General features: G+C 36.6%; 2 protein-coding genes across 3 annotated transcripts; one reads left to right on the top strand and one right to left on the bottom strand.

Annotated features, from left to right (window-relative positions):
• The first annotated feature begins 40,433 nt into the window (after nt 1-40,433).
• Nucleotides 40,434-44,189, top strand: LOC124932086 (amino acid permease 6-like). The gene is made up of 7 exons (XM_047472691.1): nt 40,434-40,595; nt 40,700-40,933; nt 41,529-41,622; nt 41,723-41,937; nt 42,028-42,173; nt 43,377-43,604; nt 43,693-44,189. Exons 1-7 carry the CDS (start codon nt 40,472-40,474, stop codon nt 44,116-44,118), a joined length of 1,467 nt encoding a protein of 488 aa, XP_047328647.1. The 5' UTR covers nt 40,434-40,471; the 3' UTR covers nt 44,119-44,189.
• A 1,711-nt stretch (nt 44,190-45,900) lies between these two features.
• LOC124930713 (KH domain-containing protein HEN4-like) lies at nt 45,901-52,032 on the bottom strand. 2 transcript variants are annotated; one of them, XM_047471058.1, is made up of 8 exons: nt 51,901-52,032; nt 50,424-51,158; nt 49,753-50,190; nt 49,399-49,653; nt 47,955-48,257; nt 47,774-47,853; nt 47,527-47,638; nt 45,901-46,260 (listed from the first exon to the last, which is right to left on the bottom strand). In XM_047471058.1, exons 2-8 carry the CDS (start codon nt 51,123-51,125, stop codon nt 46,108-46,110), a joined length of 2,043 nt encoding a protein of 680 aa, XP_047327014.1. In that variant the 5' UTR covers nt 51,126-51,158; nt 51,901-52,032; the 3' UTR covers nt 45,901-46,107. The 2 variants fall into 2 exon arrangements, with proteins under 2 accessions (XP_047327014.1, XP_047327015.1); XM_047471059.1 differs by having other exon boundaries at nt 50,424-51,155; nt 51,898-51,918.
• Between the last annotated feature and the right edge of the window lie 20,057 nt (nt 52,033-72,089).

Genomic DNA, 72,089 nt, shown 5'->3' with positions numbered 1-72,089 from the left:
AATAAGTCTCGATCGGATTGTATTTGTATTCCTTAGTGAATATCCTTCTCGCGGTTTCGAGAGGAAGGGGTGACATAGGAGTTTATCTCCGAACATCCATAAAATCGGTCTTGTTATTTACTTTCTGCCGGCTCCATTGTCTAACCGATTTACATTAACTTAACTACACCGCCCTAAACTGACTCTATATAATCCATACCGAATTTCCAGATTATCGAAACTGACCCACCATTTTCAAACCTCCACCATCCGAAACCGGCTTTGTCCATCATATAAGTGTGCTGCTTCAACCTGAAAGCAAACCTCTTCCGTGCTTGAACCTAGTTCAAGGGTTTGTGACAGGTTGTGTAGTATTGAAACCCCGGTGTTAATCTCTAACCGGATTAACCACCACCCTTCGAGTGAGAACCGCTAACCGGTCCAACCCCCGGTCCTCCAGCGGCTACCTAGATCCTAACAATTGGTATCAGAGCAGTTAGTTTCAATACTCAAGCAAGCATGTATCAGGATAGGCCTCCAATTCTAGAAGGTGATGACTTTGCCAACTGGAAGGCACGCATGCACCTGCACTTAGTTACCTTGGATGATGAAATGGAGTCCATTCTGACCGAAGGACCGATATTCATTGATAAGGACAGAAAGGAATGGACGGCTGAAGATAGGAGAAGAAACAACCTGGACAATCATGCTAGAAACCGGATCTCCAACAGTGTGGACAGAAACACATACTGCAAAATCAGAGACTGCCAAACCGCGAAGGAGACATGGAACAAGGTTATCCAGATCTTTGAGGGAAATGAAAGAACAAAGGAGAACAAGATAATGGTGGCCACACAGAAATTTGAAAGCATCAAAATGAAACCAGGAGAAACTATGAAGGAATACAGTGACCGGTTCACTGGTGTGTTAGATGAGTTAGCAACTCTAGGCAAAAAGTGTGACAACAAAGAGGTAATTATGAAAGCTTTGAGATCTCTTCCAAGTACTTGGGACATAAAAACAATGGTAATGAGGGAATCAAAGAGCCTACGTAAGATGAAACTACACGATGTATTCGAAGATCTTAAGGCATATGAGTTCGAAATGAGATCTAGGACTGAAGAAGAAATCTCGGCCTCAACATCAACCAGAGCACTAATCACATCTACAGAACCAGTTGCACCGGCACCGGCCCCTGCACCCGTACCGATCAGAACCGCCGAACAGTTCACCGAGGATGCCATGGCAATGCTTGCTCAGAAGTTTGGGAGGTTCATGAAAAGAAGCCAACCGACAAACAACTAATATGGTGATAAATCCAATATAAGATGTTATAACTGTAATTGTTTGGGACATTTTAAGTGAGAATGCAGGAAACCGAGGAGGGATACCCAGAAACCGGATTATCAAAATGACCGAAACAATTATCAACAAACCGGTGAAGGAAGTGAGGTACCGAAAGCACTGATAGCCGACGATGGAGGAAGTCTATGGGCTCACAGTGACAGTGATGATGAACTCACGTGTCTCATGGAAAATGAAGAACAGGAACCTACTAGCCATGCTACCTAATCACCTCAACATTAGAACCGATCCCATAGTACCCATTCCGACAGAACCAGAGGTACTCATTATAACCGAACCGGAGGTCGTACAACCTGATGATACTCATACTTTAGAGACCGAGTTAGATCCTAAGACCGAACAATCCAGTGAACCGACTAGAGAATTAACCGAGGAAGAAAATGCCCGACTTCAATATAAGATGGCCGTATATAAGAGATCTAGTGATATAGTAAAGAAAATGTGTAGTCATTACAGACATCCTCGTTGCAAGCTTGGCCTAGGATACACTGAGGATAGCTACAAAGACCAAAAAACCCGTAGAGAAAGTAAGGTCTACAAGAGGTAACCTTCCCTTTATAAAATTCCTTAAAAGCTCCTGGACCGCTGAAGAAGAGGAGACCGCATACTATAGGGAAGAAAAGCTAAAATACGACTATGTTGGTCCAACCGAATCTGAGAAATGGCTTGACCCTGTGAAAAGAAAAGCCTAAATTCTCAAACATATGAAAGCCTTTCCTGAACCGCATAGGTCAAACCACAGATCACCGAACCGAAGACCATCACCATCTAAGACCTTTGTAGAAAAACTGAGATACACAAGACCGAGTGCCAAAAGGACAGTTAAAACTCTAGCAAAGAAGACCGTCCGGTTTATCAAGGTTTGGATACCGAAGGGACTAATCGCATGTGGACCCAAGTAAATGTGGGTACCAAATAGTTGTAAATATGTACATTTTGTAGGATCTAAAGAAACGGCTAGGAAACTCTGAATGGTTCTTGGACAGCGGTTGCTCCAGGTACATGACCGGAAACAACAATATGCTAACCGATATCATAGCAGTAACCGGTGCTTTAATCACCTTCGGTGACAACTCAAAAGGTAAAACTGTGGGCAAGGGTAAGATTGTCCATGGTAACCTAACTATTGATAATGTACTTCTAGTGGAAAACCTACGTTTTAACCTACTTAGCATTAGTCAGATGTGTGATGCTGGATACACGGTAGAACTTCTTAAACATGCATGCTTAGTTAAGAACTCTCAAGGTATCGTATTACTGACCGGAAATAGGATAGGTAACATCTACAAGGTAGACTGGAAAACTAGAGTAGAACACCCTATATGCATGATAGCTAAGACTGATCAAACCTGGTTGTGGCATAAGAGACTAAACCATCTAAACATGAAAACTTTAAACTACATTCGTGGTAAAAGGCTAGTTGAGGGCATTCCTGATATAGTATTTAATCAAGATAAGGTTTGCTCAGCATGTCAAATGGGTAAACAAACTAGGTCAACCTTTAAGAGTAAAGGAAATATCCAATCTAGCCGATGCTTAGATCTTCTCCACATGGATTTATTTGGACCAATTCATGTTATTAGCCTAGGAGGTATGCTTTACACCATGGTAGTTATTGATGATTATTCTAGATTTACATGGGTAATATTTCTACCATCTAAACGTGAAACCGTATCAAACCTGATTACACTCCTTAAGCGCCTGCAAAATGAAAAATCAACTCGCATTAATAGCATTCGAAGTGATCGAGGTACCGAATTTACCAATAGTACATTAACCGCATATCTTGATGAATCCGGCATTAGACACGAGTTGTCTAGTGCTAGGACTCCTCAACAAAATGGCCTGGCCGAGAGAAGAAACCGGACTCTCAAGGAAGCCGCACGGTCCATGATAGCCGATTCCGGCATTGCTCAGAAATTTTGGGCTGAGGCTATCAACACTGCATGTTATACACAAAACCGGTCTTTAATAAACAAATTTCACAACAAAACACCGTATGAGGTTTATTTTAACAGGGTTCCCAAACTTAAGTACCTCAGGATTTTCGGCTGTAAGTGTTATATACATATAAATGGTAAGAACCAACTCACTGCTTTTGATGCAAAAACCGATACCGGGATCATGCTAGGATACTCAGTAGTAAGTAAAGCATATAGAGTATACAATAATAGAACTGCAACCATGGAGGAAACAATTCACGTTGTTTTCGATGAATCAGTTGAAAGCAATATTGCTTCATGCTTTGATCTACACAATAGATTGGAAAATAACAATATTCATTCTGATAGTGAAGATGAGACTCCAGTCTTCAGGCGATTTGTCCATGACCAAATGGGTAACATTGAAACCCAGCCGGATCAAGCTGTTCCACAACAGGAAGCTGACACTTCGGTCCAATCCGAGGAAGTCGGTCGGTCTGACAATCATGTTCAGCCTACCGACATGTCTAGCTTTGATCAAATAAACGGTAATTTGGTAGACATTCCTGAACTGAACCTCAGAAGAAACAGTAAACATCCTCCTGAGCAAATTATAGGTGACCCTTCAGACCTGTTCGAACTAGGGGTCAACTTCTGGAAGGATACTTTAATTCCGCTTTTATATCCCAGATTGAGCCGAAAAGAATAGATGAAGCATTGTCAGATCCGGATTGGATCTTGGGAATGCAAGAAGAGCTAAACCAGTTCGAGAGTAGTAAAGTCTGGTACCTAGTCCCTAGACCGAAAGATCAATCGGTCATAGGAACAAGATGGGTATTTAGAAACAAACTCAATGAGGACGGTTTGGTCACGAGGAACAAAGCCAGATTAGTGGCTCAAGGTTACAAACAGGAAGAAGGCATTGATTTTGAAGAATCATTTGTCCCTGTAGCTAGAATTGAAGCCATTAGAATTTTTCTAGCCTTTGATGCTTTCAAAAACTTTAAGGTTTTTCAAATGGATGTTAAAAGTGCATTTCTGAACGGTGACCTACGTGAAGAAGTGTATGTTGAACAACCACCCGGTTTCAAAAGCGCTGCATTTCCAAACCATGTATACCGGCTAAACAAGGCTTTATACGGTCTAAAGGAAGCACCTAGAGCCTGGTATGATACACTAACCGCATTTTTATTACAACATGATTTCACCATCGGTTCGGTGGATAAAATGTTGTTTAAATTTGAAAAGAAGGAACATATCCTACTTGTTCAAATCTATGTAGATGATATTATTTTCGGTTCCACCGATTCTAAGCTATGTGATAAATTTTCAAAAATGATGACTGACAAGTTTGAAATGAGTATGATGGGAGAATTAAGTTTCTTCCTAGGTCTTCAGGTCAAACAACTCAAAGAAGGAACATTCATTAGCCAACCTAAGTACACCAAGGAGCTACTAAAGAAGTTCGGGATGGACACTTGCTCCTCGGCGGCTACTCCAATGAGCTCATCGATTAAACTGGACAGAGATGATGAGGGCCAATCGGTAGACCAGATCGCATACCGGGGCATGATCGGTTCCCTCCTATATTTGACAGCGAGTAGACCGGACATTCTATTTGCAGTCGGTGTGTGTGGGAGATTCCAAGCAAATCCAAAACAATCCCACTACACAGCCACAAAAAGGATACTGAAGTATCTAAAGGGCACACCTGATGTCGGTCTGTGGTACCCAAAGGACTCGTCTTTTAACCTAACGAGTTACTCAGATGCATACTATGCAGGGTGTAAGATTGACAGGAAAAGCACAAGCGGTACGTGCCAATTCCTAGGTGACCGACTGGTGTCATGGCACAGCAAGAAACAGACATCGGTGGCCACATCAACCGCGGAGGCTGAATACTTGGCGGCCGGAAGTTGCTGTTCACAACTCCTCTGGATCCAACAACAGCTGAAGGACTTCGGTGTCATAGCCAAAGAGTCCCCGATCTTCTGTGACAATACAAGTGCCATTGCAATCACCTACAACCCGGTTCTCCACTCTAGAACCAAGCATATCGACATAAGGCACCACTTCATCCGGGAACATGTCACGCTGAAGCATATCCGGCTGGAATACGTATCAACTGATCAACAAGTAGCCGACATCTTCACGAAGCCTCTACAGGAAGCTAAGTTCTCTCAATTCAGACTTACTCTCGGTTTAACCGACATTAGTCAGATCCTTCCTAAGGATGCTTAAAGGGAAAACGGTTCGGACAGATAAAACTGGTAGTTCCTCCTAAACTGTTGGACTTCAAATTTTCAAGATACCTATGGAAGAACCGCCCAGCTCATCAGATAGAGTAAACCGACCAGCTACCTGGTGCATGGCACCAAATAACCGCATCGGGATGAACAACTGATAACTGACCGGTTCGGAAGCAGGTTACTCTAGATTATTTGAATTTCAAACAGAAGAGGAATAACTATCAGGGTTTAAAGATATCTTTTCTGAAACATTCCCATTTCAAAGTAAACTGGTCGCGCCTAAAAAGACGTGAAGATCTTTTGATATCTTTCACAGTCCAGGTCTATGACCAACATCCTAGACTGCAAACCTGCCTATTTCATGCAAAACTTCTTATCCTGCAGTTAATAGATATCATCTCATTTAATACCTGGACAATAGGATAGCCCCCCAACCAATATTTAAGTGAAGCAAACACTTACCGAAATACTCACAAGTCAAAAACTCTCTCTCTCACTAAGACAAAATGTCTCAGTTTCCCAACATACTTCAGGTTGATTTTCAGTCGTGCTCCAGCACCGAGCACTACGATATCTATAGAATGATAAAATCTTTGGAAGATACTGGCCTCCAGTACTTCCTTGACGACAAACACACCGTTTATCCTGAGTCCATCATGGAGTTTTTCTACAATGCCAGGGTATTCAGGGGTACACCCCATTTCGATACCCACATTCAATCCAAGGTGGGGGGTATCATCTTCGACTTCACCGAAAAGGACTTTGCTCGGTGCTTTAGTCTGCCAAAACAAGGGCTGGCAGACCTCAACCCACCGGCTAACATAAAGGCCGAGGTCTCACTCACTCTTGCCCGGTCTGATGAACCGGTTGACGATCACGGCACTAAATCACACCTGAGGGCTGAATATCAGCTCCTCAACGATGTGATAGGTAGGAGCATCTTCGGAAGGGATGTCATCAATACCTACTGTGCCGCAACCTTCAATATGATGGCGACTATTGTCACTGGTACACCGGTGAACTGGTCCAGGGTGCTATTTGACGTCCTCATTTGGATGGTTGGCATCCGATCAGTCGGTTTCATTCCCCAACTAAGCTGTCTTCTTGTGGAGCTTGGTGTCCCAACCTGTCCCGGAGAAGGTTTGAACCAAGCCCAGGTGCTGACTAAAGAAGTAACCGACTCCTTTTATGAGCGGTTCGAGAGAGCTTGGAGGAGAAGAAACCGCCGCATTAACCGCAACGGTGTCGTCAACTCTCATGAACACTAAGTCACTCCTTCCTGCATCCGGTCATTTTGCTTCATGCACCGAGTGTATCCTTATCCAACCTATGATTGATCGTCTCGGCTTGATCTATGTCTTTTTCGGCCTTACTTACGTCCCTTTTGATTTTATGCTTTCTTCGTTGTTATTCATACCTTTTTCGGCACTATCTATCTTGCTTTCGGTCTCCATTGGTTAATCTCGGTTATGTTAGTACAATTAATGAAAAAGGAATCCCTAATTAATGAGATAACTCCCAACCACCTGAACATTTAATATCCAACTAACTTGGTTACTTCTCAACTAATACCTACCTCGGGCTCCGCAATCTGCCTCTTCCCCATGCACCTTGGAAACATAAAGATTCTTTTGTCTAATAAAACAAAACTCACAATCAATGGTTATATTTTCCCTCCAAAACCGGTTCTATAAAAGGAGAGTTTTACTAATGAAATCTACACACCTCAAATCATAAACTCTCTCTCTCTCTCTCTAATATCAAAGCTTACAATCATGCTGAGCCGAACCTTGGGAAATTTCTTAAGCATCGATTTCGATTCATGCATGGAGGAATGGGATGGGCTGCCCGCAAAGAAACTCATGTTCGAATCACTCATTCTTACCGGCCTTCGACCATTCCTCGAAGAATCCGGTCCGATTCTGGTTGAGGACGTTAAAGCGTTCTTCAGAAGCGCCTGTATTAGGGGCAATTACATTGTCTCCACGGTGAGGGACCACACATTCTGGCTCGATGAAGCCGAGTTTGCCACTCTATTCAACCTGCCCACAGAAGGGTTCTCCGATTTTCCACCTCTGGAGGGGCTTGACGAATTCTATTACTCACTCGTCTTTTCTGGAACCATGGAACCGGTGGAAGACCATGGGCCTAAAAACCTTCTGGGCAGACATGCCCAACTTCTTCTTGAGATCGTCACTCGGTCCATTCTTTGTCAGTCCCCTAATCAGCGGTACTCAAAGAATACCTACAACATGATGACCAACATCTTTAGCAACAAGGCCATCAATTGGTCCACGGTCATCTTCCAACGTCTGAAATCCATGGTAATAACCAAGAAAGGTCTTGGTTTTGCACCTCACATCAGCAAACTAATTCTCTCATACCGGCCAGAGTTTGGACCGGGCACACCGGCCGCCTCTTCAAATATCCTTAACAAGGATTCGGTGGAAGAAAGGATTTCCAGAATGTTTCTTCCATAGACTGTACTTTTCCATTGCTTATGTATGCTTATTTCAATACCGATTCATTTGTCGGTCTTCTTTCTGCAGTGTTTCTTGAATTCAATCTCATTTCAGTTTAAATGACCGGGTCTTCTTAATACTTTGAATATTTATCTAAGTAACCGGTTAACATCTTCAAAACCGCGCCCTTATCCGGTCACATAAAATCGCTTAAAATAAAAAGATTGCATACACTCTGATCATTCAAAATAACCGATTAACTCTAGAAAACCGGCACTTCAATCGGTCTCAAAAGAAGAGTGCGTCGTCAATGGCGTAAGCAAAAGTTTTGGAGGGAAATTTCCCGCCCAAAACTCCCGCCCCCTTGGTTTACCGCCCATGGTTTGGCGCCTATTCTCTCCCGCCCATGGTTTGCCGCTCCTTTCAACTTGGAGGGAAAACTCCCGCCCAATATTGATGGGACGGTTGGGCTTCCAAACCGCATATATAAAAGAGACTCTCGGTCATTTTATTTCATTCTCACGTGAATCTGCTTTCTCTCTCTAAGCCCTTTAACTCTTTGAAGCGGTTATTTCTCAAACTCTCTCAAAAATCTCTAAGATGGGGCGCGATTCGTCTTTGTTTAGGCACCTATCTCAGGTGGATTTCGAGGAAATCCGACTGAAAGGTACGTCCGAGGCAAAGGAGGTTATTGACCGGGTAGTCAAAACTGGTCTGGAATATTTCCTTGGCGGTCCTCATGTTCTCTACAAAGATGTGGTCGAAGAATTTTTCAAAACCGCGACTATCTCCAATGACAAAATCACCGCAACTGTATGCGGTACTGAAATAGAGCTCACCGAGGCATCGGTGGCAGAGAGCCTGCGCCTTCCAACAACCGGCCAGGATGCAACGGCGGACATCGAGATTAAGACGTTTGAGGCGGCATGCCAGATACTCTCGGCAACTAAGAAGCCGATAAAAGTATCCAGCAGCAAATCAACGTTTAAACCGGAGTACATCCCAATCTGTGACATTTTCGCAAGGGCGATTCTAGCACGAGGAGGAAACTATAGCAGCTTAACAAAGGACAAAATCAGGATGCTGGTCGGCCTGATTGAGGGAACAAAGGTCAACTGGGCAAAAGCGGTGTTCAACAACTTAATGGATATGGTGAAACCGGACTCAAACCGGTCGTGGGGATACGCCGTTCCTCTTGGTAAGATCTTCCTTCACCACAATCTCAACATCGGTCCCGGCGTCATCATCGCAAATAGAAGCCTCATCAGATCGAAACAATTCCTAGAAAGGAAGCAGCCGGCCCCCGGTTCCCGAAAGAAGAAAGCCGACAAGAAAGCGGTACCGGCAAAAGAAAAGGCCGAAAGCAAAGGAAAAGAGAAAGTCACTTTCTCGGAACCGCCGCAGCAAACGGAGGATGAAGGGTCGGCCTCATCATCTGAAAGAACCGATACAGAAAGGACCGATGATGAAAGATCGGCCAATGATGAAGAGAAATCGGCACAGAGTCCCGATAATGCCGGACCTGACACCAACCCTGAGACCACCGAGGGTGGTGAAGAGGATGATGAAGAGGGTGGTGAAGATGCCGGTGATGAAGGCGGCGACAAAGATAAGGAGGAGGCCGAAGAAACAGAGGCCGATAGGATATCTCTGAAACTCCTTTAGGCGCCAAAAAGCGAGCCGAGTCGATTGAGGAGTTATACCTGGAATGGCACGAGCACCGGTTCGGCAAACCGTATAGGCAAATCCTACCGGACTACACAGAATTGGAATGCATCAGAAGACTGAAGGAAGTGGAGGACCTGATCATGAATCTCACGAACTCCAACACAATTGAAGAGGTATTACACCGAACCTACCTCTTAAAACCACAGGTACAACTACGGAAGCTAACCACACGCATCCGGAAGATCACGGAGGAGTTCGAAGAGATGGGACCGGAAGACACCTTAACACCGCGGGTGTTAGAAAGGCTTGAAAAAGCCAAAGGAGACCTCATTCAAGAAATTGACCAGCTGGAGGCAATATACGGTCAAAGGGAAATACCGGTCTACACTGCTCCCCGGATCGAAACGAGTCCGGATCACTGTCCAACACCTCCAAGGGAGAATGCGGCATCAAAAGAATCTGATGAAAGGGCGGATCCCAATCTCACCGGGCAATCCCCTCCTCCACAACCGGAAGTCTCCGAATCAGACTTCACAAAGGAATGGGTTGAGGGTCGTCTTCAAAGGTTTGAAGACTCAACAGCAGAACGGATTGATAGCCGTATTCAAGAGTTTGAAGACTCCGCGGTTCAGCCATTCATGGAGAGATTCCAAAGAATCGTTTGCTCGGCACTCAAGTTCGCCGACACCACAAGGTATCTCTTGAATAACAATCGGGACCGACTCTCAGAAATCGACGAAGATCTACAGGAAGAGGCGGCTCTGCGCAGTAAATATTTTAAGCGAACCGTAATTTTGGAGGATATGACCTCCGAGTTAAAGGAAGACTTCGGCCGGCTTGAAAGAGAGACCGATCAACGATTGGCGGAAGTTGCTGGGGACCTGGTCGGCACAACACTCGGAAGGGTCTCCGAACTCGAGAAGAAAAATGAGGGTCTCGAGGCCGAACTCAAGGCGCTTTCCGAACAAGTTGCTGAACTGCTGAGGGTTAAGATGAACGCGGATGCCGCGGCTGTAGAGGCTGATGCCCAAGCGGCTAAGAGGGTCCAGGATGCGCTGGATGCCGAAGCAAGTAAAGAGAAGGAGGCACCGCGATCATCCCAACTTACCGAAGAAGAAGAGGAATCCGAGCGGATTCGAAAGGCAGAGGCTAAGTTCCCGGGACTTACAAAGAAAGCAGCTGCTCAAGCTGCGAAGGATGCTGAGCGGTTGGAAAGGGAAAAACGGAGGCTGGAAGGCTTCGCAGCCAACAACAAGAAAAAGAAGGCGGCCTCCTCTGTTTCAGCGCCGACAAAGCGAAAGAGGGAACCTTCAAAGAAAGCCCAAATAGCCGACCTGCTCAATGAGGTCACTGAAACGGTCATTTCGAGTATACCGCAGCAGGCCGCTCAAGTCGAAGAGGAGGTTGAAGAACAACTACAGCATCGGTCTACAAGACAACGAGTCTCTGAACCGGCCAGTCAACAGCAACCGGAGAAGAAAAAACGGAGCATATATGACTTCTCGGACTCGGAATAGGGGATCCCTTTCCTTTACTTGTCTTAGTATTTTTATATGTTATGTTATTTTCGGTTATCTATCTTATATATAAATCTATTTTTGAAACCGGCCATCTTTTGCGTCTCTACTTAGTTTTGATAATTTTAAATAAAATAATCAAAAATGGAGAAATTGATAAGATAAAAGATGAGACTTTTCCAAAATTTTTCTCAAAATTTTTCGAAAAATTCTCCTAAGTTAGTTTCAAAAATCCGGAAAAACAAAAGAACCGGCCTACGATTGCAAACTTACATGATTTTGATAATTTTAAATAAAATAATCAAAAAGGGAGAAATTGTTAGATAAAATCAGACCGGTTCAAATAAACCTAACTTAAATAAATTTTCCATGCAGGAACAAGGAACCGGACCGGACAAACAAAAGAATCGGCTAAAGAAAATTAACCGGTCAAGTTAGTAAACCGACCAAGAATACTCGGAACATGACCGCACAAAGAAAGGATCGGCCAAAGCTTAAAACCGGAATCATCAAACAGCTGATCAGCCACAAGGCAAAGGAATAACCGGAAGAAGTCCGGTTATATCATCCATACCGGAATCGATCAGGTTAAGTCAAATGACCGACCAATACAAGAAGACAATTCGAGTATCTGTTGAGAATGATACCAAAGGAACAGACTGAATACTTCCATATCCATACAAGTCTGAGGAAAGTCTGCAGGCTGCAGAAGACAGTACTACCGGATCTTTCCACTTCGGGATAAGTCAGAAAGAAGATCTTCCAAGTACAGACAACTGTCCAACAGACAGTGCCTACATCGAGTAAAAGACAAACCTAGCAGGTTTGTCCTACATACCGGAAGAACAGACTGCCAAGTCTGAGGTTGACCATCAGGTCTGAGGAAACGACCGCAGGTCTGAATCTCTGAAACACTGAATCACTGCACCTCTGCTCAGCCAATCAGATTCAAGGCAGTGAAATATGACCGTTGGCATATTTCACCTATAAAAGGGGCAGTTGAAGAAGAGTAAATGTGTGACACAAGGGGACAAGTGAGAAACTCTAAGAGCATTTATTCTACAAGTGATAGGAGTGTTGTTCTAAGAAAGCCTAAGTGCTAAAGTCAAAGTGTGTTTTACAATTTCGGTGTAAATTGTAAGAGTGTTATCGAGCAGGAAATAAGTCTCGATCGTATTATATTTGTATTCCTTAGTGAATATCCTTCTCGCGGTTTCGAGAGGAAGGGGTGACGTAGGAGTTTATCTCCGAACATCCATAAAATCGGTCTTGTTATTTACTTTCTGCCGGCTCCATTGTCTAGCCGATTTACATTAACTTAACTACACCACCCTAAACTGACTCTATATTATCCATACCGAATTTCCAGATTACCGAAACCGACCCACCATTTTCAAACCTCCACCATCCGAAACTGGCCTTGTCCATCATATAAGTGTGCTGCTTCAACCTGAAAGCAAACATCTTCTGTGCTTGAACCTAGTTCAAGGGTTTGTGACAGGTTGTGTAGTATTGAAACCCCGGTGTTAATCTCTAACCGGATTAACCACCACCCTTCGAGTGAGAACCGCTAACCGGTCCAACCCCCGGTCCTCCAGCGGCTACCTAGATCCTAACAAAACCCTTTAATGCTAAAAATGGAAAAAGTTCTAAAATGTAAAGCATAAAAATGTTTTAAAGAAAGGCCAAAATTAATTAGTAGAGACCTTAGGGGCGTTGTGGAACATAGTGTTTAAAAAACCCTTTCTCACACGTAACCATACGCCAAACTCACATCTCTTAAATTCCTAATTTTTAAAATTAGGTGGCGACTCTCTAGTCGTGAGGTTAATTAATAAAAAAAGTTAAAAAAAAGGCCTATGACACACTTACCATTAAAAAACTCCCAATCTCTCCCAGATTCGACGGGAATGTAAGATATGGAGTTCTCTATAAAGCCTTATTTTTAAAACTTTAATTTTTCAAACATTAAAATTAATTCCCCTCACGTTTTCAAAAAAATAATTTTTTTAAGGAGTGTCCCAGAATTTTCAAACTAGTTGATCAAAATATTTTTTTTTTTAAAAAAATCGATCACAAAGATACCACACTTTATTTCTATCAAATTGGTTTAATTCATCTTGCATAGCATTGATCCAATCGGGATCAACTATAGCTTCACCAATCTTCTTTGGTTCAATTTGAGAAATAAATGCAGAATTGGTCATTTCATCCATCAGTTGACGTCTTGTCCTTCGAGGAGAAAAAGGATTTCCGATTATCAGTTCTGGTTGATGATTTCTATTCCATCTGAAGTTGGAACCAAGGGGATTGGTCATCTGAACCGGTGACACCGCGACATCCAAACTCTCAACTTCTTGTTGAACAGGAGTTTGCACATCTGGTTGAGCTTCAACCGGATCAGCCACAGGATCAGATAGAGCCATCCGCTTGTCCAAGGTTTCTTCTTCTTCACTTACAGACTCAAGACTAGTCGCTTGCAGTCTGTCAGCAAGATCAATGGGTTCATTGGATTTGCTCTCAACAGGCTCATCAAAAACTACATGAAGGGATTCTTCAATAGTCTGTGTTCTTTTATTGTATACTCTGTAAGCCTTGCTTACTGATGAGTATCCCAACATGAATCCCCCATCTGCTTTAGCATCAAAAGCAGTCAAATAAACCTTTCTATTGTTATGGATAAACACTTACACCCAAATATCTTAAAATAAGAAACTCTGGGAATTCTCCCATAATACAGTTCATAGGGCGTTTTATCAAATCGTTTGTTGATTATTGACCGGTTTTGTGTATAGCAAGCAGTACTAATGGCTTCAGCCCAGAACCTCTGAGGTACATCTGATTCAGCAAGCATAGACATCGCTGCTTCCTTTAGAGTTCTCACTCTTCTCTTAGTAATGTCGTTTTGCTGTGGAGTTCTAGCACTAAACAACTCGTGCTTAATTCCAGTCTCCTCAAGATAAGATGATAGGTATCTGTTAGTAAATTCAGTTCCCTGATCACTTCTGATGCATGTGATATTTAAAGATTTCTGATTCTGAATCCCTTTAAATATCCTAATCAAGTTTTCAGCAGTTTTATCTTTTGATGGTAAAAATGAAACCCATGTAAAACGTGAAAGGTCATCGATAACAATTAAGGAAAATCTCATTCCTCCTATACTCTTTACAGGAATTGGACCAAAAAGATCCATATGTAAAAGTTCTAGGATACGGCTAGATTGTGATTTCTCTTTGCTTTTGAACGATGATCTGCCCTGTTTGCCTAACTGGCAAGCAGTGCATATCTTGTCCTTTGAAAACTGAAGTTTGGGTAAACCAATAACTAAATTGTTTGAATAGATGTTGTTGATGGTTTTAAAATTCAAATGGTTCAAACGTTTATGCCATAACCATTTCTGGTCATTCTTGGCAATCATGCACATAGGGTCAGATGTCTCTTTTTGCAATTTCATTTTATGTGAGTTTCCTACTCTACTTCCAGTTAATAAAATGTTTCCATCTTGGTCTTTAACTAAACATGCATGAGTTTGAAAGTCTACTGACAAACCATTATCACATAGTTGACTAATGCTGATTAAGTTATAACACAGATTGTCAACAAGTAATACGTCATTAATAGTTAGGTTACCATGGATAATCTTACCCTTACCCATGGTCTTACCCTTCTTGTTGTCACCAAATGTGATCTTAGGTTCAGAGCAGTCTGATATATCAGTGAGAAGCCGTCTGTTTCATGTCATATGCCTGGAACATCCGCTATCAAGATACCATACAGATTCCTCCAGTTCTTCATTTATTTGTACCTACATAAATAGATATTTACAATCTTTTGGTACCCACCTTCAATTGGTTCCTCGGTCAATCAGTCCCTTAGGAATCCATATTTGAGTTATTCTGATGGACTTCCCATTTTGTGTTGAGATTAATGCGTATGTTTTTGACTTAGCAGACGACTTTCTGCTAGCCACTGATCCTTTAATTTTTGAAGAAGGTTTTCTTTTAAAACTTCTTGACTTAGAGTCAGATTTTGAATTACCAGACTTATTAGCCTTTTCTAGCTTATTCTTAAGCCAGCTAACAGTTGGTGGAACATAAACTATTTCATTTATTAGAACAACTTCTTCATGAAGAGGATCAGATTCACTGTTAGTCATATCTCTTTTGACAAATTTTATAGGCTTAAACTTGTCAGTTGGAGGGTTTGACTTTTTTCAAGACAAATTAGGGTCATTGCTGTTATATCCCAAACTGGATCTAGATCTAGCAGGTTTCAACATGCTGATCTGATATTTGACAGCATCTTCTGATCTTGTCCATGCACTAACAATATTGTTTAGTCTCTTGTTTTCGGATGAAAGAGTTTGAATCTGTTCTTTGAGCATCTCATTCTCAAATGAGATCTCTATTAAGTTTTCATCAAAAACGTTTGGTTCAGATTCTTGGTTTGGAGAAAGAACAGTTGATTCATATTTAACTTTCATTTCATAAAAAGAGTCAGCTAACTTCTTGTACTCAATGGCCATTTCATTGAGTGCATTAGTTAACTCCTTGTTTGTAAATTCTGGTGCAGAGATATCATTTACCTTAGATTGGTCATCTGCCATCAGACATGTTACAGCTTCATTCTCTTTTTCGGCAGGAGACTCCTTCAAATCACTGTCAGTCCATCTGGACTTGTTCTGACTGCAAATGAATGCTTTCTGGTTCTTCTTTGCTTGAGAATTCACACCGTGGATCTGGTTGAGCTTATCCCTTATCTCTTTTGCAGTGGAACAGGACTTGATCTCACAAAACATATTCATGTTGAGTGACTGGAACAGAATGTTCTTAGCAACATTATCCAGGTTGTTGGTCATCTTATCTTCAGTGGTCCACTCACTTCTTGGATTTGAAATCTTTATGGGGCCGTCGGTGATGACACTCCACATATCATAGTCAATAGCAGCCAAGTGAGCTTGCATTCTTAGCATCCAACAATCGTAGTTGTCCTTTGACAGAAGAGGAATTTCATTGATGCAAGACATGCTTTGGGTTCTTGATGCTTGAGAATAGAAACAGGGCTCTAATACCAATTGATAGGATCGGCTTTATCGATAGAGACGGGGTCTGGCTAAGGATGAAGGCTTATGAAAAACAGTTTCAAAGAAATTCTATTAGAGATTTAATTTGTTTTCTATTCTACGCAAACTTGTGTAAACACTTAAAACGGATTCAAGACGGAATTGTTTACTTGGGTTTGAAGCACAAGATGAAATATGAAAAGATGACAGAAAAGAAGAACACAACAGTTTGTTTATGGATGTTCGGAGAAACTCTCCTACGTCACCCCTTCTTCCAACCACCGGAAGAATTCACTATAAAATGATTAGAATCAAATACAGTTTACACACACACTTAGCTCACTATTGAACAGAACACTTTCTGTTCAATTACAAGATTCAAACGCTTGAATTCTCTGTAGTTTTAGTAAGCAAGATTGGAGAGTAACCGGTGCTTCGTCCGTTGTCCTTAGGATTGGTTAAATACTGAGCAGGAGCTAACGGTCGAAACTTCAAGAATGATATGTGGAACTCTTCCATTGGAAAGCCTCCATTGTACAAAGCCAGTTCTGAGCACAAGGATCGTAGTCGTACAGAACTGGTAGTGCGCCGAATATTCCATCAGAGATGTACCTGCAAAACAAGTAATTTGAGGAAAATTCTATTACGTGGCATTCCTTAATTGGATGCGTATAGCTGCTGTACTAATCTTCACTAGAAAGTGGAGCAGAAGTAGGGTACAGCTATAGCACGTGGGTAGGTGAGATGCTAGATTCAAGCGTACTGCTTAAACTAAGCATTAGACGTATTTCAGTTAGACGGATTGTGAAAATCAGTCTAATGAAATAGGTCATCTCCTTCTAATAGAAAAACGTCTATTAGACCGCTTGGTCTAATAGAATTAAACTCGCGTCTAATTACAATAACCATTAGACTGCACGTCTAATTCCGGTTCTATCTCAGACTTGTCTGAAAGAGTTAGACGCACGTCTAACTTTCATTAATTAGACCACGCGTTTAATTATACAATAACCATTAGACTGCACGTCTAACTCCACTGAGTTAGACTGCACGTCTAATTCCAGTTCTACCTTAGACTTGTCTGAAGGAGTTAGACGCACGTCTAACTTTCATTAATTAGACCACACGTCTAATTATTCAATAACCATTAGACTGCACGTCTAACTCCACTGAGTTAGACTGCACGTCTAATTCCGGTTCTACCTCAGACTTGTCTGAAGGAGTTAGACGCACGTCAAACTTTCATTAATTAGACCACGCGTCTAATTATTCAATAACCGTTAGACTGCACGTCTAACTCCAATGAGTTAGATTGCACGTCTAATTCCAGTTCTACCTCAGACTTGTCTAAAGGGGTTAGACGCACGTCTAACTTTCATTAATTAGACCACACGTCTAATTATTCAATAACCATTAGACTGCACGTCTAACTCCACTGAGTTAGACTGTACATCTAATTCCGGTTCTACCTCAGACTTGTCTGAAGGAGTTAGACGTACGTTTAACTTTCACTTTCTATTAGACTACACGTCTAATTCTGAATATCAATTAGACTACCCGTCTAATTACAAATATATTAGACTTACGTCTTATTCCGTGTATTCATTAGACTTGCATCTAATTCTTTACATCCATTAGACTACATGTCTAACTCCGATGAGTTAGACTGTACGTCTAATTCCGTGTATTCATTAGACTTGCGTCTAATTCTTTACATCTATTAGACTACACGTCTAACTCCGATGAGTTAGACTGTACGTCTAATTCTATTAGACTTACGTCTAATTCCGCGTATTCATTAGACCATCCGTCTAATTACACGTCTATTAGACTACACGTCTAACTCCGATGAGTTAGACTGTACGTCTAATTCTATGCAATGAAAGTCAAAATCGGTCTAATGACCCTCATTAGATTCAAGTCTTATAACATATTGTCTTAATACACCTGTATCAAAACTCATAAGTTATTTCATCATCAAAATATCAGTGGTTAAATTATTTCAACACTTAGTCAAAATAATTTGACCCAATGTATACGATTCTACTAAAACCCTATTTGTCGATAGGTTAATACATCATTCATATACGATTCTGCTACCCTATATGTCGATAGGTTAAGACATCGTTCATATATGATTTCGCTAAAATCATATATGTCGATAGGTCTAGACATCATTTATATAAGGTTCCGTCTAAAATCGTATTTGTCAATAGGTCGAGACATTATTTGTATACGATTCTATTTAAAACCCTATCTCTCAATAGGTCAAGAAATCGTGTGTATACGATTCCGTATAAAAACCATATATGTCAATAAATCGAGACATCGTTTGTATACGATTACGCTAAAACCCTATCTATCGATCGGTCGAGAAATCGTTTTTATACATTTCTATACAAAAACCTTATATGTCTATATGTCGAGTCATCGTTTTTATACGATTCCACTAAAACCTTATATGTCGATACAAAAAGACATCGTTTATATATAATTTCATCTAAAACCTTATTTTCTATAGGTTGAGAAATTGTTTATATACGATTCTTCTTAAACCATATGTGTGATAGGTCAAGACATTGTTTATACATAGTACCTTCAAAACCCTATTTGGCAATAGGTCAAGACCTCATTTATATATGATTCTGAGTAAAAACTCAATTTGTCGATAGGTCGAGACATCATTTATATACAATTTGTGTCTAAAACACTATGTACCGATAGGTCGAGATATCATTTATATAAGATTCCTCTAAAACCCTATATATCGATAGGTCGAGACATTGTTTATATATGATTTCGTCAAAAACCCTATCTATCGATAGGTCGGTATATCGTTTCAATACGATTTAGTATAAAAACCCTATTTTTCGATAAGTCGAGAAATTGTTTATATATGATTCTACTAAGACTCTATATGTTGATAGGTCGACAAATTATCTATATACGATCTTGTACCTAAAGCCCAATATATCGATAGGTCGAGACATCGATTGTATACAATTCTGCTAAAATTATATTTGTAGATAGGTCGATAAATTGTTTGTATACGATTTTGTATCAAATCCTATATGTCGATAGATCGAGACATCGTTTATATATGATTCCGCTAAAATCCTATTTATTAATAGGTCAAGACATCTTTTATATACTATTCCAAAAAAACCCTATTTGTCGATTGCTCGAGACATCATTTATATACGATTCCGTCTAAAACCCTATTTGTCAATAGGTAGAGACATTGTTTATATACGATCCATACTATATGTCGATAGGTTGAGAAATCGTCTATATACGATTTCGTACCAAAAACCCTATATGTCAATAGGTCGAGACATCGTTTATAAACGATTTCGTACCATAAACACTATATGTCGATAGGTTAAGACATCATTTATATACAAATCGATAACGAAAACCCTATTTCTCGATAGGTCGAGAAATCGTCTATATATGATTTCGTACAAAAAAATTGTATATGTTGATAGGTCAAAACCTCGTATATATACGATTCTATCTAAAACCATATTTGTCGATATGTCAAGAAATTGTTTAAATACAATTCCATACATAAAACCTATTTGTCAATAGGTCGATGCATTGTTTATATACAATTCTACTAAAACCCTATATGTCCATAGATCGAGACATCATTTATATACGTTTTCACTAAAACCCTATATGTCGATAGGTCGAGACATCATTTATATACGATTCCGTCTAAAACCCTATATGTCAATATGTCAAGAAATCGTTCATACATAGTTCCATACCAAAAACCATATATGTTGATAGGTTGAGACATCGTTTGTATACGATTCTTCTAAATTCCTATCTATCGGTAGGTCGATAAATTGTCTGTATATGATTTCGTACCAAACCCTATATATCGATACGTCAAGACATCGTTTATATATGATTTCACTAAAACCCTACTTGTCATTATGTCGATTGTTTATATACGATTCCGTTAAAATTCTATATATGATAGGTCAAGACATCGTTTATACACGGTTCCAAAAAACTCTATTTATCAATAGGTCAAGACATCTCGTTTATATACGATTTCGAATGAAAACTCTATTTATGGATAGACCGAGACATTGTTTATATATGACTCCGTCTAAAACCCTATATGTCGATAGGTCGAGATATAGTTTATATAAGATTACGCTAAAACCCTATATGTCGATAGGTCGAGACATCATTTATATATGATTCCTTCTAAAACTCTATTTGTCGATAAGTATCGAAATCGTTTAAATACGATTCCATACAAAAGCCATTTTATCGATAAGTCATTTTCGAACAAAAACAGTAATCGTAAATAAAATAGAATTACCTTTCTTCAACTTCATTTCTTCTTTGATTCTTTGTTCTTCAGGGTGGCCTCTTAATTTCAATGCCATTGTAATTCATATAGGACCTCAGTTCTGTACATTGACATTGACGTGATATTGATTCATATATTTTATCAATTAATTTATATTTTGATTTAGTTGATGAATTTTGTTTGATTATTTGTGTAATTTCTTGGTTTACCTAGCTGATCGAGTCATGTGTAGTTGAGTCCAGTTAGGAAAAGTCTAGGTCAAGACTAGTCTCGTTTTTTAAAAGGCCTCTTTGCCAGATTCTTCATATTTTGGTCTCTAGAGGAAGAACTGCCGGCAAGTTCTTCAATGATGTTCCAAGAGGCTTCTTCGACGCGGAGATGGTGCAATCAAATCACTTGAGCACAAGGAACACTCATATTAGAACTAGGAGATTTCTTTTTGTTAAAAGAATTTCCTAGCAAGTTGCATTTTTATTCAAGATCCCCAACTTTACTAGGAACATCTCAAGGTAGAATACACAATGCACTTTGAGCTAGCTGTCAAGAGTCATTCTCCAACAAGTTTCATCCTTGTGCAAAATTTCAAATGATACTAGGAATATCCTTAAGTAGAATTTATGATGCTCTTTGAGTTAGCTGTTAATAGCCCTTCTCCAATAAGTGTAGCTCGGAGCATTATAAGACCTTAGTCCAAACTAGAGGCATCTCCCAAAATCTATAACAATCTACCTCGATGGAATCCATTAAACTAGATTGCTATAAGATTGTTTTCACCTCTACATGCCTTAGATTCAACAAGACTAATAATTCTTTCCATGATATTTCACGTCCTCTAATATCTGCACTAAGGATATTTCTTCTACATATTGCTTATCAAAACCATCGATAATTCTATGCGTATTTTTAGAAAAATGTGTGTGCAATGAAAATCCCATTCCTCATCATGTTTGAAATTTCCACCAACGAATTATAAATCAAGACCCTAGTCCATACTAGGAATATTTAGTAGGAAAATCATCTATTCGTTCAGCCCAACTACTGCAAGATGCTTCCCCAGCATGTCACATTTCGAATATATGAAGAACACAGATTCCATACAAGAAGCTTTGGAAGATCAAAACATGTCTTGTCTTCTAATCATTGCACTACAGATAAGTTTCCCTAGATCTTTTATCGGATCCTTAGTCTACACTAAGGGCATTCTTCTGAAAAATGTATCAAACCCTTCTTAAATGATACCCTCTAGATTAATTGCTAAGAATGTTTATATACCCATGTAGTATTTGGACTCTTTATCTATTATAGATTGTGCCTATATTCAAAACCTCTCCAAATCCTTTAGCTTTGAACGCTAAGGTAGCCATTTTGAGCTTGCCATCAAAACCCTTTAGTGTTGCTAATGTTAGAGAATTAAAATTTGTCCGAAATCTTTCAATTTTAAAAGCTAAGGTATTGTTAGGATCTAGGTCGACGCTGGTGGACCGGGGGTTGGACCGGTTAGCGGTTCTCACTCGTAGGGTGGTGGTTAATCCGGTTAGAGATTAACACCGGGGTTTCAATACTACACAACCTGTCACAAACCCTTGAACTAGGTTCAAGCGCGGAAGAGGTTTGCTTTCAGGTTGAAGCGGTACGCTTGTATGATAGATACGGTCGGTTTCGGATGATGAAGATTTGGAGATGGTGGGTCGGTTTCGGTAATCTGGATATTCGGTATGGTTAGTATAGAGTCGGTTTGGAGCGGTATGGTTAAGTTAGTCGGTTATATAATGAAGCCTGCAGAAAGTAAATAACACAACAGATTTTATGGATGTTCGGAGATAAAACTCCTACGTCACCCCTTCCTCTCGAAACCGCGAGAAGGATATTCACTAAGGAATACAAGTACAAGCCGATCGAGACTTATTTTCTGCTCGATAATACTCTTACAATTTACACCGAAATTGTAGAACACACTTTAACTTTCAACACTTAGGCTTTCTAGAATAGCACACTGTTATCACTTGTAGTAAATGCTCTTAGCTTTCGTTATCCCAATGTGTGTCCCGCATTTACTCTTCTGCAGCTGCCTCCTTTTATAGGTGAAGTATGCCAACGGTCATATTTCACTGCCTTGAGTCTGATTGGCTGATCAGAGGTGCAGTGATTCAGTGTTTCAGACCTGCGGTCGTCTCCTCAGACCTGATGGTCAATCTCAGACCTGGTATCCTGTCTCAGACCTGCCGGTCTGTAAGGCAAACCTGCCGGGTTTATCTTTTACTTGATGTAGACACTGTCTCTTTGGACAGTTGTCTGTACTTTGAAGATTTCCTTTCTGGCTTATCCCGAAGTAGAAGGATTCGGTAGTACTGTTTTCTGCAGCCTACAGTCTTTCCTCAGACTTGCATGGATATGGAAGTATTCAGTCTATTCCTTTGGTATCATTCTCAACAGATACCCAGAGTGTCTTCTTGTACTGGTCGGTCATTTGACTTGGCCGAATGTCTTTTGGTATCAATGTAACCGGACTTCTTCCGGTTATGAGCTTTGGACGATTCTTCCTTTGTGTGGTCACGTTCCGAATACTCTTGATCGGTTTGGTAGCTTGACCGGTTAGATTTCTTCAGTTAGTTCTCTTGTTCATCCGGTCCGGTTCCTTGTTCCTGCATGGGAAGTTTGTTTAAGTTAGGTTTATTTGAACCGGTCTGAATTCATCTAACAATTTCTCCCTTTTTGATTATTTTATTTAAAATTATCAAAATCATGTAAGTTTGCAACCGTAGGCCGGTTGTTTTGTTTGGCCGGTTTTTGAAAAAGACTTAGAGAATTTTTCGAAAAATTTTGAGAGAGAAGTTTTGGAAGAGTCTTTATCTTTTATCTAACAATTTCTCCCTTTTTGATTATTTTATTTAAAATTATCAAAACTAAGTAGGAATGCAAAATAAGGCCGGATTCAAAAATAACTTTATATATATTTATAGATGACCGGAAAAGACAAAGCATAAATACTAAGGCAAATGAGAAAAAGAAGGATAGTCCCTATTCAGAGTCTGTGAAGTCATAGGCACTCTTCTTTTTCTTCGGTTGCGGTTGCCTGGTCTGTTGGGAGGATCGTTGTCTTTTAGACCGGGACCGCAGCTGTTCTTCGACTTCGTCCTCGACTAGGTCGGCTTGCTGCGAAGTACCCGTAATAACCGGTTCAGAGATTTCATTGAACATCTCGGCTATCTGAACTTTCTTAGTAGCCACCCTCTTCCTCTTTTTCGGTGCGGAAACGGAGGCGGTCGCTTTCTTCTTCTTCTCGTTTTCCTTTGCATAGCCCTCCAGCCTTCGTGCCTCCCTTTCCAACGGTGCGGCATCCTCCGCAGCTTGGTTGGCCACTTTATCAGCATACCCTGGGTATAAGGCCTCGGCTCTTCTTATTCTTGCGGCTTCCAATTCTGCTTTGGTCAGTTGAGACGATCGCGGCGCCTCTTTATCTTTGCTAGCCTCGGCGTCCAGCGCATCCTGGACCCTTTTAGCCACTTGAGCATCCGCCTCTATAGCCGCGGCGTCCGCGTTCTCCTTAGCCTTTAGAATTTCGGCCATCTGTTCGGTAAGGGCCTTTACTTCGGCCACGAGACTTTCGTTTGTCTTTTCGAGTACTGAGACTCGGTCGATTGTCGTGTCGACCCGTTCGAAATCCTTCTTTAAGTTTGAGGTCACATCCTCCAGAGTTGCGGTTCGCTGAACACATTTTTCGCGCTCACCGGCCTCTTCCCACAGACCGGCGCCGAGTTCTGAGAGACGTGCTTGATGTTGATCCAGCAGCTGCTTTGTCACGTCAGTGAACTTCATGGCCGAGTCAATTATGTTGTTGCATCTATCCTTGAATGGTTGAAACTTGGACACGTCGTGTTCTTGTACGCGGTCTTCGATTCGTTCCGATATGGATGCTTCAAGCTTCTGAAGTCGGTCCTCAACCCATTCTTTAGCAGCCCATTCTTTAGGAGGGTCCGAAGCGGTGACTTCCGGTGGTGGGGGAGGTGAGTGCTCGGTGGGATCTGGATCGGCTCTTTCATCGAGATTTAACGATGCATCCTCTTCATTTGGAGGTTCTAATTGTGCCGCATCCTCTTAGGTTGGAACCGCATCCTCTAAGGTCGGTACCTCAACCTCCCTTGGAGGTGTTGGACAGTTAACTGGAAATTCTTCGATTACCGGAGCGGTATATACCGGAACTTGTTTTTGGTTGCATATTGCTTCCAGCCGCTCTATTTCTTGACGTATTTCCAATTTGCCCTTTGCAAGCTTTGTTAACACCCGCGGTGCTATGGTGTCCACCGATCCCCCCTCGCTATACTCTTCCTTAATTTTCCGGATGCGCCTTCTTAGTTTCCGAAGATGGCTTCTCGGTATCAAGAGACAGGTTCGGCTTTGTACCTCCTGAATTGTGTTGGATTTTGTGAGGCGTAAGATCATGTCCTCTACTTCCTCCAATCTGTCGATGCAATCCTTTTGCGGGAAGCCCGGTAGGATTTCTTTATATTTTGTACTGAACCGGTGCTCATGCCACTCCAAATATAGGTCTATAACGTCCTCGTCTCGCTTGTTAATGCCCTGAAAGATTTTCTGGGCTAATCTTTCGGCCTCGGCCTCGTCGGCCTCTTCCTTGTTGTAGCCTTCATCATTGGCTCCTTTATCAACCCCTTCTTCACCCTCGGTGGTCTCAGGATTGGCGCTTTGTTCGGCATCGTTCGGCCTCCGAGCCGAATGATCGTCGTCATTGACCGTTCTATCATCGGTCCTCTCCGTGTCGGTTTCCTCAGGGGCCCACTCCTCATCTTCTGTTTGTTGTGGTGGGTCTACGAAGGTTATCTTTTCTTTCCCCTTTCCTCCGGTCTTTGCTTTTGTCGGGGCATCTTTCTTTGCGGCTTTCTTCTTTCGGCCACCTGTGGAACTGGAGGCCGGCTGCGTTCTTGTAAGGAATTGCCTCGATCTAATGAGGCAACGTTTTGCTACCGCAACACCAGGACCGACGTTGAGGTTCAAGTGGAGGAAGATCTTACCGAGGGGCACGGCATATCCCCACGACCGGGTTGAATCCGGTTTCACCATGTCCATGAGGTTGCCGAACACTGATCTTGCCCAGTTGACCTCTTTTCCTTCCAACAGACCGATTAGCATCTTGATTTTGTCTTTGGTAAGGTTGCTGAAGTTTCCTCCCCTTGCCAGTATCGCCCTGGCGAAAACGTCACACGCCGGGATATACTCCGGCCTCAGCATTTGTTTACTCCCGGATGTAGTGATCGGCTCAGTGGTTGCCGATAAAAAGTGGCAAGCCGCCTCAAAGGTGTCATTGTCTATTTCTGCCGTTGCATCCTGGCCGGTAGTTGGGAGATGCAAGCTCTCGGCCACCAATGCTTCGGTGATCTCGATTTGGGAACCGCAAACCGTCGCGATGATCCTGTCGTAGGCGATGATTGCGGTGTTGAAGAATTCTTCGACCGCATCTTTATAAATTACGTGAGGACCGCCTAGGAAATATCCCAGACCGGTTTTAATCAGCCGGTCAATAACTTCCTTCGCCTCGGTCGTCCCATTCAGCCGGATTTCCTCGAAATCCACTTGAGAATAGAGTTTGAACAACGCCGAATCACGACCCATGTTGAAGAGTTTGAGAATGAGAGAAAACGGCTTCAGAGAGTTTAGGAAGCTTAGAGAGAGAAAATGAATTCGCGTGAGAATAAAAAAAAATTGACCGAATGCCCCTTTTATAGACACGGTTTGGAAGCCCAACCGTCCCATCATTAATGGGCGGGAGTTTTCCCTCCAAAATGAAAAGGCGCCAAGCTATGGGCGGTTAAGTATGAAAAGGTGGGCGGCAACGTTGAGCGGGAGATTTCCCTCCAAAACCCTTTGCCTATGTCATGGATGACGCATTCTTTTCTTTGAGGCCGAATGATTGAGCGGTTTCTAAGTCTAATCAGACATTTTGATTGATCAGAGTGTTAACAGTTTTTTAATCAGATTTTATGATACCGGATAAGAACGAGATTATTTTAAGATGTGAACCGGTTACTTAGATAAATGTTCAAAGAATAAAGAGAAACGGTCATTGAAACTAAAACGATATTTTATTCAAGAGACAATACAGAGAGAAAACCGATAGGATGATACGAAAGATAGGCACTTAAGAAGTAAACACCATTCTGGAAAACTTCTCTTCCACCGCATTTGCATCAAGAATGTTTGAGGGGGATGCCGGTGTACCCGGTCCAAACTCTGGCCGGTACTTGAGAATCAACTTGCTGATGTGAGGTGCATAACCGAGACCTTTCTTGGTCAGCACCATGTTTTTCAAGTTTTGAAAGAGAACCGCTGACCAATTGATGGTCGTTTTGTGGAAGATGTGGGTTATGATGTTGTAGGTGTTCTTTGAATACCGCTGATTTGGGGATTGACACAGAATGGACCGAGTGACAATCTCAAGAAGGAGCTGAGCATTACGACCGAGGCGGGTTTTTAACCCATAGGTTTCCACCGGATCAAGGGTTGCAGAGCAGAGTAATCCATAGTAGAATGCATCAATTCCCTCCATAGTCGGGAAATCAGAGAACCCTTCTTTGGGCAGATTGAGAAGGATGGCAAATTCGGCTTCATCAAGCCAGAAGGTGTGGTCCCTAACCGTAGAGACAATGTAGTCGCCCCTGATGCAGGCACTTCTGAAGAATGCCTTGACATCCTCAATCAGTACAGGACCGGATTCTTCGAGGAAGGTTTGAAGGCCGGTATCAATAAGGCATTCAAACATGTTTTTCTTTGTATGGTTACCGTCCCATTCTGCCATACATGAGTTGAAATCGATGCTTAGAAAGTTTCCCAAAGTTCGGCTCGGCATGATTATGGTATTGAGAGAGAGATTCAAGAAGAATACAAGTGATTTTGTACTTTTGGATGTGATAGAATGAGAGGAGGATGGCTCCTTATATAGGATCGGTTTTGGAGGGAAAAATCTGAGCATTGATGGTTAGTTTTGTTTTATTAAGGAAAAGAATCTTTCCCTTTTCAAGATGCATGGGGAAGCGGCAGATTGCAAGGCTCGAGGTAAGTGTTAGTTGGGAAGTGACCAGATTAGTTGGAAATTAAATGTGCGGGTGGTTGGGAGTTATTTCATTAATTGGGATTATCTCATTAAATGCATTTAACACATAACCGATATTGATTAGATAGAAACCGAAAATGGTAGAGACAATGCCGAAAATGACATACGGGAACGATGAAATCAAGAAAAACACAAATAAAACCGAAGTAGACATGGATGAAGCCGATATGATCAAATTTGAGTTGGTTAAGAATTCATCCGGTACATGCTGCAAAACGACCGGATGCAAGAAGAAGTGACTTAGCGAGCGCGGGAGTTAACATCACGAGGGGGATTGAAGTTTCTCCTCCTCCATTCTCTTTCAAACCGATTATAGAAAGAATCGGTCGTCTCTCTAGTTAACACCTGGGCCTGGTTCAAGCCCTCGCCAGGACAGGTTGGAACACCAAGTTCCACCATAAGGGTGCTTATTTGGGGAATAAGACCGACCGACCGGATGTTAACCATCCAGATTAGGGTGTCGAATAGCACCCGGGACCAATTCACGGGCGTGCTGGTAATGATGGCCGCCATCATGTTGAAATTCGCCGCGCAATAGGTGTTGGTGACATCTCTTCCAAAGATGCCCCTTCCTATTACATCGTTGAGGAGCTGATACTCAGCCCTCAAGAGAGACTTAGAGCCATGATCATCAACAGGCTCATCCGACCGGGCAAAGGAGAGGGAGACCTCAGCCTTAATGTCGACCGGAGGGTTGAGGTCTGTGATCCCTTGCTTAGGCAGACCGAAGCACCGAGCAAAGTCCTGCTCGGTGAAATCGAAGATTATACCCCCAACCTTTGATTGGATGTGGGTATCAAAGTGGGGTGTGCCCCGGAATACCCTGGCATTATAGTAAAATTCCAAGACGGATTCAGGGTAGATAGTTTGCTTGTCATCCAGAAAATACTGGAGGCCAGTATCTTCTAGTTTCTTGATCATCCGATACACCTCATAGTGTTCGGTACCAGAACAGGATTCAAAATCGACTTGGAGGATGTTTGGGAATTGAGACATGGTTAGGTTGCCTTAGTGAGAGGATGTTCTTGTGACTTGTGAGTGTTGAGGTGAGCGTTTGCTTCACTTAAATACTAGTTTAGGGGCTAACCTATTGTCCAGGCATTAAATGGGATGACATGTATTAACTGCAGGATAAGAGATTTTGCATGAAATAGGCAAGCTTGCAGTCTAGGCGTCGGTCATAGGCCTGAACCGTGAAAGATATCAAAAGATCTTCACGTCTTTTTAGGCGCGACCATGTTACTTGGAAAGGGTAATGATGCAGAGCAGATATCCTCAACCTCTGATAACTATTCCTCGTTTGTTTGAAGTTCAAATAATCTAGGGTAACCTGCTTCCGAACCGGTCAGGTATCAGTTGTTCATCCCGATGCGGTAATTTGGTGCATGCACCAAGTAGCCGGTCGGTTCACTCTATCTGATAGACTGGGCGGTTCTTCCATAGACACCCCGAAGATTCAAAGTTCAACAGCTTAGGAAGAGTTACCGGTTTGTCTGCTTGAACCGGTTTCCCTTTAAGCATCCTTTGGAAGGATTTGGCTAATGTCGGTTAAGCCGAGAGTAAGCCTGAATTGAGAAAACTTAGCTTCCTGCAGCGGCTTCGTGAAGATATCGGCTACTTGTTGATCGGTCGGTACGTATTCCAGCCGGATATGCTTCAGCGTGACATGCTCTCGGATGAAATGATGCCTTATGTCGATGTGCTTGGTTCTGGAGTGGAGAACCGGGTTGTAGGTAATCGCAATGGCACTTGTGTTGTCACAGAAGATCGGGAACTCTTCGGCTATGATACCGAAGTCCTTCAGCTGCTGTTGGATCCAGAGGAGTTGGGAACAGCAACTTCCGGCCGCCAAGTATTCAGCCTCCGCGGTTGATGTAGCCACCGATGTCTGTTTCTTGCTGTGCCATGACACCAGTCGGTCACCTAGGAACTGACATGTTCCACTGGTGCTTTTCCTGTCGATCTTGCATCCTGCATAATCTGCGTCTGAGTAGCTTGTTAGATTAAAGGATGAGTCTTTTGGGTACCACAGACCGACATCAGGAGTGCCTTTTAGATACTTCAGTATCCTCTTTGCGGCTGTGTAATGGGATTGCTTTGGATTTGCTTGAAATCTTCCACACACACCAACTGCAAACAGGATGTCCGGTCTACTTGCTGTCAGATACAATAGGGAACCGATCATGCCCCGGTATGCAATCTGATCTACTGATTGGCCTTCATCATCTCTGTCCAGCTTAACTGATGAGCTCATTGGAGTAGCCGCCGAGGAGCAGGTGTCCATACCGAATTTCTTTAGCAGCTCCTTGGTATATTTAGGTTGACTGATGAATGTTCCTTCTTTAAGTTGTTTAACCTGAAGACCTAGGAAGAAACTTAATTCTCCCATCATACTCATTTCAAATTTGTCAGTCATCATTTTTGAGAACTTATCACATAATTTAGGATCGGTTGAGCCAAAGATGATATCATCCACATAGATTTGAACAAGTAAGATATGTTCCTTCTTTTCAAATTTGAATAGTGTCTTATCCACCGAACCGATGGTGAAATCATGCTCTAATAGAAATGCGGTTAGTGTATCATACCAGGCCCTAGGTGCTTGCTTTAGACCGTATAAAGCTTTGTTCAGCCGGTATACATGGTTTGGAAATGCAGCATTTTTTAAGCCGGGTGGCTGTTCAACGTACACTTCTTCACGTAGATCACCGTTCAGAAATGCACTTTTAACATCCATTTGAAAGACTTTGAAGTTTTTGAAAGTAGCAAATGCAAGAAAAATCCTAATGGCTTCAATCCTGGCTACAGGAGCAAATGACTCTTCAAAGTCAATGCCCTCTTCCTGTTTGTAACCTTGAGCCACTAATCTGGCTTTGTTCCTCGTGACCAAACCGTCCTCATTGAGTTTGTTTCTGAATACCCATCTTGTTCCTATGACCGATTGATCTTTCGGTCTGGGAACTAAGTACCAGACTTTACTACTCTCGAACTGGTTTAGTTCTTCTTGCATTCCCAAGATCCAATCCGGATCTGACAATGCTTCATCTATCCTTTTCGGTTCAATCTGGGATATGAAAGCTGAGTTAAAATATCCTTCCAGAAGTTGACTCCTAGTTCGAACAGGTTCTGAAGGGTCACCTATAATTTGCTTAGGAGGATGTTTACTGTTTCTTCTGAGATTCAGTTCAGGGATGTCTACCAAATTACCGGTAACTTGACCAAGGCTAGACATGTCGGTAAGTTGACCGAGATTGTCAGACCGACCGACTCCCTCGGATTGGACCGAAGTGTCAGCTTCCTGTTGTGGAACAGTTTGATCCGGCTGGGTATCAATGATACCCATTTGGTCATGGACAAACCGCCTGAAGACCGGAGTCTCATCTTCACTATCAGAAATGAATATCGTTATTTTCCAGTTTGTTGTGTAGATCAAAGCATGAAGCAGTATTGCTTTCAACCGATTCATCGAAAACAACGTGAATTGTTTCCTCCATGGTTGCAGTTCTATTATTATATACTCTATATGCTTTACATACTGACGAGTATCCTAGCATAATGCCGGTATCGGTCTTTGCATCAAAAGCGGTGAGTTGGGTTTTACCATTTATAAGAATGTAACATTTGCAACCGAAAATCCTGAGATACTTGAGTTTGGGAACTCTGTTAAAATAAACCTCATATGGTGTTTTGTTGTGAAATCTGTTTATCAGAGACCGGTTTTGTGTATGGCATGCAGTGTTGATAGCCTCAGCCCAAAATTTCTGAGCAATGCCGGAGTCGGCTATCATGGACCGTGCGGCTTCCTTGAGAGTCCCGTTTCTTCTCTCGGCCAGGCCATTTTGTTGAGGAGTCCTAGCACTAGACAACTCGTGTCTAATGCCGGATTCATCAAGATATGCAGTCAATGTACTATTAGTAAATTCGGTACCTCGATCATTTCGAATGCTGTTGATGCGAGTTGATTTTTCATTTTGCAACCGCTTAAGAAGTGTGATCAGGTTTGATACAGTTTCACGTTTAGATGGTAGGAATATCACCCATGTATATCTAGAATAATCATCAATAACTACCATGGTGTAAAGCATACCTCCTAGGCTAATGACCTGAATCGGTCCAAATAAATCCATGTGAAGAAGATCTAGGCATCGGCTGGATTGAATATTTCCATTACTCTTAAAAGATGACCTAGTTTGTTTACCCATCTGGCATGCTGAACAGACCTTATCCTGGTTAAATACTATATCAGGAATACCTTCAACTAGCTTTTTACCGCGAATGTAGTTTAAGGTTTTCATGTTTAGATGGTTTAGTCTCTTGTGCCATAGCCAGGTTTGATCAGTCTTAGCTATCATACATATAGGATATTCTATTCTTGTTTTCCAGTCTACCTTATAGATGTTACCTATTCTATTTCCGGTTAGTAGTACGATGCCTTGAGAGTCCTTAACTAAGCATGCATGTTTAAGGAATTCTACCGTGTATCCGGCGTCACACATCTGACTAATACTAAGTAGATTGAAACGTAGGTTTTCAACTAAGAGTACATTATCAATAGTTAGATTACCATGGACAATCTTACCATTGCCCACAGTTTTACCTTTTGAGTTGTCACCGAAGGTAATTAGAGCACCGGTTACTGATCTGATGTCGATTAGCAAATTGCTATTTCCGGTCATGTGCCTGGAGCAACCGCTGTCCAAGAACCATTCGGAGTTTCCTAGCCGTTTCTTTGGATCCTGCAAAATGTACATATTCACAATTGTTTGGTACCCACATTTACTTGGGTCCACATGCGATTAGTCCCTTAGGTACCCAAACTTTAATAAACCAGACAGTCTTCTTGGCTAGGGTTTTAACTGTCCTTTTTACACTTGGTCTGGTGTATTTCGGTTGTCCTTCAAATGTCCTAAATGGTGATGGTCTTTGGTTCGGTGATCTGTAGTTTGACCTATGTGGTTCAGGAAAGTCTTTCTTATATTTGAGGATTTCGGCTTTTCTCTTCTCAAGGTCAAGCCATGAATCGGTTGGGCCAACGTAGTCGTATTTTAGCTTCTCTTCCCTATAGTATGCGGTTTCCTCTTCTTCAGCTGTACAGGTGCTCTTAAGAAATCTTATAAAGGGGAGGTTTCCTTTTGTAAGCCTTGCTTTCTCTATGGGTTTTCGGTCTTTAGAGCTATTCCCTGTGTATCCAAGACCACGCTTACAACGAGGATGCCTATAGTGTTTATTCATATTCTTTACTATATCGCTAGATCTCTTATAGGCGGCCATCGTATATTGAAATCGAGCATTCTCTTCCTCGGTTAGTTCTCTAGTCGGTTCACTAGGTTGTTCGGTCTTAGGGTCTAACTCGGTTTCTATAGTACGGATATCATTAGATTGTATGACCTCCGGTTCGGTTATGATGGGTACCTCTAGTTCTATTGGAATAGGTACTATGGGATCGGGCTTGATGTTGAGGTGTTTAGGTAACATGATCAATAGGTTCTTATATTCTTCTACTATGTCATTTAATGCATTGTATAACTCATCTTTAGTAAATTCCTCACAGGGAGAGTCAAATACCTGTTCCTCATTGGCCATGAGGCACGTGAGTTCATCGTCACTGTCACTACGAGCCCATAGACTTCCTCCATCGTCGGCTATCAGTGCTTTCGGTACCTCACTTCCTTCACCGGCTTGTTGATAATTGTTTATGTCATTTTGATAGTCCGATTTCTGGGTATCCCTCCTTGGTTTCCTGCATTCCCACTTAAAGTGTCCCAAACAGTTACAGTTATAGCATCTTACATTGGATTTGTCACCATAGTAGTTGTTTGTCGGTTGGCTCCTTTTCATGAACCTCCCAAACTTCTGTGCGAGCATGGCCATGGCGTCCTCACTAAACTGTTCGGCTGTTCTGATAGGTACAGGTGCAGGAGCCGGTATCGGTGCAGGGGTAGGTGCAGGTACAGCCGGTTCTGTAGATGTGATTAGTGCTCTGGTTGATGTTGAGGCCGAGACTTCCTCTTCGGTCCTAGATCTCATCTCGAATTCGTATGCCTTTAGATCTTCGAATACGTCGTATAGTTTCATCTTACGCAGGCTCTTTGATTCCCTCATTACCATTGTCTTTATATCCCAGGCACTTGGAAGAGATCTCAAGGCCTTCATAACTACCTCTTTGTTGTCATACTTCTTGCCCAGAGTTGCTAGTTCATCTAACACACCAGTGAACCGGTCACTGTATTCCTTCATAGTTTCTCCTGGTTTCATTTTGATGCTTTCGAACTTCTGTGTGGCCATCATTATTTTGTTCTCCCTTGTTCTTTCATTTCCTTCAAAGATCTGGATGACCGTGTTCCATGTCTCCTTCGCAGTTTTGCAATCTCTGATCTTGCAGTATGTGTTTCTGTCTACGCTGTTGGAGATCCGGTTTCTTGCATGGTTGTCCAGATTGTTCCTTCTCCTGTCTTCAGCTGTCCATTCTTTTCTATCTTTATCAATGAATATCGGTCCTTCGGTTAGAATGGATTTCATTTCATCATCCAAGGTGACTACGTGCAGGTGCATGCGTGCCTTCCAGTTGGCAAAGTCATCACCTTCTAGCATTGGAGGCCTATCCTTATACATGTTTGCTTGAGTATTGAAACTAACTGCTCTGATACCAATTGTTAGGATCTAGGTCGCCGCTGGTGGACCGGGGGTTGGACCGGTTAGCGGTTCTCACTCGTAGGGTGGTGGTTAATCCGGTTAGAGATTAACACCGGGGTTTCAATACTACACAACCTGTCACAAACCCTTGAACTAGGTTCAAGCGCGGAAGAGGTTTGCTTTCAGGTTGAAGCGGTACGCTTGTATGATAGATACGGTCGGTTTCGGATGATGAAGATTTGGAGATGGTGGGTCGGTTTCGGTAATCTGGATATTCGGTATGGTTAGTATAGAGTCGGTTTGGAAAGGTATGGTTAAGTTAGTCGGTTATATAATGAAGCCTGCAGAAAGTAAATAACACAACAGATTTTATGGATGTTCGGAGATAAAACTCCTACGTCACCCCTTCCTCTCGAAACCGCGAGAAGGATATTCACTAAGGAATACAAGTACAAGCCGATCGAGACTTATTTTCTGCTCGATAATACTCTTACAATTTACACCGAAATTGTAGAACACACTTTAACTTTCAACACTTAGGCTTTCTAGAATAGCACACTGTTATCACTTGTAGTAAATGCTCTTAGCTTTCGTTATCCCAATGTGTGTCCCGCACTTACTCTTCTGCAGCTGCCTCCTTTTATAGGTGAAGTATGCCAACGGTCATATTTCACTTCCTTGAGTCTGATTGGCTGATCAGAGGTGCAGTGATTCATTGTTTCAGACCTGCGGTCGTCTCCTCAGACCTGATGGTCAATCTCAGACCTGGTATCCTGTCTCAGACCTGCCGGTCTGTAAGGAAAACCTGTCGGGTTTGTCTTTTACTTGATGTAGACACTGTCTCTTTGGACAGTTGTCTGTACTTTGAAGATTTCCTTTCTGGCTTATCCCGAAGTAGAAGGATTCGGTAGTACTGTTTTCTGCAGCCTACAGTCTTTCCTCAGACTTGCATGGATATGGAAGTATTCAGTCTGTTCCTTTGGTATCATTCTCAACAGATACCCAGAGTGTCTTCTTGTACTGGTCGGTCATTTGACTTGGCCGAATGTCTTTTGGTATCAATGTAACCGGACTTCTTCCGGTTATGAGCTTTGGCCGATTCTTCCTTTGTGTGGTCACGTTACGAATACTCTTGATCGGTTTGGTAGCTTGACCGGTTAGATTTCTTCAGTTAGTTCTCTTGTTCATCCGGTCCGGTTCCTTGTTCCTGCATGGGAAGTTTGTTTAAGTTAGGTTTATTTGAACCGGTCTGAATTCATCTAACAATTTCTCCCTTTTTGATTATTTTATTTAAAATTATCAAAATCATGTAAGTTTGCAACCGTAGGCCGGTTGTTTTGTTTGGCCGGTTTTTGAAAAAGACTTAGAGAATTTTTCGAAAAATTTTGAGAGAGAAGTTTTGGAAGAGTCTTTATCTTTTATCTAACAGGTATTGTTTTTTAGCATTCCCTGTAAATCCTTCAACATTGTTAAGGTCGAAGCCTCAAAACTTTTCTAAAATCCTCTAGATTTGAATGCTTAAATAAGCCTTTTGAACTTGTTCTCAAAACCCATAGGAATTTATAAGGTAGAAGCCTCAAAATTTGTCCAAACCCTTCATCTTAAAATGCTAGGGTTTCCCATTTGAGCTTACACTCGAAACCCTTCAGTATTACTAAGGTTGCAGACTCAAAACTTATCTAAATCCTTCAACTTTGAACTCTAAGGTAACCCTTTTGAGCTTGTCCTCGAAAACTTTTAGTAATTCTAAGGTATAGAAGCCTTAAATTATTTTCTAAATCCTTCAGCTTTTAAAATTAAGGTAGTCTTTTGAGTTTTGCCTCAAAACCCTTCCACATCTATAAGGTAGGAGCCTAAAAACTTTTAAAAAATCCTTCAGTTGTGAACGCTTAGGTAACTCGTTTGGTGTCATGGTCCTAGATACCCTCAATCGAACTACATGCACATATGATTCCCCATTCATAGTAATATGCACGTAACGTTCCGTCAACTTCGGTCCCTTCTATCCAAATTCTTTCTTCCCATGAAAGAAAATCTAAGATCCCAATTCATACTAAGGGATTTTTTTCAAGAAAAAGGCATAACATGATTTGCATCACATGCATTATTTATATGATCAGGAGTGCATTGCATCTCATTGCATGAATCATAATTTTTGGATAATGATCATTTCAAAATATTTCAAACCCTTCACAATCATGTTAAGGTTTGGATTTTCAATGCATTGCTTTCGGTTTCGAAAAGAAATAAAATTGAACTATCTTTGGACTTGATTCCTCTTACACGAGTATAGGTAGGAAACCTATCAAATAAGTTCGATCAAATTTGCGGAAATATTGTCTTTTTAAAATGAAGAAAATCAAGATCTCTCCCTTAGTAAATCATCAAGGACGCGATTAAATGAGTAAGATTTAAGACTAGATCTAAAACAAGGGACTGTTTGAGATGTAAAGAAAGTTTGAAAATCTCCATAAAAATTGTGTGAATTATTAACTACAATAGTTCCTTCATGTGTCTTGCAAATTTCTAAAACTTTTCTAGACTCTACAAACCTTATCGATATTCAAACTTTAGTCCCAAGGCTTAACAAATTAGGAAAATTTTATGACTCCTAGAAAAGAAGAAAAAAGAAGATGATAAGAGGAATTGACTTAAAACTCTGAACAACTGAGAAAAGTGTCAATGAGCAAAAATATTCATCACAAGATTGAGATAACTAGGTATGTTAATATGTCAGATATACTGATGATACTTTCATCAAAAGATGACAGAAAAAGATAGAAATCAATGTTTCTATGAAGGTTAAAGTTTTCAAAAACCACCAGACAATATCTCTTGGTGTGCTGATTTGGACAGATATACCATAATTCCTAAAATAAATAACATACTCATAGTGGTTAAGGTTTGAAATCACCATTGGACAATTTCTCTAGGTGTATCAATTCAATCAAACACCATGATTAAAAGATCTTTCAAGTTCATAGTTTTCATAAATTTCTCCTCTTAAAAAAAGAAGAAAGAAGCAGTGGAACAAATGAAATACCAATATGTTATGCCCGATAAAGGAATGGGGCAAAAAATAAAAATCTTTGCTAAGAGTCAAACTCTGGTTATTAAATTGTCCATTTCTGAAAGCGATTGCTTGCATAAGAATTCAAATAGACCATGTAAAGGACTTTTTAAGCTTTTTAAAACATTTAAGATCATCTAAAACCATTGAGTCTAACGAACTATGTGAATTTTTTATGTTGAAGATCCTTGATGTTCTCCTCTAGTTGAAGCATGACAAATTATATGGAATTTGGGTGTTTTTTCAAATGAAGCGTGCATGATGTCGTCGATGGTGTAATTTCAAATTTATATAATTGAAATTGTTTGATTTGCACATTTGTTGATTACATGAATTCTGTTTGATTTCCTTGTTTACTCAACCCTAATTGTTTGAGCCTAGATTGAGTCTAGTTTAGTAAGAGGTTAGGTCATGACTAGCCTTGATCCTTAACCTCTATATACCGTCGGAATCTTTATACGTCGGAATCTTTATAGATTGTTTACCAGTGAAGAAACAACCAAGCAATTCTTCAGGCGCGTTCTAGGATGCTTCTAGGCCACTGTGAAGGACTCACTGACAGAAGGAAGACATTTTTGAAGGAGAAAGAAGACACACCACAAAGGAATAGAGAACGACAATTCTAATTCGTAGGGGATATCTGTTTCCATTCTTTTTTTCTATCTCTTCACAATCTTCTTGTGAACAGAGATGTCAATTAATGACGTCCATTGCCTAGACGAGTTTTGGAGGAGGCGAACTTCAAAGATTAAAACAACAGCGAGCCCAAGTAGTCTTCATCGGAAAATCAAAGTCCATATCGGAAAATAGAGTTCGCATATGTTCTTCACTACTAGATTCATATGTGCTCAGACATGTGTTATACGACGAGGAAAGGTGTAGAGACTTCAAGGTGATTCTCGAGCAAGCGGCGTCTAGTCTATAAGAGAATCGTGGGTTAGGAGACATTGATTGTCTTGGTCGAAAACTTGACCATCGGTCACGTGGATGGAGAGACACGGTTGTCTGGTCGTCTTCAACCTCCAATCAATCGAATATTTTGACAAAATATTTTTTGGGTTTTCGATTCACAACGACGAGAAGAAGCGGCGATAGGAAGAGGAGGCCAAACGGATGAGCTCGTGCTCAGCCAAAGATCGAACCCGAGCCCATGGGCTCGGCCTCGGCCTAAGGCGAACCCAGACTGAAGTCAACAAACTTGGACACAAAAGGGTTTGGACCTGAAGGAAGGGGTTAATGTCGATATGACGAAAGTTAAACAGGTCGCCAATTTTGGATGAAAAGTTTGTAAATGCTAACGGGTTGCTCTCCCGCATCCTCCCTACGTTTTAGGCGGCCAACGTCCATGAGTCTTCGTCCTCAACATAGGTCTACAAGAAGCAAAGAACAGTCAAAATTTTGATTTTCAAAAATCATAACTTTTGGTTCCCAGCACCAAATTACTCACTGAAAAGAGCTACAAGTTCGAAAGTTAACGGGTAGCTCTCCAAATCACTTAGATACTCTTTTATCCATCGAACAACTTAAATTTTGAAAGGGAAAAATAGACATATTTTGAATAAATTCAAAATTTAAACAATTAGATATAAATAAGCCAGAGGTTATCTGGGTAAGGGTTAGCAATAAATAATTTAACGACGTTTGAAACCGTTAAAACAAAATTTCGTTTTATATAACTTTTTTCATGAACTCCAATTGACCTTAATAATAAACTTAAATTTGATCGTTCGACAAAAAGATGAATAGTAGAATTACTTTCTTCCAAAAGAACATGTTTGAACGTCTAAAATACTTTGAAATGTTGACATGTTTTTATTTCATATTTTTTCATTTTATTTAAGAATTTTTTTATTTTTTATGCTTAGTGAAAATTATATTAAAATATAGTTTAAGTTTGATAAAAATATCACAAGTTTAATCTCATAGATTGAGAGCATTTAAGAAAGTTAAGATAACACGACATCAATACTATCAAAATTCTAATAGATAAAGATGATGATTTTCTAAAGAGTCCAAATTATAGATGCCCTGATCATGATTGGACCATTTGCTTTGTTCTCATATTATTCTACCCAACTTTCATTTTTTTTTTTAAATTCTTCTAGAAATTTAGTTTAATTTCTTTACTTTTTTTTGGTATAAATTTTATTCTATTTTTTCTTAGATTTTATAAACCATCTTTTGCAATTATCATGACATAGTTAGTTGTAGTGCGACCCAAATGGTTGAAAAGTCATAGCGAGCTTTTGCAACCTTTTGATTTATTTTAAATTTCTTTTTTACGTATTTTTGTGTGAAATATTATAGATATATAATATGTTATTAACGTTAAAATTAATATAAGATAATAATTTAACCTAATTAATTAGTTGAGTTAGATTGATTACTTAGGTAGATGGGTTCAAACTTCAAATCCTGTTGGTTGATCCATGATTGTTTCTATGTGAATTTGATCATTGGAATTTGAATCTTTAACTACAAATTTTAGAAATTTATTAAGTACTTAACTCCTATAGATTTATAATTTATATATATATATAATGATGTTTAATTTTGAAAGTGTCCGGATTACCGGGTCGAGATCTATGGTTAATTTGGATATACATGTGAGAGTAAATTGATACTTGGGTCGGATTTTAGGTTGATCCGCCATAAACTTAAAACGGTTAAAAATGAAATTAAAAATGCTATAGGTATGTTTCGAACTCGCAACCTAATAAAAATAAGTACAACTCTTTAACAAACTAGGTTAATAACACTATCTAATACCAAGTTTGATGAACGCGAAACATTGTAACATTATATTTTTATTGGTGTGTCATATCTTCTAGTTATATATAATATATTGTGATAAGAAGTTATTATTTGACTTATATTAAATCTGCAAAATATTGGGAAGAAAGTTTTTACTTTTGTTCCACTTCTCTCTACAACATAATCCCTCCACGTATCACCATTCATTCATTTATGGATCTATCCCAATCAATAATAATAATTATAATAATAATAAACCGACTCACCCCTTATAAATCAAGAAACAAGTGAATACTCCTTAGATAGAGATAAAAAGAGAAATAATTAAGAGGCCATGGCTGAAGAGATGAAGAAACAAAGTATGAACATAGATCACGAAGCTTCAGAATTAGGACTAGAGAAAGAGAAGGGCTCTGAAAACACCAAGTTAGACGATGATGGCCGTGATAGACGTACAGGTAAACTCTATTTATGTAGTTCAAGTGTCAAATATTCTTATATTTCAAGTAAGATTATTGTCATCCAAAAAGTAGACCCGGGTCAAACTGTTTATAACTTGCAGGAACATTGGTGACTGCAAGTGCACACATAATAACTGCTGTAATTGGGTCTGGAGTACTGTCGTTAGCATGGTCCATGGCCCAGCTTGGATGGGTCGCCGGAGCGGCCATTCTTATGACTTTCTCTTCCATTACATACTTCACCTCCACCCTTCTTGTTGACTGTTACCGGTCGCCGGATCCTATCACCGGCCACAGAAATTACACTTACATGGATGTTGTTAGAGCCCATTTAGGTATATTCTATATTATCCTTTCATTTCTTTTTTATTTTGTTTCTGGATAAGACTGTCAAATCATTTATCAAATATTAAATTATATTTTAAAATGATATTCAATTTTGCATATATAATTTCTTAGAAGAGTCGAATAGGTTTAGGGTATATTTAAGGGAGTGAATGATGTGTGAATATAATATAAAAGGTGAATATTACTGGTTGGAAAAATAATAAAAGGTAAGGAGAGAGAAATTTTATTACTTTTTTTATTAATCAAATTGCGCAACATCATTCCAGATCTCAATCCTAGCATTAATAATTTGGTACGGTGTTTACTTTTTATTTTTAACAACAATTATTTAATCTTTTTTCTATACATATCCCCAGAATTTCTATTTTGAGGGTAATAAAAAAAATAATTAAATGTTTTGAAAAAGCAAATATATAGTGTGACCCTAAGCTTTAAATTTTTTAATTGAGTATATATATATATATGGAGGATTGTCAAAATACCCTTCTTCTTATAGAAATATTTAAGGATTTTATAGTTATTTGATTCAAATATTTCACCTTCAAATGATTTGACCTAAACTTGAATGTCTGTTTTGCTCAGGGGGCATAAAGGTCAATCTGTGTGGAATTGCCCAATATGGTAACCTTATAGGTGTTACAATTGGCTACACAATTACTGCATCTATTAGCATGGTGTAAGAAACTATATATATAAATCATAAATTATTTTAATATTTTTCAATTTTAATTTACTCTAACATGAAAACTCAATTTTATCGATATATTAACATACAGAGCGGTGAAAAGATCGAACTGTTTCCATAAATTTGGTCATAAAGCAGATTGCCACACATCAAATTATCCATTCATGATAATATTTGCTATCATCCAAATCATTCTAAGCCAAATTCCAAACTTTCATAAGCTCTCCTGGCTCTCTATTTTGGCTGCCATCATGTCCTTGGCTTATTCCTCCATTGGCCTTGCACTTTCCATTGCCAAAGTTGCAGGTTATTTATTCACTAATTGTTCAATCAATTTGTATCAAAAAATATTTCATTTTTTGGCGATTAATTATGTTAAGTGTTTGATAAATCAAGGGGGTAGTGGGCGAGCAAGGACTACGCTAACAGGCGTGGAAATAGGTGTGGATGTGTCGGGTTCGGAGAAGGTTTGGAAGATGTTTCAAGCCATTGGTGATATCGCATTCGCTTATGCTTACTCTAACGTACTCATTGAAATACAGGTTTGTCATGTTGATTTTTTACGGCTCTATTTAATATAAATTCCTTGGAAAAAAAAAAGTACATAATTCAATATCCAATGAGTTATGTTTCCATATCTTGAAAATCATTTTTTAGTCTCTGGGTGACTAAAATTTTTATAAAGCTTTAGACATGGAGGTATGGACCATTGATCTTGAATTCAATGTTTTTTTAATAAAATTATTCTCTTAGGAATTCAAGAAAAAATAGACAAAGGTTGTGATGAGCCCTCACATGTGATGAGTTAGAAGGATTTGGATTAGATGGATCGATTTCTCTCCTTTCAATTAATTAGTATTTTTATCCTTTATTTTTTTCTAAAAAAATGAGATGAATTTAAGAATTAAATTAAACAAATTTACTTTGCAATTATAAAAAATAATAATATTAGAGATGGTTTCTCAATGGTTTCAAGTTTTTACACTAGAAACACTAACAAAAAAAAATAATGATAATCATTAATTTAATTAGCATTTAATATTTTTGAATTTAGAAATAAAATAAAAAGAAATAGTTAAGTTTTTCTTGACTGTATAGTCATTTGAATAATAATGAATTATTTACAACTAATCTAGATTTCTTTAACTATTTAATTTTTTTTAGTTAAATCAATATTTTATTATCTCATTAAGTGAGATTTAACTTTTAATAAATAAAAATTTTAATGTGTATTATTACTTTCTCTCATTAATTATAAATTTTTAATCAGTAATTAAAAACGAAATTATCTTTATAAAAAAAATTATAATATTTTGATATATTTGTATTAAATATATTTTAAACAAGTAGTTCAAATTGACAACTTTTATACTACAAAATTATCTTCCAATAAAATCAATTAATTTTATAATAACCCAACATCAATTAAAATTCTTAAAAAGTCAGGTTATTAATCTTCTTTCCTCAATTGATAAATGATTTTCAATCAAATTATTTGAATTTTATTTTATTTATTTTTGAGAAAGAAATATGTTCAATGTCTATTTCATATGTGATTCGGTTGATCATACTCTCTTGTTCTTAATTACAATAGCACCAAAAAAACATCAAAACTAAATGGAACAGATTTCAATTCCTTTCCTAATAAATAAATAATTAAATGTATTTTTCTATATGAAACCATAAATAAAATTTTGAATATCACTAAATCACAATTTTTATCATTTAATACTACGAGGATATAGGACACACTAAGGTCACCGCCGCCTGAAAATAAGGTGATGAAGAGGGCATCGCTGGTCGGAGTGACAACTACGACAACATTCTACATCCTCTGTGGTTGCATGGGCTATGCTGCATTTGGAAATAAGGCCCCGGGAAACCTTTTAACCGAGTTTGGTTTTTATGAGCCCTATTGGCTTGTCGATTTTGCCAATGTTTGTGTCGTCATCCACTTAATCGGAGCCTATCAGGTAATACTAATTCAACTAATTGTAATTATTTATTTGTTAAATAGTTTTTTCTACAATAACTAAAGCATTCTCGTCAATTTTTGGCCAGGTATTTTGCCAGCCGATATTTCAATTCGTGGAGAATTATTGCCACAAACAATGGAAAGAAAATATGTTTGTAACGGGTGAATATACCGCTAAGATCCCATTTGGTTGTTCCTTAGGCATCAATCCTTTGAGGCTGGTTTGGAGGACCGTGTACGTTGTCGTGACTGCAATATTGGCGATGATTTTCCCCTTCTTTAATGTCTTCTTGGCTCTAATTGGAGCGTTGTCATTTTATCCTTTGACGGTTTACTTTCCGATAGAGATGCACATTGCACAAACCAAGATTCCTAAGTTTTCGGTGAGATGGGTGTGGTTGAAGATATTGAGCTGGGCTTGCCTGGTTGTGTCTATTGTTGCTGCAGTTGGATCCATACAGGGCCTTGCAACTGAAGTTAAGGGATACAAACCTTTTAAAATCAAGAATTAGAGATTTTTCTAGATTTAATTTTGATTGTTTGTACTGCTAATTACATTAACAGTTACTATTATAATGGTTTCCTCAAATATTAGAATTATAAATAGTTGTTAAGAGTTGATAAAATAAAAAAATAAAAACATTTTATATATGTTATTATAAGTTATATTTACTTTGAGCCTACAACTTCTCTAGTTGATTTTATTAATATTATATATTTAAACATATAAGTTATTATTGTTTATTCAAGTAAATTCAAAATTCATTTCATCCAAAGCAATTTTTTTTGTTAATTCTTTTTTTTTTTTTTTTTTTTGTCTATTCATCAGAACTCTACCATAAATAATTCTAAACAAGGTTGAATAAATGTGTTAAATCAATTCCTTTTTACTTGTTAGATATTTAATACAGCAATCATATTATTTTACATCTGTTTGAACAAATAGAACCCCAAAATCTGGACTCTTTTTCACCCTCCCACCTTACAAAAATTACTAATCTCTCTTACAAAAAAGCGAATTTGCTTCGTTTATTTAATATTTCTTAAGTAATAATATATTATGAAAAATATAAAAATTCTTAACGCTCTTCTGTGTATTTTTTTTTTTAAAAAAAATTGTATCTTATCAAATTAATATCGTTCTAATCAACTCAAATATTAAAATACATACTATTTCATTTTTATTAAAGTTTAATTTTAAATTAAAAAATCTACTATAATAATTAAAATCCAAAAAACTTTATTTATTTTTATTTATTTTTTTTTTGCAAATAAAGCTTTTTTGTTTAGAAAAAAAAACAAATAACCAAAGATCCAAGCTCTTAGGTCAATCACCTCCGAACTTGTAAAAAAGAAAAATACATTTTTAAAACGAATATAACAGCTAGAGTTCATTTCAGTTATATTATATTTGGAATTTATTTTTTGAGTTTTTGTTTTTTAAATTTAACTATCCTTTCAATAATATATAAAATAATTTTGCTTTAGTTTTATTAAATTTATTTTAAATATTAAAAACTTTTTAATAATTCCTCTTTAAAATATCTCAAATAATTAACTTTTTATTATCAAATAGATTTGTTTTTTCAAAAAATCATAAAAATTATAAAGTATAGAACTTGATGTAAAAGAAAAGAGTTTCATAGAAGGTCTTGGCTTTTTTTAAATAAAAATATAAGTTCATCATGCATCAATGTTATAGGAATTTGAGCAAAGAATGCTTAGATGATTGCCTTGCATGAAAGAAATTTAATTTAAAACTAATTCTAGACATTTTGCAAATATAAACATTCCAAATTTGGAACTAATTTCTAGACTAACTTTACTTAGGAAAATATTTATAAATATAAATAATAATAACAATCAGAATGTAAAATATCAAGATCATACACAATTTTAGATAATTATTAATGGAGTAAATAACTAAATCAAAATTAGTATTATTATATCTAGTTCTTAGCTCAAATCTATTATAATAGGAGAATGAAAATCTTATCCTCGTTCGGGTAAGAAATTTTTTAGGTTACTGAAAGATGAGTAGATAAAACTCAGACAAATATAACAAGAAAGATTGATCAATCTAATGAAAAAATATTCTTTTCAAGACAAACATATTTGAATTAAAATCAAATATGTAATTGTACTTGTTCACTAGATTCATGAAAGCAATCAATCAAACCTAATATTTGGAGTTTGGACTATCTACTATTCTTTGTTATCTTTTGTTTTTTAAAATGTATAATTGGTATAAACAAACATCCAACAAGCCTAGCCTAAAAGAAAAGGAAAAAAAATAAAGCAATCCTGTAAAATAATCCACTGCGTTTGATCAGTAATAATAATAGGGGAATAATTGGTTTGTTACTAATCTCAAGTTTCCTTCTCTATAGTGGCAAAATGATGCAAATTCTATCCCACAATTTAAGTTCAAGCAAATTGCTTTACCAACGAAATAGAGAAGATAAGAGATAAAAATTAAACTTCTTACCTTTTTGTTTTTATTACATGGATCCAACCGCTGTTGTCTCACTAACAACGAATGCTTGAATCAGGCTTTGTGCAGCATGGGTCTCCTCTGGGATCCCTGATATGATTATAACTGTTTCATTTGATCCAGGTTTCATGTCACTGATGGTAATTTTAGCATCGGAAATCTGAAATGAAGACACGCAATGAATTAGACAGACAATAAATAAATAAAAGTCCACACATTATCTACAAAAATCCATTACTCAACCAAATCTTTCCTCCCAATTCAAAAACTCTCAAAAACAATGCTTCCATTCTAAAGAATGTAACTGAGGGATCAGAAAAAGGCTGTACTTTTGAAGAAATAGAGGCACTAGGAAAAAACAAGAGTTGATCTCCCTAAAGGTAAGAAACTAGTGGTTATTTACTATTAATACAAGGCAAATGGAGAAATTGAAATATTAAAAGCAGACTTGTGGCTAAAGGATTTGCTCAATCATTTGGTATTGATTACCAAGAGACATTTGCACATGTTGCTAAACTTAATACAATGAGAGCCATTATATCCAATTATGATTGCCTCCTCCACTAGTTGGATGTAAACAATGTCTTCTTAAATGGAGCCATGGAAGAAAAAATGTACACGGATCATCCACTAAGTTTTGAATATAAATCAGGGAAGGTATGCAAACTGCAGAAAGCTTAATATGGATTAAAATAATCTCCACAAGCTTGGTTAAGTAGATTTGCTAAATTCATGCTCAAATGTGGATATAAACAAGGGCAGAATTCAGTTCAGCCGGTTTTTGGCCTGTTTGGTTCTTTTTTGTCGGGTTTGATTGGTTTGCTTACCCCTAATACCATGTGAAACAAAAAACTTAGATTATAATTTGGATCATCATCTATAAAATAATTTTTAATTTTATACCAAATAAAGGAACAAAAATTACAATATAATTTGGATCACAATTCAGAAAACAATATGAAGAGATCATGACATAATACAGGTTTCCAAATAGGCTCAAAATGAGATAACTTTATTGGCAACTATCTAATCCTCAATCAAATACAAGAAAGAAGAGTAAAAGGAAAAAGGTTTGGGAAAGGATGCCCCATCTAGTGCTTGAACTGTGTAACCAATGTTTAGAGTTGACTGCTCTGCTAAATCTAACTGAACAATCATTGTTTAGATGCCTTGTAAATAAACAGAATTCTCTCTTGTTATTACATATTAAAATGATTCTTTAGATGGTGCACTTTATCATCCAAGTGTTTGGTGTTCTCGCTTTTTGATGAGACAAAAAAAATTAATCTTTGACATTATGGGAGGGGTTCAATTTGTAATTACCTCAGTACATCTGAGTTCATCTTTCCATAGGATACTATAGGGATAAAAACAAACAAATGACAACAAAGTGCACTAAAATCAGTCGCCATATTATATTATGTACCTCACGAATTTGTTTGAGACATTCACCATCCTCTCCATATATTGCAGGAACAACTGAACTAGGAACCATTACTTCCATTGTTGTGTTAGTGATAATAGCCGGATGATTTCCTCTGCACAAACATCAGAAGACAATGCAATTTAAGAATCAGAAGCTAGGAATACATCTTTAACTTGATTATGAGACACCTTAACCGTCAAGTGAAGAAAAAAAAAATAAAGTCACACTAGACCACAAAGAAACCTACCCCCCAAATCCACCAACTCTTCTCTGGAAAGCTCCTGGATGGTTTGGAAATCCTAGAGGACCACCATTATCAACTGATACCTACACAAGAATATGTTATATATAACATGTTACTATCTACCAGTCTAAATGAAATTGCTGCCAATATAATTTTATTAGCTTGGCCCCACAAGAATTCTTACCGAAAAAGGAACTCTCGGTCTGGGAACATTGTGTAAGAATGGCCTATCATCATGAGACAGATAATTCCCGTGATGAGATAGGGCTCCAGCCGAATCAAAAATTTTAGAATGTGGTCCCATATTAGAATATATTCCAGGTGGTGGTGACACCTCTCGCCTTCCGAGATATGATGGAAATGGAGGAGCTTGATCGTGAAAACCAGCATGATTGTTTGAAGAAAATCCTTCACGGAAGAAATTATTCCGCAACCTAGTTGTTATTCGCAAAACAGCATCTTCAACCACTTCAATTCCTCCTTGTATCTGTCAAAATAAGAGACCTACATAAGCAAAACCAGTGCCAAGAACCAAGGACAACTAAAAGTCAGAAATACTTTACACTTTTGTAAAACCAGTTGCCAATATTAAAAGGACAAGTTCTCAGGATAAATATCATCTAACTTGTGATGATAATGGACGCCGCCTGGTTAGTGGTTACAATATTTTTCACGTTAATGATGTTCTGGAAAATCTAAATTATCTAAAAACACTTGCAATTTTAAGTTTGGCCATAGTTGTCAATAGCGTATAGCGCTAAATAGCGTCAAAGCTGCTCATAGCTATAGCGTAAAGCGAATAGCGTAGCGAGGGCTATTTGAAAATAATGCGTTAAAAACATGTAAATATCAAAAATAAAAAACATCACAAAAATAAAAGTTTAAAACAAAAAACCATCAATTCTTAAACTAGAAAAAGTTCAAAACATAATCTAAAATTCATTGTCATCATTTTCTTCATCAAGATCGAGATCATCTTCTTCATTTGAAATTGCATAATGTTTGGCATCATTCTCTTCTTCACTTTTTTCATTGTAATCAAATTCATCTAAAATATCAGATGTGTAAGATGTTTCTATTGGTCTTTTCCCCCTTGATTTAGATGTGATTGCCTTCGAGCTTCTTAAATGTGTTGATGAAGAGAAAATAAGAGAATGAAGGATAAGAAAAGACTAGAGAAGAGAAAGAGGGATAAGAAAAGGCTAGAGAAGAAATGTAGAAATAAGATTAGAGGAAAGAAGAGAAAATAATTGGAAAAACTAGAGAAGAAAAAATAATAAGAGAATAAAAGAAGAGTGCAAAGAGAGGAAGAGTCAAAAAAATTTGGGGAGATGAAAAGTCATAATTAATATTAATTTTGTAAAAGCGTCGCTACAAGGGGCAATAGCTTTTGGCGCTATAGGCGCTATAGCTACAAAAGCGGGGCTATTTAAAAGTGCGTAGCCTATAGCCCCTTATAGCTACAAGGGGGCGCTACGCTACGCTATTCGCTATAGCTAGCGCTACGGGCGCTATTGACAACTATGAGTTTGGCAATTTTCAATCTGATTGTGACACATATTGTAACAAAATACTAGTTTCCAAATAGACTCAAGATCACATGTTTAAAGAGATGTGTGCAAACAAACCTGAACTACTTCATCATTCTCTTGAGCAAATTTTGGGAGTTGATCCTTCCCCAATATACGAATATAAGCACCAGATGACTTCCTCATTTCTGCAATAATACATCCACCCTTGCCTAGAAGACATCCTATCTGATTAGAGTGAACCAATAGTCTTGCTGTCATTTTTGTGTCCTTTGTCTCAGGTGTAATCCTAAACATCCTCAATAAAACACGAAGCACGGCGTCTTGGACCGGGGATACCATGTCTTCTGGATGCTGCATTAAATCAACTAATTATACTTCTCTACTAACAAATAACAAATTCATCAGAAAATATAAATATTATAGCAAATGTCAATAATATTGACTACATACTGCTGGGCCAGATATGACAACTATGCGATCTTCTGAATCAATTAAGGTGTCCTGTATAGAGATCTCACAGCCAGTTTCATGTTGAAGCATCTTAACTATACTTCCACCTTTTCCAATTATACTCCCTACATTGTCAGCAAGACCCAACACCTTAAAAGTTATGACCATCTCTCGAGGAAGGTTTGCATGAGCAGGGATTCCGGAACGATAATCTGCACCATCATGAGGCCTCACTGGGTGTTGTAGAGCACCTTGAAGATGGAAAGGGTGATTTTGCAACGGGAATGATTCTGTCCTAGCAATATGACTTCCAAGAGAATGAGATGATGGTCCACTATGATTGGCAGGAAAAGAATCCTGATCTCGAGGTGGATTGTTGAGAAGCTGCTGGGATATAGATTGAAGAGCTTTCTTCACTGCTTCAAAATCCCCAGTAACCTACAAGGAAAATGAAAATAAAAATCTACTATCAATGACAACTAGTCAACAATAAACCCAAGATGTAGACACTACCATAACAGATTATAAGAGTTGAAGTCAATTTTCATCAAGATCTTTGTAAATATCACTAACGTACTTTTTCAGAGTATCCTCGTGATATATTTTCTAAGAAATAAGTTTACTGTAATGACCACACTTCAGATCAAGGATTACATGAAAACAATGCATACCTGAACAAGTTCATCAGAAGAGGTCACACAGAGAGGTACTTTGTCCCTAGGAACTATACGGATCTGTGCCCCACTTGCGGAAGCCATTTTTTTAATCACACTGCCACCTTTTCCCAAAAGGCAACCCACTTGAGTGGAGAGCACAAGTATCCTCAAGGCTATTGAAGAAGCTCTATTATTCTCTTCATTTTTACCTTTTGTCTCCGTGTTTCCTTCAGCAATTCTTTCAAAGATGCGAATGAGTGCTATTTGTGTCGGCGCTTTTCCATTTCCAAATTTTTTATTATCTCCATGTGAGGACTGTATCTCTTCAATGTCCTCCTTATTGTCTTCATTTTTGTCACCACTACCTTCAGCATTTGCAGCATCACCTCCTTCTTTGATACACTCAATACTAGTATCACTATCCTTATCGGCAGCTATAATAGAAATTACGCGTTCATCACATCCAGAAACAGCTTCTTCCACTTCTACCTTTGTACCAGTTTCTTGTCGTATTTGAGAAATTAAGCTTCCATCTCCAATAACACTATCTATTTTAGAAGCAGGACATAATAGGCGGTAGACCATAGAGCCATGAGTGGTTTTTGCTGGTAAACTCTGCGAATCGGAAGCAGCTATCTTTTGCACCTTTTCTTTACCATTGGATTCCGTTTCGTCGCAATCTTGGGGACGCTTGGAAGGTGTAAGTTGGACTGACATGTTTGCAAGGATAATAAAAGATTGAAACGACGCCTAGAACATCAAGTTAGAAAACAATAATTGTTAAAACTAAATAAGGAGAAATAAAAATCTATACACATAACCCAAAGGTAAAGAAAATGTAAATTTAAAATGACCCTCCAGATGTGCATAAAAAAAACAAGAGGAGTTAAAAGAAATATGATAAATCTGAGGATACTCTTCTTAATGAAAATAAATAAATTGATTAATGGCATGCATTTAAAGTATGCTATGTTTCTAGATTTGAACAATTGAAATTCTAGATGATAGAGGGCAACAATGATCAATTCAATGTTGATAACATTGGGATTTATTTCCATCTTCCCCTTACAAGCTTCTTATTCAACAAAGCAAGTTATTGTCCACCCTTCATACACTTGTTAGCAAACAAATAAACAAAATTAGTGATCATTGTAAACTCTTCAAGCACGCAAGCATCAACTAGCAGAACTGGAGAAGTCACCACAGATAACAATGATTTTATGCGGATTGAACACTTTCGGGTTCAAGAAACTAGTCATGCAAACCCACAACGAATCTGGAAAAAGACTTAAATCTGAAAACGAATACAAAGTTTGCCCATTGATCACTTTCGCATGGCTACGCTAACATGATATCAAACGCTAGGGATCCTCCTAAGTCGATTGCACGAGGCAAATACTTGTGCGAATTACGAAAAAGAAGTGCAGATATGCAGATAAATGCACAAATAGATACGATACTTATACTTAAAAGAAACTTGATGCTGACTTACAGCTTTAAATCGAAGCAGATTCAGCAACTGCAGCGTCTTCTCTTTCTCCCTCTCCCTCTGTCAGGATTCGAAGAGACGGAGAAATGAAACCGCTGAACCTTGTTAGGGTTTTTATATCTATGGACACGTTTGTCAACACTATTCACCCTCTATGGTGTCTTAAGTCTAATTATAGTTTTTACATAATTATATTATTAATTAATAATTTGATAAAAATATATATTTCTTTCTAAATTAATTTGATAACTAATTCTCATTTTTCACATTTTATTTTTCATTTGAAGATGTCTTTTACTTTGTTGATTTTAGGTATTTTTTTCAATTTCATAATTTTGAAGTAAATCTATCAATTTAAAATCTATATTTAATTGAGTTGAGAAACTGTATATCTATTTGAATTGAACGAGGGTTATGAAAATGTGAAAAAGTATACATAAAATATAATATATCAATCATAGTAAAAAATATTTACAAAAAATGAGAAACAAAATCTCTCGTAAACACTTACAAAATGACTCGTGACGTTATGATTTTTAAATATGAAAAATAAAACTATAGTTTTAGAAATGAATTTATGGATTAGTATATATATATATTGCAAGGATAGAAAATTGATATCTAATATAAGAAAAACATAACAAAACATTTTATCGTGATAGATGCATATTTTTTTGAACAACGAATAACTTATCGTGATATCCTACCATATGAGATCCAACTGTGTGGAGTTCAGGTCTGTCCAACGTAGGATCGTATGCAATAATACAATGGGGTCACGAATGATACTCTCAATATGCCTCGACCATGCAGTTCTAGTATCGCACATGGGCTTACCATCTATCGGGTAAACTCTAGAGGAATATTCTATTCCACCTGCAACTTACCAACTACAGTATTTTTATTCTTACATCGTCTCCTCCTCGTAGAAGATCCTAAATGAATAAGAAAATACATAATTAAACACCAGTACATGCATCATCATGCTTAGACGGGGACTGTGTCTCATCATCATCGAGGTTAGTGTTTTGTACACCATCAATGGACATATCATCATCACTCTTTAATATCCTGTGCAAATCGATGTCACTGATATAGTCGAGTATTATTAATGGGTCTTAAGACTCCTCCTCGGTCCTCTACATGAGGTCCTCTAACTGGAGGCCAAAGCCCTTACCTACTACTCTCCCTTTAGGTTTTATGATCGCTGCAAATATAGAATGTAATGTTTGTTAAAAAAATGTATAATTAGACCTAGACCTTAATAAACACGATGAAATCTTAATTAGAGTAACGAGGATTTATTGGTATCACAATTTTCCATCCATGCCTTAATGTCATATCCGTAGAATAAAAAACTTGATGTGTTTGGCTTGTCATTATGAATGGTTCATGCATTTAAGTTTGTAGAGTTCTATTCATATTTATACTAACATAACCATACTTATCAACCTTAATGTCTCGATCTTTGTGATGAACATCAAACCATCTACACTTTAAGAACCACTCGTTTTCCACTAAAAAATGTTACTTGTATGCAGTGCTGGCCCGCAATGTTGGGATGCCCTAGACCCACATTTTGTAACTCATAAATACAAAAATTTTGTTTTAAATAAAGAGAATATGAAAAGTGTTTACCTCGAACACTTTCGTTTGGAAACACATCATTTTCTTTTATGATCTTAATTGGACATTGAACAACTAACATTATCTTAATTTTGTCGTTAATACTTCCTCACATTCCCGGATCGTAGTTCACATCTTTAATAATATATTTATCCTCGTAATCCTCGTTAACACCTTCCTCTTCCTCATCATTTTCTCCATCAATACATTTTTCTTCTTTCTCATTTTCTTCATTAACAACTTGATACTCATTTTTTTCATTGATACATTGATCTCTAATATTCTCCTTTGTAGGTGGTTCAAAACCTCATATTGAAAAGTATCATCTTCTTCATTATCACATTCATCTCTAATGACATTATTTTCTTCCTCACTTATTTCTTTATCTCTAATTGTGTCATTTTCTCTATCATTTATGTCTTCATCTCTAAGACTCGAACTCGAAGAGATAGAATTTTGATTTTTTGCATTGAATAATTTAGAAATTGAGCACACCAATGATTTTGTCATTGCACCAGTTCGTCGTTTGATTATTTTATTATAAGATCTAGAAGTTTGTTTTTTAAATAGACGAAACCTCACTCTATTTTGATTTATATTCTTCGTCACAACTCAAAAAATACATATATTAAAATAATTAAATTTTTTATAAAAATTAACAAATAGTAATTCAACAAACATGTTAGGACATTATTTATATATAACAAATTTTAAATCCTAATTTATAAATTTATAATCTAATAACTATCATATTAGTTACTAGTTTTCTAAGTAACGGAGATTAAATATTTTAAAACTAAATTTCTAATTTCCTTGGATTGATTCTAAATAACAAAAATCTATCATAAGCATTAAGTATTAACAATAACATATTAATTACTAATTTATTAAATACCTAATTCAAAAAATCAATATAATTATAATAAAATATTTAAGTATATAAATTAAAAGATGATTAAAAAAATGACCTTAAAAAATTTGAGAACTAATTCAAAAATTTGAAAAAATTTGATAAAGTTAAAGTATATTATGTAGAATTTATAGGTAAGTATAAGAAGTTTATATAATTTATAAGAATATATATTAATTTAAGTAGTTTATAAAATTTAAAAGAAAATATATTAAATTAAGAAATTAGGAAAGAATAGTATAAAATAATTAGATTGTGATGGTCATGCTTGAAAATATAATAATAAGATTATAGAAAGAAAAAAAGATAAAGAAAAGAAAAAAAAGGTAGAAAATATTACAGTAATTTTTTTTAAAATAAGAATTGGGCTGCCCAGAGGGTGGGTCTGCCCTAGCCCATTGGCTTGACGGGCTTGTCACTGGGCCGGCCCTACTTCTATGATTTCATTGAGTTCTTTATAGTAGTTAATTGTCTTGGCCCTATTATTTCCAAGAACCAATACACTGTTATTTTGGGTGGTCAAGCTCTCGTCGTATTTCTTAGTGCTGAACTTGTACCCATTTATTTTGCACAGGTTATATTTCTTAACATTTATTCTAGGCCCATCTCCTAAAATTTTAAGATTCATTGTTCTATCAAAGTCATTGGTTAATTGCTCCACCTATTTAGTAGAAATTGTTGTTAAACACATTGTCTAACTACTAAAATGAATTTGTTGAGACGATTTACATACTTTTCTTTGAAATAACTAACTTATCGTTTATCTCGTTCATCATTGGAAATATTGGGTTCACATGATTACATGAAATCGTTGCACAAGTGTTAAATTAAATTATTTCTAAAAGTACTAAAATCTTAGCTAGTAATGAACAACGCAATGAATCGATGCACTTACTTATAATATTCTTCAGTATCGCGACAATTTTTTAAGATGTATGAATGAGCATGCTCACGATCCCCCGATTCGTATGTATAGGTTGTGCCATTAGATATCTCTTCCATAACAAAGAGTATGGACAATGTTGTACTAGTGTGTATCGAGGCATCTAGAGGCATCTAGTGACTCTTGATCCTCCAAATATCGGGCATACATGCTCATACTCTCATTCACAAGGTAACTATCGTTAATTGAACCTTATGAAAAGTTCTTGTTCCTAAGGTATTTCTTTAGTGTACTCATATATTGTTCAACTAGATACATCCATCGATATTAGATATGCCTTCCAAGGCAAGCCTCAAAGGCTAAATGAACTGGAAAGTGCACTATTATATCAAAAAAAGAAGGTGGAAATATCTTCTCTAGTTTATAAAGTGTCAAGACAATGTCGTCCTTTAGTTTTTCAAATCCTCGCGTTGTAAACTTTTTTGGTAAAGCAACCGAAAAAACCTTGATAAATTCACTATATCATCGTACACATCATTGGGAAGTAGGCCACGTGTAGCTAATGAAATGAGATACTGTAATAAAATGTGACAATCGTGGATCTTCAATCTTGAGATTTTTTACTCATATATGTTTACACACAAGCCAATATTTGAACAAAACCCATCTGACATTTTAACATCTTTCAAAAATGGCATAATCGTTTCTTGTGTTCCGATGATAGTGCATATGGGGCTACTAGATACTGAAGAACACCATCAACCTCAACGGGATGTAAGGAATGATTTATGTTCAATATGACCAAATCATTCCGAGCTTTAATCCCATCATTGTTCTTTTCTTTGAAATTCATTAAAGTTCCCAACACGCTATCACATATATTCTTTTCAATATGCATGACATCCAAGTTATTATGTCTCAACAACAACGATTTCCAATAAGGCAATTGAAAAAATATATTAAGTTTGTTCTAGTTATCACCCTAGGATTCATGAGAAATTTTCGTTTTCGTGGGATAGTACTTTATCAAGCAAATTTCTTTTAGATATCGTGCCTGCATCTGAATTTTGGATCCTGATAGTAGTACAAGAGGCGCTCTATGCTTAGTATGCCCGTCAAACGTATCTCTCTCGTTGTGTCAATGATGATTAGGTGGGAGGTTGCACCGATGACTCATGTAACACTCCTTTTGTCAATTTATTAACGTCAATGATGCGGTGTTCTAATTACTAGACGGTCATGCAAGTTTTCCCTTTGTACTCCATCTAGACAGATTTGCATATGTCGGGAAATCATTGATAGTCCACATAAGAGTTACCCACAAGTTAAAATATTGTGATCTTCTTAAATCGTATGTCATCACACCGGTATGCCATAACTCCATCATCTCTTTAATAAGTGGCTCAAGAAACATGTCAATGCAATCTCTAAGACCTCTTGGTCCTAAAATTAACATGGACATAAAAAAGTTGCTTGTGTCCATACATATAGTGGAAGAGACATTGTAAGGGATGAGAATTACTAGTCAAATGTTGTACGATATTTTCCCGTTAGCAAAGGGTTGAAAACCGTCACTTACCCAAAGAACGTTGCACATTTTGAGGGTCTGCAGCGAAATATAAGTACAAGTTATCAAAGGTCTTTCATATCATTGAATTAATAGGATCCCTCAACACATCATCTTCGGGATTGCTATCTTTATGCCAAGTCATCCGTGAAGCGGTTTTGGAACACATCTAAAGGCTTTGCGGCCTCAATTTTAATGGAAAATACCGCAACACCTTATTAGGAATAAACTTGTCATTCACCTTTTTCTGAAATGCACCACAAGATTAATTGATATTCCATCTGGAAAACCCACAGACTTTAAAATTTTGCAAATCCTTATATTCTTTATGAAAAAACATACAATCATTCTTACACGCATCAATTTTTTTTGTACGATATACCCATATCTATAATGAATTTCTTACACTTATAATACAAATTTGGAAATTGATTATGAACTTGTAGTATTTCTTCCTTCAATAATCTCAACAAAAAATTAAATGACGTGTTTTTCCACTAACCTACATTATTTATGTGAAGAAATTTAAGTAGAGATGAGGCTTTGGAAATTCGAGAACCTTCCTACAAATGTAGTTTCAAATCATCCAACAATTGATAAAATTCCTTAACATCATCAATCGGATGTTCATTTTCACCATGATGTTCATTTTCATTGTTCACATTATGGTACAAATCAACAATAATATCTTCCATTAGGTGATCATCATAAACGTCAACAGGTTCGTCGATGGTATTACTCTCGTTATTTTATTGTACATTGATCGACTTGTCTACAAGATCATCATATGATTCATCTTCCCCACTCTCATTAACATCATTTACACTCTCACGTTCAATTCCCATTTCCCCATAAAAATACCAAAAACCATAAATATGTCTTATGCCAAATACAATTAGATGAGTTCTAAAAATTGTCTTATTCTCATATACTCGATTTGCACACTTTGCACATTGACATGCAATTAAAGATCTATTTGTAGACCTTTCTGCAAATTCTATAAAATTGTCAACCACCTCAATATATTTTGGATCAGTCCGACGTAGGGTCATCCATGTTTAATCATAAACATCTATTAGGACTAGACAAAATATTACTATGTTAAATAAAACATATCCTTTTTAAATCATGTATATACCTAGGTCAATAATCTAACATAGAATCCAAAAATTTACAATCAATTTATAAGCATGATTCAATATTTCAAAAATTAAATCACAATACTAAATATAACACATTCTCTTATTCAACATATAACAGCAAATGAGAACATCACTTTTTCTTTTCAAATAATCTAACACACAATCCAATAATCTAACATACAATCCAATAATCTAACATATCCAATAATCTAACATAGAACTTGTAATGATCGAGGAAGAAACACTAACTTGATCAATGACAGATGGCGAACGAACGAAGCGTAGGATCGCGTCGGACGTCAGCGACAACGCAAGGCGGAAACTGAGCGTAAGAATGCGTCTCACGACAGCGGATCGAAGAAGAAAGAAAGACTCTTGGGTTAATTAAAGGAGTGTCAGTAACGACTCTGTCATTAGTCGTTACAGATGCTCATTTAATGACTATCAGTAACGACTCTATGACAATGTCGTTACTGATATTAATGCAGTTTTAGTAACGACTATTTGAAAAGTCGCTACAGATACCCTTGTTTCGGAAACAAAGTCGACAAATGTGGTAGCTGTAATGGCTTTTCAAAGAACCGTTACTGATATTAATATAGTTTCAGTAACGACTTTTTGAAAAACTGTTACAGATACCCTTGTTTCAGAAACTGAATCGACAAGCGTGGTATCTGTAACGACTTGTCAAAGAACCGTTACGGATATTATGTAGTTTCTATAACGACTTTTCAAAGAGCCGTTACAGATACCCTTATTTCGTAAACTGAATCGACAAACGTGGTATCTATAACGACTTTTCAAAGAACCGTTACTATTATTAATACAATTTAAGTAACAGCTCTTTAAAAAAACGTTACAGATACCATTGTTTCAATAAACGAAGAGAAAATTATGATACCAAGTAACGACTTTTTTTAGAGTCGTTACTGATATCTATTATCAGTAAAAATCTTATAAAGCCGTTACAGATACTAAATATTAGTAACGGTTGTGTTGTAAACCCACATATACATCCGTTACTTAAAGACATGATTGAAAAAATAGTCTTAGATACCTTTAATTATTATAAAAGGATAATTGAAAGACTTTTATATTTAACTCTAAATCTCTTTTACACCATTGGATTGTTGCATTATATATATTTAGTTAAATACTTGAAAGTACAATTACTTTTAAGTTATTTTTACCAATATGAAAATGATTTTATCATACCTTCGTTCTCTGATTTGGACTAGGATTCGTGTTCTAATATTAGAAAATCCATAACATGTTACTTTTTCTTGATATTTTGCCATACCTGAATATTTTAATTTTGTTGTAACTATTTGTGTACTTACAATGGATCTGTTATATTCTTAATGATCTGAATATTGAATTGAAGTTACTGATATCATTATATTGCGATAACAAGGGTGCAAAATATATATATATATATATATATATATATATATATATATATATATATATATTTGTAAAAGAATTAGAAATTAATACATTTATGGTTTTATTCAACTTCTTTATATACAAACAAATAAATATATTTCAGAAATCTTCACAAATGCATTGCACTCATTTCAATTTCAAAATCTACCATCATGCTTGTTTCTCCAAGATATTCATTAGAACTTAGAAGAAAAAGGATTGAGATAAGTATACTTATCTATTTTTAATAATAGATTTTATAAGAATAAATTTTAACTTTCTTATAATTTTAAAATATGTATTTGGTTTCAAACAAATATTTACAAAAGCTTATATTCTATTTCAATGCATAACAATAGAACAAGAGCTAGTTTATGTTTCTAGATATAAGGATCGATATATGTCCCGATCCTCAAAATTATAACATGAAATTCGACTCATTTTGCAAATCCAATTCTTGATGATTAATAAATATAGCCCAAGTTCTTCTTTCTTGTTCACTCTTGAACCTTGTTCTTGCACACTTTCTTATCTACATCCAAACCCACAAATTTGTAGGTATTGTATTTAATGATCTTATAATCTTTAATTTCATTTAAATACTTGATTGTTGAAAATTTTGATTGAATGATTATTTAACTCTTTAATTTAGTTATTTCTTAATTTGTTTTGTCTTGACATCTATTCAAATCGTTTTTTCTCGAATATGTTCAATGTTTTGGAGACGAGTAATTTTAGTGAATTGGCCCAAACCTCCTTTTGGACTAAATAAAGAAGAGAACAAAAAAGAAAACTGAGATGTCCGATTAAAAGGCCAAGGCCTAAGTAATCCGGCCCAAACATTTCAAAGAGCCCTGTCTTTTCTTATTAATTTGTTCAAATTAATTTTTCAGAGGCCTAACACTCTATCTTGGCCCAAACATTTTTAAACGACCCAATTAATTTAAATACTCAATTACTCCTCTGCAATAAAACTAAAAAAAAAAACACGAGAGTACCGGTATCAAATTTCCTTTAATAACAAATTACTCGAATACTTTGATGTAATAAGAGACGGACATATGATTCGGTAGTGGGGTGGACTTAAAAATTTTTTAGGGTGGACTAAAGTAAAAACCTAGAAAATTTTAGATAAAACAGGTAAATAAAGGTAAGTTTTACCATTTTTTAATAATTAAATAAATAAAGTAGTGAATTCTATTGAATTTTTTTTGAAAAATTAGGGGGTAATGTCACATTTTAATCATAATTTTTTTTTCTTTTTTGGTGTGGGCTTCAGCTCACCCGAACCCCTATATAAATTTGTCGTCCCTGAATGTAATTATGAGACAAGATTCCTAAAACAATATAAATTTATAACTCAGTCTCTAGCATATATAATAAATAGCCTTTTAGATTAACAGGCTAAATAATTTTTAAAATTGGACATACATTTTATAAAGAGTAATAATAAGGGAGCGAAATATTTGTAACGAATGAGAATGAGGCAGCGAACTAAGTGGAGTGCTGATTAGACTTGATGACTCGGTATTTTTTTTTTTTTTTATATTCATTAATAATTTTCTTTCTCTTCTCATTACTTATATTTTCTTTCTTTATCTCTTATTATATATTTTTTTAAATTATTATACATGCCACTCTAAACGTATTTTAATTATTTTTCTTTTTCAATAATTTGTTTCATTTTATTTATTAAAAAAAATAAATTCTATTTTTTAATAATAAAAAATTATTCAAATTCAAATAAATAATAATTAATTATGTTAATTAAAATTTATATATAAGAGAATAAAAAAAATATTTTTTAATTCAATTAATTAATTCTATCATCTATTAATTTAATAATAATAAAAACAAAAATTATTAATCATTTTATTCAACGAATTAATTCTCTTTTTTAAATTCTTAAGTGTTGTTTTTCTCTCTTTTATCTCCTTAAAAATCTCTTTATTTTAATTTCCGTTCATCTTCTGGAATTTACTAGAAACTAAATCAACTATTGAAGTTCAATCAATTACATAAAGGTCAATCAACTACAACAACATTCAACTAGCACACCATGTTATTATTCTCCTAATTAATTATTATTTATTTTAATTTGAGTCATTTTTATTATTAAAAATAAAATTTATTTTTTTAATAAATAAAAGAAAATAAATTATTGAAAGAGAAAAATAATTAAAATACAATTTATAGGTTAATAGTGGGAGAAATAATTAAAATGCGGTTTACATGTTTATAGTGGATATGTACAATAATTTAAAAAAATATATTTATAATAATAAAAAATTAAAGAGATAAATTATTAAGTATTTTTTAATAATAAAAATTGAATTTTTTTAAGAGAGAAAATGTAAGTAATGAAAAGAGAGAAAAAATTATTAATGAATATAAAAAAGAAAAATAAATAAATACCGAATCATCAAGTCTAATCAACACTCCACGTCGTTAGCTGCCCCATTCCCTACAAATCTTTCGCTCCCCTATCATTACTCTTTTATAAATATCATATTCCATGATTTGTTGCATGAAGAAGATGGTAATATTAGAAATGGTTTATCTGAACTAAACTAATTTTAAGAGTTATGAAAAATAACATGGAATATTTGACATTAACTATTGCCTTTTTATTCATTTTATTTTATTTCATTTTATTCTTTTAGTGAACATTTTGTTTCTGGTTGATATTTCTCATTTTATTTTAAGTGTGTTTAGTATAATTGTGGCACTCTTTCCATGCGATTATTATTTTTATTATTTTTTTCAACGAGTAAAACTAAGTTATTAGAATAGTGCAGTTAAAAAGTATGATTTTTTTTTTTATTATTTACAAAATTAGCATGATTCAGATATTTTTATAATATTTTTCTTAGTGGAAATTAATCCCCAAAAAATAGATTTGTATGTACATATATATTGGGACTGTTTTACCTAATACAATAATGGAAATAGATGATACAAAACTTTAAGAAAATTTGATAAATTAATTAATTATCAATCTTACTCAAATTCACACCATAAAATATTTCGGTGGTTAAATCAATAAAAACATAAAAAAATTTGAGTGGGTAAATCAATCAAAAGCATACAAGATATTTCGATGGGTAAAATCAATCGATACATACAAAAATAAAAATATTCATGTTGTTAATAAATCAATACATAATAAAAAAATATTTCGGTGGGTAGATCAATAAAACACAAAAAAATATAATTGGTGGGTATTAATCAATACATACCAAAAATATTTGGTTGGGTAAATCAATCAATAAAAAAAAATCAATAGGTATTAATCAATACAAAAAAAATATATTTTGGTGGTATTAATCAATACACACAAAATAATATTTGATGGGTATTGCCTTTATATACAACTAGCATGTATCCCGTGCATTTGCACGAGTAATAATATAAAAAACCGTGAAAAAAATATTACGGTAAAATTTTTATGGGCGGGTCAACCCATAATCCGACCCAAGTATCCATTTACTCTCACATATATCCAAATTAACCACAGTTTTGCATCATTATATATATATATATAGATTAGTTAGTTAAAAAATTGAACTTATATTGTTAAAATGTCACGCGTTTATCAAATTTTGGGTTGAATTTAAAATATAAAGTGTTATTAGCTTAGTTAGGTTGCAAGTTCGAACCATACCTATAGCATTTTTAATTTTATTTTTAACCGTTTTAAGTTTATGGACGGGTCAACCCACAATCCGACCCAAGTATCCATTTACTCTCATATATATCCAAATTAACCATAACTCTCGACCCGGCAATCCGGACACTTTAAAAATTAAGCATCATTATATATATATATATATATATATATATATATATATATATATATATATATATATATATATATATATATATATATATATATATATATATATATATATATATATATATATATATATATATTTTGGGTCACTCTATTATATTGTTTTTGTTATTGACTTAAATGACCATCATCTCATTTATATTATATTGTATCCATTTAAAAAAATAAATATGGAATAGTAAAAATTTTACTTTTAGTTAGTTGGTAAATTGAGATTTTCTGGACCCTTATTAATGGGATATTTGAAACATTTGTTTATAAGTTTAAAATGAATAATTGTAGAATATTTGGAACTAGTATAATGAAAAATGTGTGACCTCATAAATTATCTAAAAATTATAATTTTTAGTTGCCCCTCAAATTAAAAGTTATAATATCCAAGTATATATCTTTCACATGACATCCACCACATATTGTGCAACTACTATCATCAATCACTTATCTTTCTCAATGTAGTTGTTAAGATTTATTCATGATTAAAAGTTTTATGATGTCCATTAGTAATATACAATTAAAATTTTGTAACCAAACAATTAAAAAAATTCTTTATATTCAAGAAAACAAAATATTTAATTTAACAAATCTAAATATTTTATTTTTAATGAATAGTGATACATTGAATATTGAAGTTCATTTATATGACAAACTTTTGACATTATTTGAATAATCATTGAAATATTTAAAAATATAATTTATTTTACACCATTATTAATATAGTCACTCAGTCAATTTTTGAAATACTTTATTTTATTACTGTGACACTGAAGAACAGTGCGCAAATTATATAAAAGGAAACAATATAGGTGATAAAACATAAAATAAAAAATGAGGATTGAATGGCCACCTTTTCTGAAGTTTTAAAGCAGTAATTTATAGCACAAATTATGGAGGCAAGCCGTAATATGGATGAATTACTCTAATTTATTGAAGAAAAAATAATTAGGTGTTAAAATTCTTGTCTTTAAGTTATAGAAAATATATAATATAATGATATTATAAATAAATAAAATAAAATATAATATACGAAGAACGAAATCACCGATATAGAGAGCTTAATTTGAGGTATGTGTTAGACACATTTTTCTTAAAACAGTTCAATCGTCTTTCGTTTGTGTTTGAAGTTTATCGCAGATGTTTATCTCTCATGGTACAACGAATTTAATAAGGATTCTGCACTAGAATCACTACACAACGTATCTGACCAACGTACCTGAACTATCACCGGGTTTCAACAAAAATATCGAGCTAAAAACTCGAAAAATACTCACAAAAATAAGGAGAAGACTTTTGAAATTTTAGAGTGAGAAATGATCTCAGGTAGAATAGATGATATAAATGAATTAGAAAATAAATAATTTTATATTATTAAAAAGTTAAATCATTAAATAAAATCATCCATTGATCCAACGATTGACATTGACATTGACATTGTTGGTATCTTCATTTATCTTATCGTTTCCTCTTTATTGTGGAGTAATTGTTTGCCAAAAATAATTAAGGCATTTACATTTCAATACTAACATTACATGGTTTTCTAATAAAATTAAATTATTATAAAAATTGACAATAATAATAACAAACTCATGTAAATTACACTACAAATTTACAACAATTTATTAATTGCTCTTTAAGACATTTTAATTTAATTAATTCAAATAAACATTTGAATCAGATTTCACTATAACTCAAGTTTGAATTTTATTTTATTTTATCTATTCAAATTCTTATTTTCATTCATTAAATTAATTTAAAATTCTAATTATCTTAACCTATAAGATTAAAATAAATAAAAAGTACTTGCGTCTTTTTTCAGTTTTTAAAGAGTGTCACTTAGTTTCAATTGTAACACATTAGTTAAGAAAATGAAGATATTTTGGTTAAGTGTTCAATTACGTTTAAAGGACTTCAACTACTTAGTTCACGCATGTACCTTAATCGTTTGTTCGAAAATGATCTCTACTCATGAAATATATTTGACATAAAACTTGAAATTCACTCTCTACCTTGTGATTACAACTTGTGGATCCTAGTTATTTATATTTTTATATATTTTGTGTTTATATAAGGATAATGAGAAGAAGAAGAATGACATGAAGAAAAAGAACAAGTTAGTACTTTCATAGTTATTTATTGCATTTTGACCTATATTAAGGTTACCTACATACTTTTATTTTGAAATCATGGAACCGTAATTCGGTAGAGTGACCAACACATACATTTCAGTTGTATTTTAGATGAACTAAATGCATGATTTTTTCGTTAATTTTATCTTTGGGATTTAATAAGGCATATGATAATGGACCTAAGCATGATGTCTATTGCCAATGATTAGTTGGAAAATCCAAATGGAGGTGACTTTTGAGATAAAATCTATAATTTGCTAAAAAAAAAATAAATCTAAAATCAAATTTTAAAGGATTAATTACTAGTAGTTTGTTAGTAAATCAAGTTTTCATCATGTTTAAAATTATTAGTTTATTTGGTAGAGTGTTCTAGTTCTATTGTTAACTTTGTAAATATATATGATGTTGAAAAAAGATTGGTAGAGAAAAGATGAATGTTTTTAGAGTAATTAGGGTTTAATTGTGAATAAAACTGTTGTGATGTCTTGTTGTGATGTCTTGAATTGATGATACAATAAAAGAAAAATAAAAGTAAATAATTTTTTTTTGGTATAATTTTGATTTAAAGAAATATAATTAACACAAAAAGAATCTAATATTTTATTATAATAATATAACCAGGAAAGTATTATGATAATATTTTGAAGATTCTTTGTCAATATATTAGTGTTGACCTAGTTAAAGCTTATTTAAAAGTGCAATCGGGTATTTTAGAAAGCTGAAATATTTGCCTTGAAAGCACCGTGTCTAGTCTGAGTTCAGTATCTGTAAAAGTTTCGGAGGACTGAGTGTTATATATATAAACTCATATCATAATATTAGTCTGTCTTGATATAATCTCTATTCTGATCTCATAATAATACTCTCTCTTTCTGGTGGACGTAACCAAGTTTTATCTTGGTAAACCACGTTAAATTTATGTCTTTCTTTATTTTTTACACTGTCTCCCATATTCCCGTTACAACAAACTGGTATTAGAGCCAATGTTAAATTCGATTGTTTGTATTTTAATTGAAATGACAACAGTAAGAATTAATATCGACACATTCTGGAGAATGAGAAGTCTGTAGCAAAATATAGTAGTGTTGACAAACATGTGGAATTAGAAACTACTCTATAAAAGGAGAAAGAATCCCACGTTAAGGTTCAGGTGCCAAAACTTGAACAATTAAATTCTCAATCGTTTGAAGTTATTCGTGAGAAAGTAATTGATGGTCGGTTAAGAAAGATTGAAGTTAGACCACCTCAGAAATACAGTTATGAATATATGGTTGGTTATGCACTAAATGTTGTTGAGGAGGTGAATACATTTGAATCATTTACCTATAAAGAAGTTGTTATCAGTTTTGAAGTTACATAGTGGTTCTTAGCAATGGGAGATGAGATTGAACCACTTCATAAGTATTATATTTATGAGTTAGTCTCATTACCTACAGGGATAAAGGTTATTATTTGCAAATTGGTTTTCAAGAAAAAGAAAGGGATCTCAGCTGTTGAGGGAGTCAAGTTTAAGGCTCGAGTTATTGCAAGGGGGTTCAATCAGAAAGAGAGAATAGACTATAACGAGATTTTCTCACCAGTAGTCAAACATACTTCTATCAGGGTGTTACTAGCAATAGTGCACACATCAGGATTTGGAGATCGAAAAACATGATGTGAAAATAACCTTTCTACATGGAGAGCTAGATGTCACAGGCTGAAACTCAACCTGTGTGACATTAGGCTAGATCGTCTCAGATTCTAGCTAGTAAGCCTTTTTAGACAATGCAAAAAGAACTTAGAGAGAGAAAGAGTTTGAGAATAAGAATTGTATTGATAGAATACTTGATAATTACAATGTAATATCTTTGAGGTATTTATAGGACTTATGACGTATTAATTTAAGAATTATTTTCCAAATACAAATTAATTACACTAATTTAGGATATCCCTTTTTAACCTATAATATTCATTCCTTAACTAGAATATCCCTTATTAACTTAGAATATCCCTTCTTAAACTAGAATATCATTTCCTTAACTAAAATATCCATTCTTAAATTAGAATATTCCTTCTTAAATTAGAATATCTCTTCCTTAACCATAATATTCTTTAGGTTGGGCCTACATAGGCGATTGGGCCTCCCCTTAGGCTAGGAAAATTAGCGCATTGTGAGACCAAAACTTTAATGAGCCTCGACATCCCCTTAAATGAGCCGTGACACTAATGGGCCGTAACATTCTCCCCCACCTAAGTCGTGGTCTTCCTCGGCTCGACCTTGGACCGATGCTCTTCAATCTTCTACTTAAATTTCCACAAGTGATCCTCTCTTTCCCAACAATTATCGGCATCGGGTAGACCTTCCCCCCATGTCGCATGATTTTAAATAGTCTCTCGTATCTGCGCACAAGCCACTTGAGCAAATATTATATAGACTTACATTGTTTCAGGAGTAAATTCTCCATCCCTCGGTCCCCCTCCTTGAACTCGACTACACGCCTCTTCAGATCTACCCATTTCTTCATCTTCTTGGTGTCTTCGTCCAAAGATGTCCTAGAAAGATCTGCTTCCTCTCCTAAGGATTTGGAGAGAGTAAAGGCGGACTGAATTTGACCAACGTAACTTGTCCCGTAGGAGCATTGACGAGTTATAGAAAGATATTGTATCGGATTGCAGCGCCCTTGCGGGAACGTGGAGAAGAATTCCAAGCACGGAGCAGAATTGGAATATCTGTAGGAACTAGAATTTACTATTTTTTAAACTCACTAGAATTGAAAGCATTGTAAACAGATAATTAATTTACGTTTTTAGCTTTTATTCAGAATGTTACGACTTCAAAATCATTCTAAGCCTGTCTAGAATGATCTCTTAAACTCGTGGTTTTTTTTTCCCGTTTTTGGGAATTTTTAATAAAATGACGCTAAGTCGTTTTTCCCCCCAAAAAAAAACTTGTCACCAAACTTTGTGGAGTTGATGGTTGTGTGGTGTCTTTGGTCTTAAGCCCCTCGAAGGCTTCCACACACGCTATATAAACTTCCTCTAGTACTTCTTCTTTTCCCTTGGACCCGTCCCCATAATCCATCTTGGAAAAAGTGTCAAATGTTTTTTTACCACGTTTGCGACCTCGACTGAACCGCATTGCCGAAAACATGTCCATTCCATCTAATTCTCTTCTTGTTGGTATCACACTAGTCTTCCCGTGATCTAAAATGATTAAGTAATCAGAATAAGGCATTATACAAGCACGTACCTGATCGAACCATTGTAGTCCCAACACTACATCATAGTCATCCATAGGGACTAACGTAAACGAGACTGTTCCCTTCTAGTCTCCAATCCCGGTGTGCACTCCCTTAGCCTCCCCGACGACCGGATTAGCTGTTGTATTCACAAACTTTAGCGTCCCTCTCCTTGGGTTGATGCGAAGACCCAATGCCTTAGCCACTCCTTCACGCATGAAGTTGTGGATAACTATAGTATCCACTAGTGCTTTGATGTGCCTTCTCCCAATAAAGGTATCCACGAACATCGAGCCCCTCTTTGTTCCCATGATCGGTTCCGCAACACTAGCCTTCACAATATTGAGTAGTCTTAAGGATCCTATTTGAGTCCCTTCTTCCTCATCGGAGGACTCAGTTTCTCAAACTATCACAACCTTTTTACCTTTGAACGGGCACATGAACTTTATGTGGTTGGTAAAACCACAAATGTGACAAGTTCTTGGTTTACCCGATTCGTCGGTTTGTCTTCCCGAATTGTTATTTGGCTGCCACTTCTTGGGTGGGCAGTCTCCCCCACCTTTCTCCTCTTCATCTTTGATGAACTTCGGTCTGTCCACGGACACCTTGAGCTCGATCAAGCTCTCCGCAACCGCAATTTCCTCGGAGACTTTCTACACCTTGGCTCTTTGTAGTTCTAACTTTTCCCAAGTTTTTAGGCCGTTAACAAACACGAACAAAGTCTCCTGTTCTATTAGACTAGGTAACTCGAGCATCAATTCTTGGAACTCCTTCACATACTCATTGATGATCCTATTGTGCACACGTTGACTTAGCCGCTTCCGTGCCTCAAAATCGACGTTCTTTGGGAAGAATTGGCGCTTGAACTTGGTCTTGAAGTTTGCCCATGTTTCCATCCTCAACGTACCTCATTCAATGTCTGTTTCACGCCTTCTCCATCACAATAACGCCATCTCTATTAGGAATAAAGTGGTCGTCTGCAACTTGGTGCGATCATCAAGTATGATTGACGTCCGAAAATATTGTTCCATGTTCTAAAGGAAGTCCTCAACTTTCCTTGCACTCCTCGAGCCTTTGAATGGAGTTGGCTTGGAACATCCATTCGATGAGGTGCCGCACATCGAAGATCCCCTCCATTCCACTCAATCCGAACATCCATCGCATCAAGGGTCCCCATCATTTCCCTTCGGAGAGCGTCGATAATCTCATTGACTTCTCTTCGAATTGTCTCGAGTACTTCCTGTCGGATATCATTAACCTCCCACGAATTGATCCCAACACATCATCACGAATATTACAATTCGAAATGTTAATGATCCCCATGACCTTATTCTCCAACTTTTCACTTTTCTCATCCAACACCGTCACTCTATCGGCCTCCGCGTTAAACACTTCGAAAGCTTCTTGGTGCTCGCTCATGCCTTCTTCAAGCCTGGTCACCCGCGCTTCCATGGCAACACCTATCTCTATGGACTTATCCCTCTTGGAACCCTTATCCTTATATTGGTCGGTCAAAAGCTTAGTGACGGTAGTACCTGAATTCATCTATTGCAGCTTGAATGCCAAAGCACAATTTTTCTCTAATACCACTTGTCACGGGCTAAAACTTGACCCGTGTAGTACTAGGCTAGATCGACTCAGATTCTAGCTAGTAAGCCTTTTTAGACAATGCAAGAAGAACTTGGAGAGAGAAAGAGTTTGAGAATAAGATTGTATTGATAGAATACTTGGTAATTACAATGTAATACCTTTGAGGTATTTATAGGACTTATGACGTACAAATTTAGGATTTTCCTTCCAATTACACTAATTTAGGATATCCCTTTTTAATCTAAAATATCCATTCCTTAACTAGACTATCCCTTCTTAAATTAGAATATCTCTTCTTAAACTATAATATCCCTTCCTTAACTAGAATATCCCTTCTTAAATTAGAATATCTCTTTCTTAACTATAATATTCTTTAGGTTGGACCTACTTAGGAGATTGAGCTTCCCCTTGCACTAAGAAGATTAGCGCACTGTGAGGCCAAGACTTAAATGAGCCTCGACATCCTCTTGAATGGCCACGATACTAATGGGTTGTAACATAAAGGTAGAGATATACAAAATTTTTATCTAGATAGTTTTTAGGTTTCAAAAAAGGACAAATATGTTTGCAAGTTGAAGAAGTTTTTATACGAACTTAAATAGTCTCAAAGGTAGTGGTATAAGAGATTTGACAACTTTATCATGCCTCTTAGCTATAAAAGGAGTGCATATGACTATTGTGTGTACTACAACAAGTTGAAGGATGACTCATTCATCTACCTAATTCTGTATGTAGATAACATGTTGATAGCAACAAAGAGCAAAATATGTGTTCAAAAGCTAAAAGATCTAATAAATATAATTAATCTAATATATTAGAGATATAATATAAAATTAATATATCTATAATATATTATCTCATTATGATAAATTGTGATAATGTCGATATTATATTATATTATATTAATTTCTTTATGTTTAATTTAATGTATATATATATAAGAGACATGCCCTATGTAATTCAGAGAACATTCTAATACAATTTCTCTTATTTTTACATGGTATCAGAGCCAAAATTTTATCCTTGAGCACAAAATATAGTCTTTTGCTGCCTCCATCAATGGTTACTTTAAGCCATTGATGGAAGGCTCAAATAAAATACTACTATATCTCTCCATTTCTTTTTCTTCCTCCTCCTCTTCGCTATCCTCCTTTGCGTCGTTCACTACCACATCTTCTACTCCGTTCGGTTCATCATTTCAAATGTCTTCTTCAAACCTTAACCTCAGTGTTATCTGCTTCCGCTAGTTCCTTTGGTTTTGGAGCAATTGGTGCCCCTACCTCTAGATTCGTAACAACTAGTATATCGGCTTTAGCCGCTTCCACACCTTCCTTTGGAAAAACTAGTGTCTCGGCTTCAGCCGTTTCTACACCTTCCTTTGGAGTTGGCGCAATTAGAACCTATGCTCCTTTCGGACCTAGATTAACCAACACAGCGACTTCCACAACCTCCACTCCTTTATTAGGATTTGGATCAACCGTCGCCATGTCTTCACCATCTCCGCCTTTTGGGATGGCAAATAGTGCATCGTCGTCTCCTTTTGGTCCATCTACTTTCAGATCATTTGCCACCTTAGTAGCGCTTGGACCTTCATCTACTACTACTCTAACTAGGACACCTTCTTCGACTTCAACTATTAAACCATCGTTGTTTGGGGTTTCTTCGGATTCTTTTAGAAGAATTTCGATCCAATCTCAGCATACATCGCTCACCTGTTTCGATTGCGAGGTGTAATAAATATAATCAATCTAATATATTGGTGATATAATATAAAGATAATATATTTGTAAGATATTATCACAATCTGATAAATTGTGATAATATCGATATTATATTATGTTAGTTTCCTTATAAG

Source organism: Impatiens glandulifera, chromosome 3, assembly GCF_907164915.1.
Source record: "Impatiens glandulifera chromosome 3, dImpGla2.1, whole genome shotgun sequence".
Lineage (NCBI taxonomy): Eukaryota > Viridiplantae > Streptophyta > Magnoliopsida > Ericales > Balsaminaceae > Impatiens > Impatiens glandulifera.
Note: the sequence above shows the minus strand (reverse complement) of the source record. Positions and strands in the feature narration are given on the sequence as shown.

Bases quoted from the DNA above. Each gene is read 5' to 3' on its own strand.
- LOC124932086 (XM_047472691.1), top strand. From the start codon at position 40,472: ATGGCTGAAGAGATGAAGAAACAAAGTATGAACATAGATCACGAAGCT. The intron at 40,596-40,699 runs GTAAACTCTATT...TATAACTTGCAG, and splicing joins TGGCCGTGATAGACGTACAG to GAACATTGGTGACTGCAAGT. The intron at 43,605-43,692 runs GTAATACTAATT...ATTTTTGGCCAG, and splicing joins ACTTAATCGGAGCCTATCAG to GTATTTTGCCAGCCGATATT.
- LOC124930713 (XM_047471058.1), bottom strand. From the start codon at position 51,125: ATGTCAGTCCAACTTACACCTTCCAAGCGTCCCCAAGATTGCGACGAA. The intron at 50,191-50,423 runs GTATGCATTGTT...TTTTCCTTGTAG, and splicing joins CTTCTGATGAACTTGTTCAG to GTTACTGGGGATTTTGAAGC. The intron at 47,854-47,954 runs GTAAGAATTCTT...ATTCTTGTGTAG, and splicing joins GACCGAGAGTTCCTTTTTCG to GTATCAGTTGATAATGGTGG.